The sequence below is a fragment of the Seriola aureovittata genome, chromosome 21 (assembly GCF_021018895.1).
Source record: "Seriola aureovittata isolate HTS-2021-v1 ecotype China chromosome 21, ASM2101889v1, whole genome shotgun sequence".
NCBI lineage: Eukaryota > Metazoa > Chordata > Actinopteri > Carangiformes > Carangidae > Seriola > Seriola aureovittata.
Genome location: NC_079384.1, coordinates 6,439,522 through 6,500,469, shown reverse-complemented (window position 1 = coordinate 6,500,469; position 60,948 = coordinate 6,439,522). Strand labels below are relative to the sequence as shown.

The following is a 60,948-nucleotide window of genomic DNA, read 5'->3' as shown; positions in this document are numbered from 1 at the left end:
CCAGCAGCCTAGCTTAGCCTTAGCTTAGCTTGGCAGAAAGACTGGAAACGGTGGGAAACAACTCGCCCAGTTCTGTCCGAAGGTAACAAAATCAGATTACCAGCACTTTTAAAGCTCACCAGTTAACATGTTATATATTGCTTGTCTAATCTGCACAAAATCCAAATTACAAAAATGGCAATTTTACAAAGGGTTATGTGCCAAACTTTTTCTTGGCTGTAAGCAGGGACTTCCTGGCAACCTCACAATGTCAAGACTCCAGGACAACAAACAAGATATAACTTAAGAATTAGTGAACTACAGACGTGCTGGTATAAATTGATTTTGTTATCTTCAGACAGAGCCAGTGTAGCTGTTTTCCCCTGTTTCCAGTCTTTATGCTAAGCTAGGTTAACTGACTGCCGGCTGTGACTTTCAGTGCAGACATGAGCGATAGTGGTATTGATCTTTCTTTAGAACTGTCAGGGAGAGCTTCATTGGAAACTGTTTGGAAAGTGCAGGTACTTTCAAAAGATATTTGGCAGGTGATTTAGTAGCAGAGCACTGAAGAGGAAACAGAACAAATAAACCGCAGCCTGAGGAGCTTTGAAAGCTAGTTAGCATGTCGGTAGAGGAAGGAAAATGAGAATAGAAGGCACTTATACAAATGCCAAAACATTCGCTTCCCCAAAGCTGCCAGGAGTTCCTTCCTTATAGGACGCTGATTGGTCCAAACTGCTGTGGTTCTGCCACAAGTGAATAGCTTCGAATTTGGCAAGATGGATTCCTGCTTGTGAGAAATCCAGCTGCCTCACAAGGTTAAACAAGTGTTATGCCAGAAAGTAATGTTCAACAACCCACAACATCAGAACATTTCAAAAATGTTGGAGGTGATTTTATAACTTGCTAGAGATGCACTTAGAGTTGGGCAGTTCATTCCTCCAGCGGCCCCTTGTCAGTTTTCAAAGCGCAAATCACTGGCAGAAAAGAAAATTACAAACAATAATAACAACCTTTTACAAAAAAAATGTCCTCCTCTTTCTGGAAACATTGCATTAAAGTGATAGGAATGTGTGGGTGAGTTAAGGGTTTACTGAGAGGGAAAATTAAATTGAAACACTTGCTGTTCAACAGTGCCCTCTCAGTGTTTAATCATTAAAAAGGGAGTTCCTTCATGCAGCATTCCTTCCTTTGTCCATAGAGACACTTCTTGTTAAAATGAACAATTCAATGCAGAGGAGTCATAGGTAAAGAAAGACGTGTTTGAGGGGAGGCTGGGTTTGATCTGGCTCTATGCCCAGAGGACTGATAACCTTGGGCATTATCTCGGTCTGAGATATACAGAGGCAATAACCACCACAAAAAAAAAACAAATCCTAAAACTGTACATTTATTATTCCTCCAGTGCAGCTTTGTTAGGTTTACATTATGTCAGAAAATACAGAGCTTTAAGGGAGTGGTGGATGAAGGGGCTATCTCTATGGGGAACGACACCAGCCTGACCTTTACCCTGAGCTCAGTCATAACAGGACTCCCATTGAGTTTTTCCATCAGACCACACTAGTTATTGCGATTGGCTGCTGCATGAGCTGGAAAAGGTCAGTAGAGCAGTTCACCTTCGTTGAGATTTTCCCCTCCTCCCATGGGACATATTAACTCAGAACTCGATACATAAGAAGCTTGTGAAGCGCTCACCATCACTTGTCTGCAGTGTTTAACAAGGGAGCAGTTATCTGTCTCTGGGACCTTCTTTTAGAAAGTAGCCTACATTACCTTTATGCTCACAGAGCGGGAAGTACAAACACATGTGGCTAACCTTCATCCTACTTAACACTGGAGTTTAAATATCATGACAGAACAGGCTTCGAAATGTCTCTGAAAGTTTCACTGCCCCGTTGATAAACTGGAAAATTATATTCCTATCTACCTTCACTTAATCCAATTGTTAGCAGCCTTGCTATTCTTCACTGTAGATAATAGGTGAATATATGGGGCAGTAAATCTGATGCATGGCGCTGTGACCAAGCCTAATGTAATCTCATGGACAGACCATTGAATAATGACACAATCTGGAGGGTAACTGCAGTAAATCTGACCAGCAAACACAACGCGAGCTCACTCCCACATTGCTCATCTTCCCTCCCTGTGGTAAAGTGAGTTGCTGTGATTTACAATTCTCCTTATAAAGCCTCCTTCCTGTCTGCGCAGCATATAGGCTGTCTGGTTGCACGACCCCTGCAAGCCCCACCGGTCCTCCCTTAGACCTCCTGTAAACACTCTGAGGATTTTCTTTTCCTGTCTTTTGATCGACTGTTTGCAGCCAATCCCGAGTAACCGCATGGTGCCACTTTGTTTATGACTGGGCTTGTATGACCTGTAAATAAATGTTGGAACATAAAAGGATGAGGGTTTTTTATTGGACACATATGTCCACAAGCTGAACCTGTGGTGATTGTATGTTTGTGGTGAATGTGTTGAGATTTGCAGATGGTTCAGATTTGATTGGTGGTGAAACTTCTGTAATGTTAATAAACTCATGAGGATGTAAGTTTTCTGTTTTCTGATGAAAAAGCAAGAGATAGTATTTGAGGATACTGTTTAACGGTACAATAATTTGCATTAGAAAGACTTTTTAGTCGGTAGAATTGTTGAAATGTCTTTGAAAAGTGCTGCATATCACCCGTCGTCATTAAAATTCTGTGTTAAAAAAACAACACAAAGCAGTGTAGATGTCTTTCCTGTGAAGGCTCTTATTTGTGAGGGATTTGCGATGAAGTGTGTGAAAAACTACCGTGGCCGTGTGTGTGTGTGTGTGTGTTCAGGCTGCTCTCAAGCCAGCGCATGAATCCACTCCATCCCTCTCCACTGTGTGTGTGTGTGAATATAGAGCCGTGGCCTTTGTTTCCGACGACAAGTGGAGCTGTACTCTACAGACCTGCACATTTTCCACTCAATTGAATGGCCTCTCTCAGATCATTAAATGGCCATTCATTAGCGAGGGACACTGGCGGGGACTCAGCAGCAAACCAAACACAGAGAGGCCTGTCTGGGGGACACTGTCCCTCACACTGTGGCCTGCAACACTGTGGGTGGTAGTAGGCTTCAAGTGCAGCACCTGAGGTAACCAATGTCATGATGAGAAAGTCCTCGAAGGTAGCTGACATTTTCTTGTAAGTAGGCACAATCCATGCTTTTAATTCATTAATATTTTATAGTTAAATGATAAATAATATCTATTGAAAGATTTTCATCCTTTCGAGCTTTGAGCTCTTGTCAAGTTACAATCCCGGCAAGAAACAACATTTGGTAGCAGAGAAAACTTACAAACAGCCCCTTTAAGCTACTTATTCTAACAGCTGACTCAATATGTGGACATATTTTTTAATTCAAATCGTAATTTCTGTTTTTGCAAGCAACTGCAGAAGAAACCCTGAGGTGTCAGTACCCAAGAGCAGCTCCTTGTTTCCTGGAGTAGACTCATGTCTCGCCTAAGGAGACCAAATCCAGCACAAAAACCTGTACAGGAGACCAGGGAGTGGAGGTTGGAGGGAGGGTGCTCACTTCCTGGGGCCATATATTTATGCAGAAACTTAGTCATGGTCAGGTGGATTAGAGCGGCCCTAGCTTTGTTTCAGCCTGACTTTAACCTGATTGACTCACTCCAGCGTATCTGATTTAATGGGGATGACTGTGAGTTTATAAGGTGAAGACGGGAAAACCATCATGGAGCTGAGTCTGTGTAAGCTGAGGAGGAAAAAGTGGGCAGAACGGGAACTCCCAACATCTGCTCTGCTCAGGCATGCCTAGAAAAATGACAGATCTCTGCACAGTGTTAACAAGCCCACCAAATAACTAGGTGTATGTCTTACGCAAAACTTTTCTGTGATTTTCCTCTGTACAAAAGATTCCCAGTCAAAGGCATTTGAGTGCATTTGTTCAGAGCGTATGGATTTGGTTTATGACAAAACACTCATTTGAATTTAACATTTTCTGATCAATACTACATAATTTACATGAAATCAAAAAGTGGTGTATTGTATTGTTGAATTTTAAGATGTTTAATTTCATGGAAATATGGATAGATAGATAGATTAGAATGAGAAAACTTTATTCTTCTGGCAATCTCAGTCTTGGAAGGGACAAGATTTACCAGTGGCTTTTTAAATCTTACACTTGCTCTTTAACTCTTTGATGAGGCTGAATCGCTGTGGCCTGGAAAGCAAAGTGAAGGACAAACTTTACTAGAAACTCCAGGAAATATTTGATTGTCTGGTGTTATCCTGCCTGCAGATAATCAGCAGATAGAGGGAAGCAGCTTCAGCTAGTCCTACATGCATTTCCATCTGAGCCAAAACAAACATGCTGGGATTAGGGTGGAGCTTCCTGTGAGAATCCTGGGAGAGGGCATCTCAACCTACAAGACTCAAGGAGAGTGTATCTGTAACCAAGGCTACATATTCACTCTTCAGTGATAAGCTACAAAAGAGATTTTAACAAAGGGGTGAAGGGTCAAGATGAACTGTGGGATAGTGGGGATTCAGAGTCATGGGAGGCTGAGACATTTGCAAACATTATAGTTCAAAGGAGAATCATTAGGAAGTGATGTTTGGAATCTATCTGCAGCAGATTACTTTGAAATACAAATATATAAATAAATCCTCAATTCAAAAAGCAAATCATTGCCTTGGCTTGCAGCCCACTCTGAGTGGGCTCAGTCAATACGAAAGTTTGAGTGGAGGGCAAACAAAGAGGTGGTAATCAAAGAAGCCTCTCATTCTTTTGATCACTCCCTGAACAGCTGTTTCTGCAGGCCGCTCTCATCCACTCTTGGCAGAGTGGAACCAGAGAATAGATGCATTCTTGTCAGTGAGGCTGGGGCTGCCAGGACGGGAACACTTGTACGGATGCCTCTGTGCAGCGTCTGGTGCTGGTGCCAGCTGAATGGAAAAGATGGAGAGGACCAGTTGAAGGATGGAGTGAGGATTTTGGATGCCAGAGGAGAGAGAGAGAGAGAGACCTGAGAAGGAGGAGAAGATGTCACAAAGCTTGAAAAAAAAAAACACAAATGATAAAGAGTACGAATGACACAGGACGTGATCGTTTATCAGAAGATGCATCAGATCTTGTTGAGATCGTCTTGTCTTTGTCCGGGTTGTCAGGCGGCCAACATCCAGGTCACTGTGTCTGGCTCTCGACGGTCCACTCAATTAGTGCAGTGCACTGTTGCAAATGCTGATTGACATGGAATGCTGTTCGGGTCAGAGGCCTGTTGTCTCCATCCAGGGGGTTGTTTGTTTACATCCCCACAAACAAACATAATACAAACTGAATCTTTGAAGTTGAAGTATGCACACAGTGGTGGTTCTAGCTTGTATGGTGCCCTTGAGCCCTTGAGCCCTCCCGCCCCGGCTACAACTAAAGAGTCACTATTCTGCACAAACTGTATATATATATATATATATATATATATATATATATATACACACAAATAACATAGACAATCAAATTACTAAACTGCACAAATCCTTCATCCAATAAATATATTAACAAGAGAACCTAAGTAGTATTTTAAGCCTGACCTTTCTTGCTTTCATCATCAATTAGTACCAAATTATATACAATCATAAATACCAAAATAAAGTAACACATATCAACATAAAGAAAACATTGTGGTTTATTTGGCGGCTTTTCTTGCTGTGACTGATTTTACTAATTGCATTAGTTCTGTACAGAGATAGAAGTGCAAACCCTGCCCCCTCCCCATCTACCACCACCTCTGAGAGTGAGAGGACAAACTAGAAAAGACGCCCTCACCGACACGGTGACGTCACGTCACGTCATTGACGTATTGTGCAAGTGAGCGTTAGAAAACAAATCACGCAAATGTAACTTGACAAGATGCTGCCCAGGTCCATGGGCATGGGACATTTCAGAAACTCAAATGATGTCAAGTGAAAACAAAAGCCCGCCCTGCAAGCTAAGCTAAGCTAAGCTTAGCTAGCAGGACCACAAAGCTCACCTGGACGTAGCTACCTGTTGTGTTCACTCCTCCTTGGAAATCGTGGTTCGGAAATTCGGACGGAGAAATCGAAGCGAGCGAACGGAACGAACGAAGTTTCGTGAACGCAAGTTTTTATTGTTTGAGTTAGTTTAGTTGTTTTGTTATTTTGTTGTTTTTTCCACACACATACACATACACAAACACAAACACACCAGTGTGATGTACCTCAGGTCCGGTTCGATCCCACGTCTCTGGGTTGAAGGTCGGTGTCCCTCCTCTGTGGACCAGCTTCAGCGCTGATCAGCTGACAGTCTGTGAACGTCAGTCACCTGCAGCAGGTGTGGCTCAGCTGACAGAGGACACCTGGGGCGTCACGTACCAAAGCCTTGCGTAGAATTCACACTGAAACGTGGCGTAGGCTACGCACCACGCTGGACAGATGCGTACGCGCCAAAAAAAAAAAAAAACACGTATGGAGCCATGTGCGCACAGAATTCCGCGCACATTTTCGCACAGAATTATTTTCAGCCATGCTGTTTTTGATAGACTGTCCATGGAATGAAGCAAGAAAGTAGAAAGTAATTAAATTGGTATTTACAACAATGAAATGTGTTTCACTGTTATGCATCATGACTATCAAAATTATTTAGTCTATCTGTTACTTTTATCGAACTATTTCAGCTGTTTATTTACTCCTTTTTAACTTTTACAACATTATTTTCCCCATTAATCTGTTACTTTATTATAAGGTTTTATCTATTTTAGCTAATTCAACTTTTTATGCATGACCTTTAGCTTTTTCAACATATCTCCATTACTTAAATGTAATCATTTGAACTGTTTATTCATTTAAGATAACTATTTCAACTGTTACCTTTAGCTAACTGTCTGAACTCTTTATCCATTTACAATTTCAACCATTTATCCATCACTGTTAGCTGACTGACCTCTTTTCGCTAGCTAGCTAGGTTTCATGTGCTCTCGACACATTATTGTTATGCATAAAAAAAACACGAAAAACACCAATTGTGTTAGTTTAAGCTACAATCAGCTTGAAATCGTTCATCAGATTTTTGTAAAATTATAAAACAGGCTGTATGAATTAATGTAATTTTTTGTGATTTAAGGGAGGGATGCAGATGTTAGCTAAAAAAAATGATAATCTCAGACTCAGAGATTATTCACATTAAAAGAAAAACAAGCAGACAAACATATAAATTCACATTAAAGACGATCTATACTGTACATGTAGGAGTGAAGGAAGTGTGTTAATGGCCTAGTGTGACTTCAGAGAGACAAGTGTCATTAGTGCTCCATCAAAGGCAGCAGATGGCCGGTAGCGGTGGCCCTTCTCTGTGTTTCAGCTCACACGAGAGCCAGTGTGGGTGGAAGCAGCTCTGCAGGGGAACATTGAGCTTTAGAAGGTGTTTTGGATATGTTTGTGTGTGTGTGTGTGTGTGTGTGTGTGTGTGTGTGTGTGTGTGTATGTGTGTGTGTGTGTGTGTGTGTGTGTGTGTGTGTTTTTGTTTGGGGAAAAGGTCATGCCCTTCAACATCTGGCTACATGTGTTTTCCATTAGCTTTTTTTGACTCCTTTGGCAGCTGGGGACCCCTGGGAACACATTACCCTGGTCTTACCTGGGCTCTTTTCTCTGCTGCTTTTTTCAGTGTACAACACACACACATGCCACCTTTCACCACGCACTGTCCTGGTGTGAAGCAGCCTGAGAACAGCGGGGCCTCCATTCCATGTAGCTGAGCCAACTTACAACACCGCTGGGAGGCTGGAGCAATCATTTGTTCCAGAAAAATCCCAGATCAAGTCGAGTATTTTTAGTTTGGAGGGATGGGAGCGGTGAACTGTTGGCCAGTTTCAGTGAAAGCCAATTACTGTAGTTATCTTATGGCCTTGAATTTCACTTTGAGCTATTATTCTGTACACATTAAGTCGTGTTTAGATCATGCATTCTGTAGCTCTCACAGAGATCCTGTATCTGGAAACATTTGGAGAAAAGACTGACAAGAGTTTACTCATGAAAGAGGAGTAGAAGTAAAAAACATCAGGTGATTTCCCCTGTCTGCACACACAGATCTACATTAAAGCGATGGCTCAGTCCTTGACTCGTTGCCATTTTCTCTCTTTTCTTTTATCTCTAATCAGGACTGAAGACGAAGACGGAGGGAGAGCGGGAGAAAGAGAGAGTTAGCAGTTAATAGACTTCTAAGTCTCCCACTCATAAGAGTGCCCTGACTCCCTGAGTGAGTCGGCCATTCAATCAGATCAGCGCAGACTAGCCAGTGGTGCTTCATTATCTCGAGGAGCTCCACGCTGCTGCCTTGAACTTTTCAAAGGGAGATGATATTGCGTTGATGGTTGCGGGGGCGGAGGAAGCAATGAATGGACTTTGTTTTTGTGGCGTCACCGTTGCCTTCATAATTAAAGTCCAAACATCCTCTGCAGTGTAGGCGTGCGCACATGGGATTATATGCACTTTGCTGCACTGCATGATGGGGGATCCCTTTGACTTATTTATGTGTGTAGAGGGTTAACTATAGCACTCAGTGTTGCTATAGAAGACCTTGCAGTACACATGGAGCAGTAGTAGATGCATATCCAGTATGTGTGTTTCCCTTTGTTCGTCTTGTACTAATAGACAGGTGCAGGGGCATTTCTGCACGGCACTTGCAGTCCTCTAATTCTTTCAGGAAGTGCTGTATTTGTCCAGAGCGCTTCATAACACAAGAGAATCAATTCAAACAGGAATGCTGAAGCTGGTATTTTAAAATTGAAAACCCTGAGAAGAGCTGCAAGGAGAGATACAGAGAAGAGGCACATCTTGTGCTTGAAGTGAAACTTTTTGATAACTGCAGCCACTGTCATCCTATGAAGGTCCTGAGAAAATTGCTAGACTGGTATGTCTCTGATTCTCCCACATATTTCATGTCTGAGGGTCACTGCCATTAGTGTTGCTCTTTTTGGCCTAAGGGGGCTCCCTTAATCACACTGATGACTCTCAGGAAGATTTGAGAAGTTTAAAATGGGAGGAAAATTACTTTCTCTGAGGGGAAATGGTTTCATTTGTAATGTACAGTACAAAAAGGGGTTTTACCTCGACAGTGATCGGACCTAGTTAGCCAGTAATTGCTGGGTTTTCATTGTGCGAGGTCTCAGCTCTTGTCCTGTGTTGGAACCGAGCCAGCTGCTCCACTTTTACCCACTGCATTAGAAAAGTACAAAACATGTCCTGAAATGCTGTCTCATGTTACTGTGTTGTGAGGGTTTGTTGAGTTGGCAGCCTGAGAAGTGTAGAGAGTTCATTTGTCCATGAATCACATATTCTCTGACAGAAAAATAGATTTGAGGCCAAGGGTTTTAGATTGATGTGTAAACACATTTATACCTTAGAGAGCAGCAGCTACATCAAACTGACATCAGACACTGAAAAGTGCTGAGTTACATTGTTTTTACTTTCTCCTTGTCATATATTTTTACAATATATATTTTTATGATGTATGTGTCTCATAAGCATTTTCAAACTGACAGCACAATACTGAATTTTAAGACAAACACGCCCTCTACTGGTTGTTCTGTGACACTACAAAAGCCTGATGATTTCACAATGAAACAGCAGTTTATTTTTTGCTGTTTACATTCAATCAAGACCTTCAGGAGTGAGGACATTTCGGTAGATTATAACTCTCTACAAGCAGTTTAAAGTGTTTAGTGTAATAACACATTTCAATTTTGAGTGTATGTGTGTGTTCTGCTCATGAATGTGGAATATTTCTGTACTTTGATCTGGACATTTACATGCAGAGGAGAGTAATGTATAAGAAATGTATATATCTTCTTGTTTGACTTCAACTAGATGTGACTGTATTTCCTCGTCTATCTAATGTCATATAATCTTCCAGTGCTGTTTTGCAGTGGGAGGTTTAAGGCGACTGGAGACATGCACAGTCTCTCTCAGGCATGCTTAGATACGCTGTCAGGTCTGGGGGCAATTGGCAAAATGCTTATGTTTGTAAAAACTCATGGATCACGATGTTCTGAAGTTGCCTTGAAGGGCTTCTGATAAATGGTTTTCTTGCCACAGAAAAAATGAAATCTTGGGATCAGATTTACCTCTAATCTCTTCTTTGATTGACTGTTGATTGAAGTGAAGACAAGAAACACGTGAGCAATAACACTGTTTCCTGGAAATTGATATTTTTGCTTTTGAAAACCACTGGAAGATTTCTGCTTGTAATATCTCCAAAAAACAAAAAAAACGTTCCAGCTGTCAATCATGTGTCCAGTCCACAAAAAAAGCAAAAAAAAAACCCAACTTTTTTTTGTGCATTCAAACATCTTTTCCTCTATTTGTATCTTTGTAGGTAAATCTGCACATCTGGCGTCCTGAGTGGCAGAGGACAACAACCTTCAGACATACAGAGGTCTGTGACAGGCGCATGTTAGTGAGTCCAGGTTCAGGACACTCACTTATGTCAAGAGCTCAGACTTTATATTTTATGCTTTAAAGTTTTTATTCGTCGTTGACAGTGAGTGGAAACATATTTACCAAACACCAGATTTTAATTTGTGCAAATCAAATGAATCCATCGTTTTCCAATTAATTTGCCTCATAATGATTCTATTCACAGTAAAGTGCCGTCTTTTGTATTTGTCTGCATGTTCATTTATATACAGATTCAGATTTTAACATAATAGGCAAAACATCTATCGTCGTGGGTTTGACTCATTCGATACGTGCTTTTATTGATTTATTTTAATCATTATCATTTTATTTTGTGTTATTTAAAGTGAGTTGAACTGACCCTTTAAAACGTCACTCCAGCGCTACAGAACTCCACCGAAAGATGGCGGAAGGTCATCAGACATGAGAGGCTGCGGATGAAAAGCCTGTCGGTGTATCAGCAGTGTCCTTTTAAGATCTTGAGATAGTGGTCTATGACGAATGTAGATGAGACAGTGAAGAGTTTCGGCAGCTGTTTGCACATCTGCAGCTGTGTAAATCTGCATTTGTCTGTTTTGCAGGCAGAGAACTGAAGTTACATTGAGGAGTGGATTCAGCAGGGGGCGCTGTGCACCGTGTTTTCATCTGAGCGAAATCTGCAGAAAAAAAATTGACAATGAATTTTTTTTTCTCTGTTGAAATTACAAGAGAAACAATATTTCTCTGGTTTCCTTTAGCAAAAATATTCCTCAAAATAAATCATAATAGAAAATATTGAGGCCTAATGCAGACCAAGCTTCGAATACTGCCTACTGTGAATTACACTTTACCACCATCTTCTGAACAGTGTTGATCCAATTTGCATTGACATACACGCATGCACACACACAGACACACATTCAACCACAACACGGACAGTGTGGAGGAATTTACCCACAGGCAATATCAGTTGAACGAGTCTTTTGCCTATCTGTTCCATCTCTTTCACGTAAAGTTCACTGTCCGCCAGCACCTTTGAATGACAATAGGAGTCTGTGGGAGGCTGGCTGGCAGCCTTTCAATAGGCTGAATTAAGTGTGATCTCTAGGCACTGTAAAGAAAACATTGCATAAAAACATTAAGGAGACGCTCTGGCTGGAGGACTGGGCTTGAGAAAGGCTCTGGGCCACTATTGTGTTGTGACATCTTGATGCCAAGCCTGTAGATGGTGCAGCTGTTGGGGAAAGCTGGACCTATAGGTGCTTGTGTTTTGGGACAGAGCTTCCTTAAAGGCCTACAGAGCTGCATGTCCACCCAGTGGACAGGTAAATGCAAATCTCAAGCCAAAAAAAAAAAAGAAAAGCTCAGGGTGCTGAGGTATGCGTACACAGGCGCTCTTGGCTGAAGGCTGGGTTTCACCACGACTTCGCCTGGAGCGCAAGAGGGGGGAAAACAGTGGAGCCAATGAGAAGGCAGCATCCAGCCCAGCTCTCTATAACTCTGTGTCACAAGGGCTGAGCTATGCCACAACCAAGTTTCTGCAGCTGGGAGAGTTTCAGTGGACTATAGGCGCTCCAAAGCCGTGCATTTAAAGAGCGCGCACACACACACCAGTTCTTCATTGCGATTTTGCTTTGCGCACTCCTCAACTAAAGAATCCACCGGTGGATTTTGTTTACTCTGGAGGGCTGCTTTCACCATGAGCGCCGGACAGACGTACGAGAAGAAGATTGCGAGTATTTTGACCGATCTACCAGGATCTATGAGTTGCCACCCGAACTCCAAGGACTCTCCTACTCTCCCCGAGTCGTCGGTGACGGACATGGGCTACTACAGCGGACAGACGTCCCACGGCCATCACGAATATTATCAGAGTCAACCGTACGGACAGCCCATGAACTCTTACCACCATCAGTTTAATCTGAACGGAATGGGAGCTGCTGGAGCTTACGCCACCAAATCTGAATACCCCTACACAAATAGCTACAGACAGTACGGACATTACAACAGAGATCACCTGCAGGCCTCGCCTCCGAGCTCAGGTAAATGTTGATATAATCTCCTGTTATTTTACTGCGATCGTCTTTATCTCCCTTGTGCATCGCGTTATCTGCGCGTTTAAGATCGAGTCACTTGTGGGGGCAGAGATCTGCCTGTGTAAGAGTCCTGGTCACATCTGAAAACAAGAGTCAGGATGTTTTATTTTTTGTTGAATTCTACATTTCATTTTAAGTTTCACTTTTTTTTGGAAAACACAAAAAGTGAAAATGCAGTGACGTGGTGACTGAAGCTGGATCACATGCTTCCCCTCTGTTTCATGTCTTCATAAATGTTACTTCACAAGGCCAGTGTGATATTCACTCGCCAGTGTATTTCATTGATCGTGTATCTACAGGTAAAAAAAACAAAACAAAAAAACAACAAAAAAAACACCAACATTTGTTCAGCGGTAGTTCACTGCCTGGTGTTAATGTCATGTTTTAACAGCCTGTCTGGGAACGAGCCAGCCATTAACAGCTGGCCATAAAACAATGATGGTTTGATTAAAGCTAATAATATTCACTCCATCCATTTTAACATGTTACTGCTGGCAGGCCAAATTTGAGATTTGACAAAGAGATTTAGATTTGACTTTTGTTGTGTGACGTTTGTGTTTTTCAGAACTTTTGAAGTTGCCATATTTCACTTTAAACTTTAGAGCATTTTTTCCACATTATAATGATAACATATTCTTAACTCTCAGAATGTCCCACCAACATTTCCTCGTGGTAGTTTCTCTTTTAATTCATCACGGCCAAACTTTTATACTTTGAGTGAAACTTTAAACAGCCATAGTTTTATATCCACAGTCACTTTTATTCAATCTCTTTTGTTTTCATTTGTAGTGAAAGAAGAGCCAGAGCCCGAGGTCCGCATGGTGAATGGAAAACCGAAAAAGATCCGCAAGCCGAGGACGATCTACTCCAGCTACCAGCTCGCTGCTCTGCAGAGGCGCTTCCAGAAGGCGCAGTACCTCGCTCTGCCCGAGAGAGCGGAGCTGGCGGCGCAGCTCGGCCTCACTCAGACACAGGTAAGCTGCCCGACCCGGAGACACCTGATATTTTCTAATTCATCGATACTTTTAATGCAAAGTGAGTCAGGACTCTCCAGTAAGCTCAACAATTTGCTCTGTAATTATCCATCAGTGCGTAATTACGCACAAGAGACATTCCTCTCGGTTCGATGCCCTTTATTTAGATTAAATCTAAACGATTAAAATACTCTCTTATCTCACTTAAAGTGCCTTTGTTACAAGGACACATTCATTTTAAGAAGTAACATTATACATATTGATCTTTGAATTTTTTGTTGCATTATAATTAATGTACACACTCGTTTCTCAGGTGAAGATCTGGTTCCAGAACCGGAGGTCCAAGTTCAAGAAGCTGTACAAAAACGGCGAGGTTCCCCTGGAGCACAGTCCCAACGCCAGCGACTCCATGGCCTGCAACTCCCCGCCCTCCCCCGCAGTCTGGGAGAACAGCACCCCGCAGAGCACCCCGATCAGCAGACCTCAGGTCCCACAGCCGACGCACAGCTCGTCGCCGCCATATCTGGAGGATTATAACAACCACTGGTACCAGCAGGGATCACACCTACAGCACCCGGGCACCGTTCACCACCCAGTCCCGCAGCAAAGTGTGGGAGCTGTTTACTGACAATGACTCAAGAGCAGATTTATCTCTCCGCATTTTTCCAAACGAGGTTTCTCCACAATGACTCTGCAGAGCGAAGGTCGACCGGACCGGGAGTTGGCCTGAAGTGAAACATTGCCTTTGGTTTTTGGATGATCAAGAATGTTTCAGAACTGGGTGTTCCATTCACAAAGCACATAAGGGATTTCTGATCACTTGTGGCGGCATATTTAACGGACATCTGGCGTGGTTTTTTTTAAATTATTTATCGCTTCTGTTGTATTTCCTTACCTTCTTTTGTAAATGAATATGCAAAGTTTTTTTTTAAAACAAGTAGCCTGACCACAACCCGAAATTTTGACAAAACTGTGCAGTTGATTCATGCTACATTCAAATCATGCATGCGGGTTTGTAGAGCGCGCGTAAAAAAAAAAGAAAACTCAGGTCATATTTATATTGATTTGTACAAAACGTCGAAGGCTGTAAATATGTGTTTATATGCAGAACCACTATGATCATATTTGTTTGAAACGGAACGGCTGCACTGAGGTGCTTCCAAAAAACATTTTTATATTCATGTAATTAGTCCCCTTGTTCTTCTTGTCAACTGAATAAAGGTGTTAATTGCATGTTGTGTGTGTAGCGCCTTTATAAACACTTCGGACATGACAAACCGCTCAGATAATTAAATGTAGGATCTGTAAGGTCTATGTCACCTCAAACGACTGTATTCTAAACACTGCAGGAAAGATTTCAAGGCAAAAGGGAAAAAAAGAAAAAAAAAGAAAAAAAGGAAATGTGGTGAAGCAGCCTAATTTTCCAAAAACAAGTTCCACTCATCTAAAATCCAAACAATTTCCCGTACTGGAAGCAGCTGCATTCATAATTATTTTACATCCATCCTCAGGTTTTAATAATTACTTATCCATCTGAATAGTAGCAGTCTTGTGCCATTTCATACTGAGGGAGAGAGAGTGTTTGAATAAGTGGTATCCATGCCTACAATTACGGTGCATGCAGTGGATAGTTTATTATTATTTTAAATGTATATTTATTATTTATAAAACCCCATTATCTTCTGATCAAAAAGGTGATTGCTCCACTTTATGCCCTGAAGTCTAAACTGTAACTGTGACAGTGCAGTGAACTGACTGAGCTGCGTGCAAAGCGCTGCACTAGGAGGCGACATACATGCAGACATGTTGGAGTCACTTGGTTTTATTACTGTTCTGTTGCCAGATAACAAGAGAGAATTCAGCACGTTGCACAAAGAGAGAGAGAGAAAGAGAGGGAGAGAGAGAGAGAGGTGGGTGGGGCTGTGCGGGGGTGAAGCAACTCTGCTGCCGAAGGGGATCTCACGCACGCTTGCGCGCGCACACACACACACACACGCACACGGGCGCAGCAGGATGGATAGAAACTCTGCCAAATGTTGGAGGTATAAGAAAACACAACTCCTTTGTGTTTTTGGAGCCTTTCACTTTAGACGCTGGAATTTATTCTGTTGCATTTGGCAAAGTAGTTCCTCTGGAAAAAAAAAAAAAACGAAACAGAAAAAACACTCAAGACTCTCGATGCTTATCAAGCAAAAGCTCTTCCCAGGTAATAAAACATGCTCGTGGGAGAGGCGCACGTGAAACCTGGAGAGCACACTGATATCAATTAGCGGAGAGATGCTGGGTAAACATGACAGCTACTCCGATAATGACTGTTATGACAGCGACAATGAGACACTCAGGAAAAAAACAACAACCTCCCTCTCTGCGTCTTCTGCAGTAATGACTAATGACAGCGGACAATACCATCAGTCTGGCCACACAGCTCATTCATTATTAAATATGCTGCACAAAATAAAAATTACATGATGGAGAAACCGCTAATGGCGATCTTATCCACATGGACCACCAAGGCGCCATGACGCACGGGGAGAAAATGTACGCGCGGCATTAGTGGGTTTATACCCCTTTCTCCCACTTTCAGTAACGAGAGTGGTGTGCGCCCGGGCTCGAGGTGTTACTGTACAGAAACTTTATTGCGACGTCGTGTTTTTACAGTAATTCCACAACATTACAGCTTCATAAGTGGATTTTCAAATCAAGCAGAAAATATGTTGGAGTATAAGTTTATTACTCCAGTATTATCACTTCTAATTATCAAATAATCTGACTTTATTCATTACAACTCTGGATGCAGATTCGTTCACATCAGATTCATCATCTATTTTCCTTTTAACCCATTTACCAACCTAAAAAATATAATATATACATTATAGTGAAAAATATAATTTACACTGTTGCCCATAAAGTTGGAATACTTTTGTTTTCAGACACAATCCTCTGTTTATTCCTATTTAAATGCATCAGTAATCACTTTTGACCAGGTGCAGTGATTACATTATGAGTCCCAATTACCCAGAAATACCCTGAAATGAATTCATGCATTTAAATAGGAATAAACAGAGGACTGTGGCTGAAAACAAAATTATTCCAACTTTATGAGCAACAGTGTATATAATGGAAGATTTTTTTTTGAGGAATATCTTTACACCTTAAATGACCAGAACTTGACTTTATCTGATTTATCCCAATTACTTTATATATGAGCACGTATGGCCAAACAAATACAGTGGAAATGTTGACTAACCTATACATTTAGGGCTGTTAAAGCAAGTAATAGAAACTATATCAATATGTCATTTATTTACATGTAATAATTATCATCTAATATTTTCAAATTATTATGTTTATTTTAAGGTCTAATTCAAATTGTTTTTGTTAGAATTTCAGACAGATTATTAAAAACATTAACACATATTTTCATGTGGAAGTTTTATTGAACTATCACTTCAATCATTTGAAATTCACACTGAAGACCATTGGACTAGAATCAATGTATTTCACTTGTAAATTCACCATAACGTTTTTTATTTATTTATTTATTTATTTATGCAGCTCTGAAGTTCAGTTTATTATAAAAAGCATTTTACACATTTCCCCCGTTTACACACGGAAAAAAAAAAAGTGTCACGGCTCCTGATTCTATTTCCCTAATGTCTTTCCCCTGGTTTATTTCCCTGAACTCAACACCAGTTGTCTATAGCATCACTCATCATGTCAGTGCACTGTGCTGATTTGACAAAAGCAGCATGATTACTATTGCATTTTAATATCAATGAAATCTCATCAAGAGTACATGTGACCTCCCCTCGGTGGCCCCCTCAGCATGTGTGGCCCTCGGCTGTGGCTGTCAGGGGAAACATTTGTGCCGAAGACAAACGTGTGTTCGCTACAGGCTGCACTTGTGTGTGTGGGCTGTCAGACGAGTCCATATATGTCATCTCTCAAACATTAACAAGTGTAAGTAGCCACGGAGGTGGAGGCGAACTGCTGAACTTGAATGTGATCTCTGCATGGCACAGCATCACAGCACCCTAAATAGAGCCGGTGCCAGGGCCCCTATAAGCCCTTTATACCTCCCCCACCCCTCGCAACAGTCAACAGTGTGGTGTCAGCACTTGTCTCTGGGGTGAAGCGATATGGGTTGAGATGGAGGTCGGGAACTGAAATGCATCCATGGAAAGACTTCAGCAGCTGTCCGACACTTAGCCCGGGCCTGGGCCGAGTCCTCGGCTGCATTAAGATCACTCACTGTGTTCATTTTGCTGTAAACTGGGATGAAATGAAGGGGGAAAGGCATCCTTGACAGCTGTGGACCCGTGAACCCTGGCTGACCTCAGGCCGGGCCGGGCTGTGTGCTGATGCTTCTCAGCCAGTCATCACATCCTGATAAAGCCTTCCCAACGGTGAGGGCTCGGTGCTGCTGCGGCATGAGCTCACCTAGACCTAGAAACAGAAAATTTGGCCTCCAGACATGGATTTCAGCAAAAAGACAGGCATGAAAAACTGTAAAATAGTCAAAAATACATGAAAAGATGTAATTTCCTGCTTGTCCCCACATTTTTTTGTGTTTTGGGTGTGCCTGCTCTGCTAAAACCCAGTGTTTTGAATCTAATCTCAGTGTGTGTGCATGCCTTTCTGCCTGCCAAATTGTATTCCATCTTTTAATCCCTCCAGAGTGTGTGTGTGTGCGTGTGTGTGAGTGTGTGTGTGTGTGTCATGCCCCAAACTAAATCAAGCCTTTCCTTCAGATGAAACCAAATCATGCACTCACTCTCTCTAACAGGGATGTTGCTCACAATTACCCGAGATGTCAGATCACTCAAGTTAATAACAATAATCACCCCGGAGACCTGCTTTGCCGTTGGCCCGTTCAAAGCAACTGGGATTTAATAACAAGCTATTTTCTCCATTGTTGCTATCCTACAATTAAAACCCATCAGACACATCGTATCTGATAACCACAGCATCCCCGGCATTGATACAGTCAGACTTCGCCCTTTATCATTACCCTTCAACCCATCTCCCAGCCTTCTGTCCTTTCCTCTTCGCTTGTCTATTACACGAGGAGCCTTTTCACTTTCCCTTCAATCTGCTCGCATGATAATTGGCCCCCGTTTGAAAGGTCCTACTCTTGTCTGTCCAACTGCACGGGCCATTATTCTAATCTGGAGATGTGAAATTGCCTATAATTTTCCCTGATGCCCCGTCACTTGGTTCACCAATGCTTGCCTCTTCTTCCTCGGGCCTGCATGTTTAACCAGGCACATAATCATCAGGAGAGAGGGATGAGGGCACGAGGGTGTGTGTATATATATATAAAGAAGGAGACGTTAATGTAACACAATGCCTGTCGTTGTGTGGGAAAATCAGCTTGGAGGGGAGAAAGCACGGGGCTCTGGTGTGGCTTTGTTCTTCAGAGAAACACCTCTGCGGGCTGAACACCTCCAGAACAAGGCTGCACTTCTCTGGCTGAGGTAAGACAGGACTGACTGTAGCCTGTATGACTGAGTGCACCACTGATACGGTGTGGAGAGCTGCTTGAACGTAGTTAATAGCAGGTATGGCATGTTATATTTGAATGCAATAATATTAGTATTAGAGTATGCATATGTGGATATCTTTAAAAAATAACAGCTGTACCAAGAACTCACTGAGGAAAAGTCTTAATTGAGTTAATTAAATTTAGTTATGTGCATGCACTTTGCAAACACTTCCCCTGTGGAGCATGACAATCCTATGAAATCTGGACGTCATGACCCTTTAAGATGACATCACAACACCTGTAATAGAAATATCCTGCAGTATATTTTTAATAGAGTAATATAAAGGGGAGAATATCTCCACACAGACTGCAGAGTTATTTTTCTAATCCCTGTGTAGCTATGACATCAGACGGACTGCACCTAATGTTTGCCAGACAGTAAAGGCAGCAGGGTGATGAATGAAAAAGATAAAAAGAAGCCATTGGGTGATTCTTTAACGCACCATTCAGCTTCATTAATCAGAGCTTAGCCCTCCATTTAATCAAGAGCATCAGCCCAGACCGCGGCGAAGTGTTTGCAAAGATATAAATAACTAATTTTCTGTGTTTAGACAGTGTTAGCGCCAGAGTGTGCAAATCAGTGCAAACGACTATAAATCAGGCGCCGTTTATTGGAGGGCTTGCGCAGCCATTTGTCATTTTATCATGACAACGGCGAGTTTGAGCTCAGTTAAAGAAGAAAGAAAACATCGTTGAAGTGTTGGCTTGCACGTCCCCTCTCCCCTCTCTCCTCTCTCCTCTCTCCTCTCTCCTCACGGCATGTGTCTCTCTCTGGTGAGAAAAAAAGGAGGGATGTTGCCTCATATGTTCCCTCGTTCTTTAAAAGTAGAAGAGAAGTGGATTTTTTTTTGTTTGTTTTTGTTTCAGATAAAGCAGAAAAATGCAGCCAAGATATTTGAAATGTTTTTTGTTTATTTTTTTAAAATAGCAAAGTGTCTTTTGTTGTGTTGTGCGTAAAGGTTCCAGCCCGCATCCCTCTGTTTCACCATCCACTGCTTTTTCCTTTAAGGTAGGATGATTAAGTTGGTTTTCATTTTAACCTAAATATTCTAAAAATATTAAGCAATAATAATTTATGAGCGACACATTTTTTCTGAACTGTACTCAGCCCTCAGAGCTGAGACCCAAGCTATGAATGATCACAGAACCACTTTAAAAGCCTTTGTCTCACAGCTTCCCTCGCCCTCTAAAATATGTGTTAATGAAAACGTGTCACGTGAAGAAGCTACCTACACAAACTTGTCACACCACATATTAATCATAATCGTAATCATTTATGTGCATAACCCACACAGCATTTGTTGGCTCACGGAGCTGAAAGTCCAGCACTAATAAAATAGACCCATGCACACAAGATTTTTTTTTTTGAAAAGTTGCTTTATCCAGAGTCTCTTAGTAAACTGCACACACTAAATCCACATGTCAGTGAGATGGTGTCGAGCACCAGAGGTTGCAGCGACTTAATAACAAATCTTAAAAAAAAAAAAAAAAAAAAAAAAAAGCATTTAATGCCTGGTAGAATATTTTGCAGTGAAATTATAATTCCAAACGCACACGAAATACAGTGAATACGAGACACACGTTTAAAAGGCAGTTCAGGTCTGAGAAGAGGCCTCGAGGGAGACCAGCCGGTTCAGTGTAGTGCGCTTCTCACAGGCCGAGCAGCTGGTCTGCACGGCACCAAAAAAAAACAACAATCCACTCACATCATCTGAGGCCTGGGCATCGCGTCCTGATGAGGATGGTGGTTTGGATACCAGTGACCAAAACTGTTCATGTAATTGTTTGGGTGCATTGAGGCTCCTTTGTTCGCCATGGAAACCTCCCAAAGCTGGGGCAACCCGGGCGAGCAGGGGGAGATGGAGCTGGTGCTGTGGAGATGTTCTCCCTCTGATCCGCTGCCATGCTTCATGATCTTTTTATACTTAGAGCGCTTATTCTGAAACCATATTTTCACCTAAAAAGAGAAAATGCACATAATTGTCACTGCGGTTAACAATCACCAGTAATATAAAGGAAATAATACGGTGAAGGGCTTTTTATGAGCATATTTCCCCCTGTTAAACTCAGCACACTTTTCAAAATTGGCCTGAAATGAATATTGTGAAGGATAAAAAAAAAGAAAACTCCACATAACTCTCATCTTTTCCGTGTTGCTTTTGCAGATCCCAGGCCTGTTATTGGCGCATTGTTATCCATGCAGCCCTATGGCTGAGTGGTACTTGTAATCCATTAAAACTCAGCTCTCTTATTATTGTTGTTTTATGAGTCCAGTGATGCATGAGTGTGACAGCAACAAGCCGAGACTTAAGAGTATTGTGAAATAAAAACAGCCCTGAGAGCGCGGCGGTGGGTCACTGAAATTTCTGCTGATTCAAAATAAAATGTCTATTTTTACACCAGAACAATGGTGTGAATATTCATAAAAAGCATCAAAGCGCCAGATGAATCGCTCTATAAACATCAGAGCAACAAGCAACACGAAAGGCCGCGTGGAAGTGGAAGATAATAGTTGAGGTAACTGTGGAGGGATTAAGAAAAATGTGCAGGAGGCAGCTCAGATGACAGAGTGGATTCTTTTGTTTATCTCTTATTTTGAAACTGTAAACTAAAGCCAGACAACTGAGTCATTTTCCTGACGAGAGAGAGAGAGAGAGAGAGAGAGAGAGGAGAGAGAGAGAGAGAGAGAGAGAGAGAGAGAGAGAGAGAGAGACCCCTTTTTGTCCCATTTGAGAAGGACACGTGCACCTGTTCACAGATGCACGTGAAGTTATTGAAATTATACTCATACTGCTCATTTCAATATGTCAACATTTACAATTTTAAACATGTTGTGCACAAAACGCGCGTGTACAGCTCCGTGTGTGTGTGTGTGTGTGTGTGTGTGTGTGTGTGTGTGTGTGTGTGACAAATTATATTAAAAATTGCATGAGAAGGTCTTTGCATTAACAATCTGTTACATATAAAAACCAAACACACACACTAAAATATAAAATCTAACAAATACAAAAAATAAATACATAAATAAATAAACGCAAGACAAGGAGACAAAATAAAATAAAACAAAATAAAATAGATTAAACCTCATGTAAATCTCTTAATTTGATCGGGTCATTTATAATAAACTACTGCAAAACAGCAGACCACCCTTAATTTCGCAGCTTTGTAATGTCTTTAAAAACTCACAGGAACACTTCAAGGACCAGGCCTGACAAAAGAAATATAGCCACGAAATTAAGTACAGTAAATAAGACATGCATTAAAGGATTGAGTTACAAATCACAACCATTTGGTTTTTCATTTGATCTGCAGACGCGCTGTGATCCGTTATAATCACAGCAAATGAGAGGTTTCCTCTTCAGTATCCTCTGGTTCAACACCAGCATCTATCACTGATATTTTGCTTCAGGCTACTTTAAATTAAATCAATTCAGGACATTTGAATGTGAAATATTTGCTAATGAAACCTTCTGTACAAAAATAATTCACTGAATGATGATGATGAAAAAATTCACTAAATGATAAATATTATATATATTATGTCTGTTAATTTAGGCTACAACGCTGTGCTGACTCATTTTTACATTACTTCAATTATTATTATTAATTATTATTAATGCTAATAAAGTGCATATATACTGGATTCTACACGCTGCACATTCCCTGTATCCGCTCAGGGCTGCAGGGTGAGTGGAAGGCCCACCTGAGTCTGGGTGAGCCCCAGTTTGGCGGCCAGGTCGGCCCGCTCCGGTAAGGCCAGGTACTGGGTCTGCTGGAAGCGCTGGTGCAGGGCCTGCAGCTGCAGGCTGGAGTAGATGGTCCGAGGCTTCCGGATTTTCTTCCCCTTGCCATTCAGACGAATATCCCTGTTCTCAATCACCGTGGACTTCTCGCGATCTTGTAGTTTGAAGAGAAAACAGAAACAGATTAAACTGAGAAGAGTTTTATTTTTCAGCTTCAGCTTCAAGACAAACAGCAGAAGTCACAGATGTGACATTTAACACAGACTTTCAAAGTGTTTTAAATAAACAAAATCTACCTTTTTAAACACAATGAGAGCACTGATGAATGGTTGGATTTTACAGCATAGTGCCTGGACACTTTAACCCACAGGCCCTGCACTGTAAAACCAAACTCTCAGGGCCTGAAAGCCAAAAACTATAATTTAACTTCTGCGTTTTTACCTGACTGTCATAATAAAGTATTATCACATCCCTGAATATAGTTTCATTGAATTAGCCTACGACTTTCTGTATTAGGCTTTCTGTTTTTAGTGAAGGATTTTCATGGTGCTGACAACAAGAAAACGCTGGATCATGGTGATACCTTCACACTGCAACAACACAGAAGGCAAAAAGAAAAAAAAAGGGAAATCAGAGCTCAGCACACAGAGATGAAAGGATTCCTGTTTTCAGGAACCGTTTTCTTAATGTGCACTAACAATGAGGCTAGAAACGAGTTCCTGAGGTAGGCTCGGGCTACATGGACTATAATTGAACTTACCCACAGAAAATTATGGTCAATAAAAGTAATGGCACCGTCTGTCTTCATTTTATAACATGAGTGGTAAAGAGGGAGCATCTGAACGGGCCTTGATTGGACATTAGTGATTGAGTGAGAATCTGCCACATGTTCATAACTTTATTCAACTTTCAACATAAAACAGTATAAGACAAAATGTTTGCGAACTTACTAAACCCTCAAGTGAACCGTTTTTATCAGCAGGAAAATATCAGGGAAATTGCGCGCCCTGTGCGTAATTGCGCTCATGCATGATGGCAAATCAGAATTTTATAGCCATTAATAACAACAATTTAGTCCGACTCGGTTTGACTTGCTCACATACCTGTCTGCTCTAATCTGCTGTGGGCCAGACTGCTGCTGTTGCTGCAGTGATTGCTGTGCTGGTAGGGCATGTAAGCAGACGGGGGATGAGTGTTCACCGCGCCGGGGTAGGCGTAGCCCAAAGAGCGGCCATAGGACGCGCTGCCAGGAAAAGGACTTTCGTGCTGGGAATGCCCAGCAGCGTGTAAGCCATGGACGGGGTAAATGTGAGAGAGTCCGGGGGAGTGCTGCTGGTGTGCCGGATGTCCGTGGCCAAACTCTAGAAAGGCCGATTTGGAGGGATCTGAGGCATTCAGACTGTCAGGCATGAAACCCATAGACATCATTAGCTAATACGCGAGTCCATAAACCCGTCGCTCTGAAGAGGGTTTCATGAGTTGTGTCGGACAGCGAGGAAAACTTGGAACAAATCCACACTTAAGTCCAATGCATTGTTGGTGAAAAAGCGTTCCCCGCAGTGATAGGTTACAGTGTGCATGTTCACAGCTGTATAGGAGGTGAAAATCGGATAAAAGCGAAAGGGATCCTTCTTTACATCACTGGAGGAGCCGACATGGTTCTTCAAACACCTCCTGCCTGCAGAGCCTCAAACACACTGACTTCCATCTGCGAGCTCTCTGATTGGTCTTCAGCAGCCGGCTGTCACTGGAGCTCCACCATTAACTTCATTAACATATGATACAGGATGCGGCTGTGCAGCCAGGAGGGACCTCCTTCCATAGATATGGAAATAAATATCTTTTGCTCATAGGTGGTGATTTTTATTCAAGTCTGTTTTACAAATCTGTGACGCCATTTACACCAGCAGATAACAAATGCGTTAAAGCCAGTAGACCTGATTTAATAACTTATGGAAGACTTCGCTAAATAATTATGATAGTAATGCTTTTCAAAATAGAAGTTTCATTATTATTATTGCAGTTGCAAAATTATAGTTGAGTTCGAAGGTGCGACAATTAGATAGTAGAAATGCGCATAATGCTCTTTTATGGATACGATTAAAAGGGAACTGACAAGTGTAATAGGGAATATATATATATACAGTCATAAACGGTCTAAAGGCAAGTTAGACATATTAGCTTCATTTTATCTGGAGCTAAAATGTAACAGTTTCGTTTATGAAGTTCATGCGCTGAATTCTCTTCAAAACAGTTTAAATTTCTGCAGTTATTATAACAGTTTTAATGGTGTAATAATTCGCTAAGATCTCCTGCTTAGAAAAAGGCCTGAAGGCTCATTTCTAATTTTCAGTGTATTAACAGTTTAAGCTACTAAAACTTTTTTTCCCCCGAAGTGGCGCGAATGAGATTTTAATGCACTGTAAAACTAACTCCAAAATCTTCGCGATCACTAAGAAAACATTTCATGCTCTTGTAAATTTTGCTCCTCTAATTAAAAAAAATTTTTTTTTTTGTAATAATTCACATTTTTATCGTGTGACTGAACTTTAAATTTCTTGCAGAAAAAGTTGAACAGAAAGTTTAAAAAATGATTTATTATGTACCAACACAAGGTTTGGTGTGTTCAGTGTGTCCACCCACCAACCCCGCAGCACCAGGATGACTCAGGCTTGTTTTGTGAAGGATGACAACAAATTTTACTGCTCAGTCAACACTCATTTCTAGTTTCAACATATAAATTATCCAAATTATAGGGGTAAACTGATGTACGGTAACCATAATTAAAAAGTAGGCACCAATGCAACAGAATATGTAGATATTCAATAACACAATTTTTAAAAAAAAGTAGTTGGATAAATGCTTTAATACAAGTTCAGTGTGTTTATGTCATTTGTATGATTGCTCTAAAAATGAATGAAAATAAATATTTTCATGATCTGGTGACCAAAAGGAGACAAAAGAATAACTCTCTGTTTGATTTCAGTTTCATATGAAACAAAAATACTCAGCCCACATGTCACTCATATTATTTCCGACTAAATGTCAGGGTTTATAAAATAAGGGAAACACAAACCTGCCAAAAGAGGGTGGGATTGCGGAGCAGACTGCAGATTCAGCAAAACTCAACAAGGTGCATGTGGATACAGCGTGGGAGTGGGGAGAAGACTGTGACCACAGGCTCAAAGAGCAACCCTGTCTCTATATTTCAGCCCTTATTGACTCACCCTCAAGCAGAGAGTCCATCTACAGGTGGGGGAAAAACACAGTGAAAGGAGGAAATGTGCGTATCCTGCTACTGAGGCTATTGCACAGTTTGGTTCAGACTTCACCTTCCATCTCAGCTAAATCACATGGAAGCTGCAGCGAAATTATAAGCAGAGTGTTTGGTGGGTTTGAGCGTGGTGCTAAGCTGCTGTCCAACCCCGTCATTTTGGTCATGTCCTACCCTGCCTGCGACTACTGGGAATCCAGCAGCACTGGAGGACTGCTGGGGGCTGGACCGCTTCCCGAATCCTCACAGGCCTCAGCCAAGCAGCCAGCCAGAACAAAGCCACAAATTATTATCATAGTAAAATTTCAGTCACAATAAAAAAAAAAAAAAAAATGGCTGCTGAGAAACCAGTTTCATATTGTGGGCAACAAGTTTCTGACTTCACACATCAGGCCTCTAGCTGTAAATCCTCACAGGGAAATTATATCACTGCAGAATGTGGCTATGGCTATTAGGAATTTACTGCAACATTATGGTGGCGGGATTATGGTGGCAGGATTACGGTGGCAATATTTGCCGTTGCCAACAAGCGAGTGACTTGAGAGATTTTTGTTGCAGGAGGAGCAGGTGTTGCATTTAGACTCCATGTTATCAGCAGGAAAACAGCCTTCGTGTCATAGTAGTCGCACTCTTTGACGTGATGAATGGGATTAGAGCGGCCAAATGAAGATAAACACGAAATGCAAAGGCTTTGAAGACAAAGAGGCCTATGGGCATATATGAACAGGCACTTCAGCAGCTGAATGCAGAGGATTGAGTCCTGGATGGGAGTATCTGTCAGAGATAAGGTGTGGGCACAAGAGGCGTATGAGCCACAGAGGGAGAGAGAAAGCACGGTGAGGAGGCTCTTTAAGGCTTGTAATTATGTCTGTATTATGGGTGAAGAACAAAGGCGAGCCCTGCAGTCATAGGGCAGGGATGGGACCTCGCCATGGCTCTCTTAATATACGGAAAGGGATGATGTTAAAAACAGTCACACTTCTGAATGCCGCCCAGACTTACTGGCGTCTACTCTGCTGCACAGTGCGCATGGGCAAAGATCTGCAGAGGTGTGTTTGACATAGGTGTGTTTTGTCTTTCTCTCGCTCTCTCTCTCTCACACACACACACACACACACACACACACAAGTCAGGTTTGTCCATCACGTAACTCTGATGCAGAGTGACAGCATTCTCTGTGTACAAACCAAGAGCACATTCCCAGGCAACTGCCTCGGCTGTGATCTTCCCTACTGGCACGTCATGTTTTACAAGTAACCCTCTGTTGCTGTGGCCGAGCTGAGGCCCAGACTCAGACTGACAGTCCACGACCCCGACAGGATGCCAGGCTTTATTATCATAGGCTCAGCTCACCACATAATAGACACAAATAAAGACCCACATGTCCCATTTCTGCAGCACACTATGACGGGTGTGAATCTGAAGTGTGGTTTTGACACAATTATGTCACCAGAAATGCAGCACGGAACAGAGAAGCGGAGAACCGGTGGGAAACAGGAAAATGTCTAAAAAAAAAAAACAAACAAAAAAAACATCTGCCTTTTTCAAGCTGGATCACTATTTCAATGATGTCAATGGATTTATTATGTACATTTTTACACCGACACTAACCAGGTGTCGGTCCCTGAAACACCTACAACTATACAAAGCAGCTGTTTTCCAATCCTTGTGCATCCACAAAGTGCAAACAATAGGACTGACGTTTTTCTATGGCTGTTTTCTGCCTCAGGAAAGAGAGGGGGGAAGAGGAGGAGCCGGAGCAGTGCAGAGGATGAACGGCCTAATCTCTCCTGCAGGCGCCATCACACAGGAACACTAATATCTCCACGGCCGGCGTCTCATTCCTCAAGTGCAGCCATGTTGCTGTTGATGTGTGTGTGTTGTGCCTGGGCTGGCAGCCTCTGAGGGCCCAGAGAGTTCACCGGTGTTACATGATCAGCATCACTCATGTGTGAAGTCTTTGGAACAAACAGATCTGATGTTTACACACCAGCTCAGCTGGTTTAAAAATACACACTGTTGACTGATTTATTCCTGATCATGTAATTTACTCACGTTATTCATGTAATGTGAATTATTTTTATGATATGGACAATGCACCTGAAAAATGGATTGACTGATTTATTGGTTATGGATTTGTATAGTTTAAATTTTTTCCTTTAAAATAATTTTTACCCAGTCACATAAAACTGATGAAGATTAACAGCTTTGGTGAGTAGTTCACATCATGTCATAATTTATATTTATTTGTATCGAGGACTTGTCCAATTTCTATAGCCAATGTGAAGCAACAAATAATGGGCATATATTTATATCTCTTTTGCTATTTAAATTTCAATACCAATTAAGATTTTATTTATTTATTTAAGATTTCTCAAGTTAAAAATGTGAAAGCTTTAGTCAACATTTTTGTATTGATTGTGTACAGTCTCCAATTTTGTCTGTAAATATTAAACTGTAGTTTAAAAGCTCATGTTCAAGTGCTGTTTGCGTGTGAGAGTCTCTGCTGAAAACTTTCATATTTTAAATTAGCCTGGTCTGTTTAAATTTCTTTAAATACATTTTTCTATTTATCTTTTTGACACTTCAATGTGACAAAGGAAAAAAATACAGTTTAATAAACAAATCCCTTTGTATTTCAATAATTAATATAAAATAATATAATTATATTTTTAAATGTTAAATGTAAAGATCAGCTGCCTATTCTATTAAAACAATTCTGCACAATTAATTCAATGATGGAAGGAATATTTTAATCAGTCTCTGCAACTGTTTGATAATAAATAAATAGGCTAATAAGCAGAACAAAATATTGTCACACCACACTCCTTTTTTTTTTTTTTTTTTTGCATTGATCCTTGTTTTTAAATTCCATCTGATGTTATTGTGATGGTGAAAATGGCCTTGCGTCTGTGCATGGTCATTCATTCCTGTCCCAACATGTTCTCCGTCTCCCTGAATTGTTTTGGACTTTCTTAAAACCATTTCACTGACCAGTTAGAATTGAAAAAGTAAAACTGTTTTAATTTTAAACCGAAATTGAATCGCCCCGAATTAATCAGATATTTGTCACCATTTAGCAAAATAAGGGAGAGAGAGAGAGAGAGAGAGAGAGAGAGAGAGAGAGAGAGAGAGAGAGAGAGAGAAAGAAAGAGAGAGAGAGAAAGAGAGAGAGAGAGAGAGAGAGAGAGAGAAGAGGAGATAAAAATAGATCGAGCGTGTGTGGGCTACTCAAATAAAATAGGCCTATAAATAATCTAATTAATAAAATAAAATAAAAAGGCATATACACGTTCAATTAACTTCCAAAAGTAAAGTGACTCAAAGTGAATCGACTTGCGTGGGAAATGCCGGACTGTGTCTGGTCTTCTGGTTCCAGCTTTGAATTCATCATTGGCATAATTGTTGCCAGACAGCGGTGACAGCAGCATCGCCCACTGCCGCTGACGGTTAGACTTAAACTTTTAATTGATTGGTTGAATCTAGAGGCCTTGGCAAGTCGGGGAAAAAAAAAAAAAACGTCTGGAATCCGTTAACCGTAATACGCAAAGGCCTGTGAGCCTCTCTGCTGCAACCTGAGCTCGGTGTCACACGGGGCATCTGATTTAAACGGCTTCATTTGTAGAAAACGGCGCTCATATGTCGAAATTATACGTTGTTAATTTTTTCTAACCTTCCTCGGTCGTCTGGTTGAGGCTCAAATGCGCATTTGGTACCAATTCTGACTGCGGGCGCTGGCGCACACACACACACACACACACACACCAACACACACGGTTTACTCTCATTCAAAACCCTGCGGAATCACGCAGTAACCTGTCTATATGAGTGCAGTGAGAGCCCAGCTGATGGACAGGCAGTGGGACAGTAGTGGCAGTGTATTGGGTTACAGCCCAGCGCTTGGCTGGAGCTGCACTAATAGTGTGTGCCTGCTCCACATCTGGAACAAAGAAGCCAGTCTGGGTCTACCCTTGGTGTTTACAGCTCTGTTGTTTTTTCACACTCCTCGCAAAATCTTGCCCAAACACACATTCCAGACTCACCAGCTCAACATGGGGGGAAAAAATATACTATATTTTTCCACTGTAAATCTTGCCCCCAGTACCAAGGGGAGAGCGGGTAGAAAAACAAAAGCTGGAAGCTGGCATGGATCAGTGGGGCGACAAGAGGGTGGCAGCGGCTGGAGGAGTGGCTGAGAGAGAGACAGTTGTTGTCTGTGTGAGAGCGGTGCCAGGCCTGGTGGCTGAGATGCCACATGAGTTCAGCTGAGGTCAAAAACAGCTGGGGGAGTGGCATGAGGAGCTGCCAAGGCTGCTGGGTCACTTAACTGTGTGTTTACAAGCATGAGGAGATATCTGAGGAGGCATCTGACATTACATTCCAGCAGTCGTTCAAAGAATATCTACTGAGGCCTTTTGTGAAGAAAATAAAGTGTGAAGGCTGCAGAGACAATGTGTTCAGGCTATAAATCTCCTCTAGAAACAATAAAAAGATTCATAGTTCCCATAAACTCACTAGAATGGCCTACAGGTTTAACAAGCTGCAGATGTTTAGACAAGAAAATAATACGAGACGTGCAGAACTTTTGTAATTTTTTGTTTTTCCCCTCTCTCTCGTGAGCAGATGAGCTGACAGTTGGAGGTGGAAATACTGAACATGCTGGACAATGATTTGCCCAGGGGAGTCACACATGCACACCCAATCAACACACAATGACACAGGGCTCGGGGTTGCCAGGTTTAGACAGTAGGTTCTATTAAAGACAGGTTTACCAGGTCCAAGGATTATCCATCTGAAGTTACCTGCCCCTCTGGGTAACGTGAACCCCCTTTTGTGGTCTGCAGGGCAACAGTGTGCAAGGCAAGCGTCTGTTTGAAATGCCAGAGGTGATGGGGATGACAAGCCTCGGTGGCCTGGGCGGCAGGAGGGGTCGTCTGCGCAGGCGACAGCCCTGGAGAACGGCGCGCATTCTCCAACCATTATCTCACATCAAAACTGAGAAATTTTTCCAAAAAAAAAGAGAAAGAAACATGTGCGTTACGTGTCAAAACAGGTTTCCAGCAAAGTACAGCAGCTCTCCTATTATATATGAATATCCTTTGAATAGAGAATTAATATTTGGCCTGATACTGAGCTTGCACAGCCGTGAGGTCAAAGCCCTTTCTTTAGAGCTCTTCAGTGGGAACAACTTGACAGGATCAAGTTCAGCTCCTGCCAACAAGCCCTGGCTCTGTCAAGTGTTAAGTTCCATTGTGACCTACAATAGGACACAATGGCCCTGCAGCACCCAGCCTGTACCACGCTGCCTATCAAATGACAGCGTCTCTCAAAGAAGAACTTGGCAAACTGATATTAAGATATGTGTCTATTGTATGTATCATTTGTTTTTGGTTTTTTTTTACATCATGCAGCATGGGAGCATGTGAGAACTCCTTAGTCAGCACACCAGTGTTTAAAAAGAAGGAGCAGGGATTGGTTGAAGTTTTCTGGAGATAGTTAATCAACTATTTTGGACTGGAAATAATCAAAGTGCTCGAGTTTTTCCTAGGATTTTTTATACACGCTTTTTTATACTTACAAATACCTCAAATTAACATAAAAACCTCACCGCCCTGTAAAGAAGAATACCTGATGAAGGAAAATATCAAACAAAATATAAAGTTATCCAAACAGTAAATCAGCCTTACTTATAAAAAATTGACCTAATGAGTTGAGCTGAAAGACTGTATTTCTCTGTAGGTTTGTCAAATCAAGCGACACTTTTTACATATAAGAGGTCATGTGACCCATTGTTGACATAGACATATTGATTATGGCAGTTTTAATTACTGTTTAAATCAACATCAACTTTTTGAAAAAAAACGTTTTCTTCTTCAAAACATCAATTCACGAATGAGGAAGAGACCTGTTGTAAAACAACCATGAATAAGTGAACAGTCATAGTAAACTACTAAGCTGCCTGGCATTTAAAGCCCCTGACCCCAGCTTCGCTCCGACCATTTTGCTGCAGTGCTTCAGGTGTTTAACCTTGTCATATTAAAGTGTTTGTCACTGGAGGGCTAGACGACTGGGGCCAGGATGGGCCGGGGATTTAAAAAGGCCTGTGCTCCCAGATCATCAGATTGTCAGTGACTGTCTGAAGCCTGCCAAGAAACATCAAAGCCTTAGAGACCTGCTCATTTCATCTTTGAACCTCACCAAAAACATTCCCTCTGCTCCCTCCCTGCCTGCATTCCTACCCTACATCACCATTTTCTTTTAATTAAAAAAAACTAAACAAAAACAGTAAAATAAAAATGATACACAGGAAAATAAAATTAGGCTGAGTGGAAAATTAAAAGAGAGATACCTTTGAGGATTTTTGTTGTGGACCTGTAGTGTTGTGTGGTTGTCTGGTATGTCATGCCAGCGCTCTGTCAAGGCGAGGAGACAGACTCAGTCTGAGCAAGCCCGCCATCGGAGGGAGCAGCCTCCCATCAGCTCCTCGCCAAGATTGATGGCTATGAAAGAGCTACCTGAGGCAGAGATCAAAGTCAGACAGGATACATACGCCTCAGCATTTAACTCTTTCATCTCCCGCCTTTTCTACGTGAGTCATGACCCCTCACCTGTCTATCTGTTTGACCTCTGACTGATGGATGGAATTGGCACTTTGTGATACTGCAATTTTTCGTTATTGGATTAAAACAAAACAGGGAAAATAAGAATCACACTGCTAAAATGTGTCTTTTTTATACATATAAAAACATCTATAAAACAAAATGTGGTGGTGAGTCTATGTGCTTCAATGAATAAACGTTTTTCTTCTCCACCACAATAAATAGGACTTTGGTTTCTCAACGTGAGGCTCTCCTCACAGTGGAGGCCAGTGGTGGAGGGCTATTTGCATTCCAGCAGTGAGAGTGAGGACAATTAAACCATTTCCCCTCCAATCTATCTCCCTCCAGCCAGCCATCCAGGCAGCCCAGTAGATCAATGGGAAATGCAGCTGCACAGCCCATGTGTGCCAGGCTGTGAGACGAGAGAGGAGAAGATTGGGGTTAAAACCCTCCTGGCCTTCAGATTGGCTCCATACCTGAGCTAAAGCTTAGACAAACCAACAGCTGTTACCGGACAGAGCAGGCAAATAGCGGTTCTCACCCCATCTGTAAAAGCAGTGTATGGTTTCTGGCTTCGGCTCACTGTTTATTTTTGTATGGACTTGAGTTAAGATGTCTTTGTTTTGTATTTAGCATCATTTTGCACCTGAAAGGAGAGAGCTCTTGTAGCAGTAGCTTCATTAATGCTATGCATAAAGGAAGCAGCCTCAACTTCCATCACAGTCCATTCCTTTGGCGCCCCCCCGCCCCCCAGGCACTCGAGACTGGCCACTCCAAAATCAATTAGCCAAATCACATTTCACAAAAGTAGCTGGAGTTCTGCTTTCAGCGGTCTGGCCCCTCAGGTGTCTCAGTGTCAGCTTAAAGGTGCGGGCAGTGAGCCTTGGTTTAAATTGTGTGGGATTAGACCAAACAAAGAGCCATAGATATCTAGCCACACCTGTGCAACTTGCTCCTCAAGGACCGCTAATAGGGAGAGTCTTTGGTCCAAATAGCGGGTGCTCAGAACTTAATATCCCAACTCTCGGGCCATCGCAGGTATCCGTTTCCATCGTACCCGGCAGCAGAAACTGTCCTGAACTTGGACATAATCGCAGCGCCATCCTGTAACAAGGACTTCCATCTCTGCTCTCCCCTGCCAAGTCCAGGTGATCAATCATTTACATGTGTAATTAGGAACGGGTGTCAAAACAGAAACTGTACACTCACTCAGGGACCCTGTGTGCAGCGCACTGACATCAGACTTGGCAAGTAGTGGGTAAACAGGGTCAGAGAGAAAGAGACAGAGAGAGGGAGGGAGAAAAATGAGATGCTGAGATGTAAAGGTTTTTCTGACACATTCAACTTCTTACCACCCAAGGGGTGAACTCGTCCTCAGCATATCAAGTTATGTAAGGGCATATCTCTGTTTATGTGGTGACTTAAATAATGACGTGTAGAGCCTTAACTGAATCTTTGGTGTTACTGGAGATTGATCCCTGTGTATAGACAACAACTAAAAAAACAAAAATCATGTGCAAAATTTGTGATGGATCAGCACTTTATCCCCTTTCCTGAAGTCAAACTCTTATTGGTTTACTCAAGTGGCTCAATGGTCTCCTGAGTACCCACCCAGCCATTCAGTCCATTTGAGGTCAAAACAAGGGATTACATTGCATCAACAAACACATCCAAGTGGAAAGTAATGCTTTGAAAACATGTGATTAAAAAGCCAAACAATGCTTAGGGATGCTATAGATTCACTATGATTGTTATGTGCAAGTTATCTCATAAAAGTTCCCATCTTTTTCAAAATCTGACCACAGCTTAAAACGGGCAACGGTCTGGGTTTGACATTAACACCTTACAGAAACACAGACATTTGCAAACAATTCCTGCAGATCTTAACTGACATTTTCCCATGGTCAATGAGCTGTTTAAAACTGGGTAAGAGAATGCAGAAATACCGATGCCCAATAATCCACCTGTCACCTGAGGGGGATAGGTGTGGCGCTGCAGGGCTAAGGAGGGGATATGTGCAGGCCACCGTGACTTATGTGGACTCATCCAGCCGCCACCTCAGTGCCCAGGGGGTGAGTGGGTGTTTAAAAGAGCCTGTCTGGGGCCTAAGTTTAGAGTTTCCCGGTGCAGAGTGGCTGAGCTTTGAAGAGGCAGGTCCAGTAATGAATTAGAGTATTGTCTGCTCGGAGGGAGAAGCCTCTGGGTGGGACATCAGATCAAAGGAGGTCCTGCTTTATTACCTACAGCGTCAGTTCAGGTATGCAACTGGACAGAGCAAAAGGGCAGACACACTGATCCTTAAAAAACTTTCAGGACATTTATATCTAGCTGAAGGCTTCACCTTAAGTTGACTAAAACTTTTCGCTGACCCATGATTTGGCCGTCAAAAAGAGGAGACCAGGTCACTTTTAATATGATTGTTGTTAACTGTTTTTGGAATAAGACAAAAGTTTTGGTCTTGTGACATGCAACCGTCATTGCTTTGGCGTTTTGCCCCAGTGTGACACACCCAGCTGTGAACTATAGCTCAGATGTCACCATGAAACAAGTTCCCTCTCAGACACGTGATGACTTTTTGTCTCAGCATCAGGCCACTCAGCCTTTACAGTGCAGACACAGAGGAATGCACTGACCGCTCCTCTTAGGTGGTTCCACTTCGTCCTGGGGCTGGACCAGCCTCTCGCAGGGTCATTCTCCCATGACATTCTCCTCAGTGCGGAGATGGGACAACACACCTCTGCTTTGATGTCAAAGTGGTTGGGTGTAGAGGATGAAGCAATGACACGGGAGACGCAAACACCTGGATTGACTGGAACTAAACAGGAATGCAGCTTAGATGATGAAGGAGAAAATGTCATATGTGTAATTTAAGTATATAACATGCTTTAGCATTCAAATAAACTAATAAGCAAATCAACACAATTGGAACATATCCAGATAAAACTGGTCTTTGCAGCTAAAACGAAGACGTAAATTACTATGAAGAATGAGGAAGTGATTGTCTCTCACAGAGACGCTGGTAACAACATAATGAAACTCATGACTTATATTATCAAAGGCATCTTGACACTGTAAGAATTTTGACCTATTTAAGCCCACAGCAGCATCCACTATAACATATACAGTATATGAGACAGTAGCTACAGGTGTGCAATTCAAAAAATCAAGAACTAGGGCATTTCACCATTACATCTAGGACACACACACACACACACACACACACACACACACACACAGACACACACGGACACACACACGGACACACACACGGACACACACACGTCCCTCAGGAGTGATTGGCGATCCTCTGATTTTTAACTCCTCATCAATTCAATATTTCAATTTGTCAGATTGTTGAGTTTATCACCAGATACCAACAAATCCCATCAGCCTCAGCTGTACTTTGTGTTTACTGCTAATTATCAAATCTTAGCATGCTAACACGTCAAACTACGATGACCATGATAAACATTATACACGTTCAGCATCAGCATGTTAGCATTGTCAGTGCGAGCATGTTAGCACGGTGACAGAGCAGCTGCTGTTGACTCGGTCTTGAATCTTGAACTGTTTGTCACTTTTTGTGTGGCAGTGGTTTATGACGCAGACCTCCAGAGAGGGTCGTTTGGAAACCTCCATGTTTCCAGTGTGTTGCAAGAACTCATGGCTGGTGACTCTGAGCTGTGGTGTGCCCACCTGCACCGACCGCGCTGCTTTCATCATTGGGTCAAAAATGAGAGTGTTCCCATACACTGCTCCATCAGAATGAAATGTTGGGATGAATTAAAACAGAATCCAGTCAGGGTATCATGTTAGTAGTCCAGTTAGTCAAGTCATGTTATCTTATGTTTAACTTCAAGCACTACTATAGACTTGGCACACAGCCAGGTAGGCCAATCAATCTTTAAACCTCTGTTCTGATTTGTCATGTCAATCATTGTCGCTTTCAGATGTCATCAGTCAAACCTATGAGCTGAATTTACCTTTGCCACATATTCCACAAGCTTCGATAGGTTTACATGTCAGGAAAATGAGTAGCATTTGCCCTAGTGCTGCTACTTGCTTGTTATTCAGTGAAAGTTGAAGGTAGACATTACATTTATGGACTTGAATGTTTTAATTGAATGTTTTGAAAAACATGAATTGAACTGATTCAAATCACGGGCAGAATGCGACACGTTAATACAATAAATCTTTGCCTAGAAAACTGGAATCAAATCTAATCATTGTTGGATCAAATCGTTACCCTTCTACTCCCAAAAGAGCGGCCCAGCGTCAAAGACACTCCCTGATGAAGACAGAACATAGTCTCTCTATGTGGTGGATTGCTTTCCTGTGGGAACACTTGTTCTCTGGTTGCCCATTCCTCCCTCCTGTTTCTCACCAGCTGGGACTGCTGCTCAGCCATCCAGCCATAATGTCATAATTGTCCTGTTCCTCTGCTCCTCTTCAGCCACCGGGACACAATGGATGGCAGCTTAGGTGGAGTGTGAATAGGGGCCGCGGCAAACTGGGTGGGTCCCAGATTATTCCAACACCTGCTGCTCACACCTTGGAACTATGAATGGCTGGCCTGTGCTACAAGGAGGAGAGCAGGTCAGTGTGCTTTAGTTGTGAGTTTTGCATTAATCATGTACAAACTGGTCAAAGAATGTCTTATTTTAAGGATGTCGTGCTAATAATTTTTTTTTTACACTGGTTTCCCGTTGGCCTAAATTAATGGTATCTTTTCCATTGATAAAACATTCAACAGGGACCATGCTGCACCACATCACCAAACCACTTGAAAACCAACATCATCCTTCCCCAGGTCTTAATTAGCACTGATGACTTACCTAGTGGGAGCTTGTGTTTAAATCAACCAAGGAAATTATTGCTGGGGAGCCATAATAATTGATTCTGGACCCCACAACCACAAAACAATTACTGATCACTTATTTCTGTTTGTCAGCTTTGACAACAGGGGTTTCAATAAAACAGCAGGAGGGGAAAACAAAACTGGTCACAGGGGACCAGACCTCACACTGGAAAAACTGTGAAAGCAATCAGCTTGTCTGTGTGTTACATACAAGGAAATTCAAGGAGAATGTTTTAATTCAAATTAAATTTGGACTTTTTTGGCATTCATTTTATAAATCTATACTTAATCAGAAAAGTTAACAAAGCATATAAACAAATACAATTTAGTGTATGAAACACCCTCACCTGTTAATCCTCCCTTGTGAATAATGTACAGTCTTGTTAAAACATGAGCACAAAAACAAAACTGGGAACACAGGGGACCAGGGAACAGGTGCTCTACATATACTGTATGTAGCCTCATCAGCTGAGGTAGCTAAATGAAGCCACACCACCATCTGCCATAATCGCATGTATCACCTCTTACAGTTGTGTTGATTTATACTGCACACACAAGCACAATAAAACTATTTGAGCGCTGAAAATGTTTTTTCTTAGTAAATGGTCAGAGTAAACCCAAATGTCTTGTCTTCTCCAACATTTCCTTATAAGTCACTGTAGCTCATTTGTTGCGGACGTGACCGGCGTCGGCAGTGATGTACTTCCTGTGGGTTTGTCCCTCAGTCTGGCCCACAGTGAGATCTCACGATAACGGTTTAAACTGGGGCCTGTTTCTCGCCAGCTGCCTCCTCTGGTCACATTAACTTGGACCTCATTAGTCATAATCTGCTCCCCAGGGCCCGCCTTGAAAAAAAAAAAAACCTCTGCCTGGTAACTGCATAGAAATGCTCCGAGCAAAATGTTCCTCTTATGTGCCTGACCCGAAGATGAAAAAAACAAAATCTCTTATCTGATGGATGGAGCTTTGGCAGTTCTCCTGTTCGAATGAGGCAGAAAGGAAAGTCTCTTTCTCTCAATGCGGAACTTCAGATAACAGAAATAGCTACTTCTGAAAATCTGCATGTGTAGACAAATATGTCTTGTGGTGGGCGGGCAAGCTGAGTAACTGCGCTTTTTCTCTTGAGCTTACCTAATTCATAACCACAAAATCAGCCAAAAACTATGCATCCAATGTAAGTCTAATGTTAACATATCTATTTGTGGCCACACTGTACGGAGAGTGATTTTAAAAATGCCCCGAGAGAAACTGAAGAGCAAGCAATACCCTGAGTATGGCAATCTCAGGCTGAGGAATTCAGCAAAGCTTTAGCAGACATGACGAACTGGTGGTGATAACGCCAGCAGAATGACTGATCCTGCTCATATACAAACTTGTAACCTCTTCGTTGGTTGTGTAGGGGTTAGCACTTCAAACACATCCATATTTCAGTGACACAAGGCTCCAGGGTAAAACAATCCATTTACCTGTAATCTGTTTTAAAACCAGCCTAAGAGGAGAGAGGCAGTCCTCCAACCATGGGAAAGCTGTCTGAGAAGATCTGCGTTGGGAGCCTGTGTCAAAACCTGAAAAACAGAAAGACAAGGTGGTAGGTGAAGCTCCAATTGACCAGAGCTTGACCCCATTAGCTCCTGCTAAGTCACTTCAGGCAAAATAATGAATATTTCTGTTTTAATGTAGGTAATCTGAAGGAAGGATTTTGCCTTTAAGAGGAGAAAAAAAAAAAAAAAAAAAAAAAAAGTGAAATGCAGGAAGTGTGAATCTAATTTGAGCAGGAAAATGAATTATGAGCACTGTGAAAGGCTAAAGGCAAGAGCGATGCATCAAAACAAGTTTTCTGAGGAGGCAAATACACAAGCAGCAAGGAGCAAGGTTACCCAAAGTATTACAGGTAGACACAGTGAAATAATTAAACTGGAAGCTCACATTATGCTTTAAAATCAACCAATAGTTGATTTCAGAGGTAAATTCTGTATTTAGGAAATCTTTCCTCAGGAGACTTTCCTCAGGTCGCTCATGTTTTCTCTGCCTGTTTACTATCATTGTCATGCAGTTTTCTGCTCAAGACCCTGAAGGGCATGAAGGCTCAAAATGGCTCAGGGGGTCACCTTCTATTGTTTCCCATAAGATTTAAGAACCCATCTATTTTGTCACCCCCCCAACCCACCCCACCCCTTTACCACCACCTTTCCCCAGTACACACTCACTGGAGAGCCAAGAGGAATGCTGTATTAAGTCTGGCCAACAATGACAACAAAAAACATCAACAAAAGCCAAAGGGCCAAACCCATCTAAGTTGCCTCCCCTGGACATACAATGCCCCTGCCTACCTCACCCTGCCCCTCCATTTCAGCTCAAACCTTGCCCCCCTGCCAAGCCAGGAATGCTGGGGACAGTGACCTTTTCACCCAGCAGTTCCACCTTGGTTTCTCAGGAAGATTAGGGGGCGGTAGAGGAACTGGGAGTGTCTGGTGTTGAATCTTGTTGGAGAGGATTCAAGTTTTTGGAGGAGGACCAGATACTGGGTTTGGAACACTCAGGTCTTGAATTCCACGCTGTATTGCAACAACCTTGTACGCTCTTTACGCTTCACTGGTCTGGCTATTATTCAAAAATGTGAAACCAATGCCACTGCAACACAGCAGTTTTCTATTACTGAGCCTTCCATTATGAATAACTGAACGCAGCCTCATTAAAAGAGGCTTCTCCTCAGCGGCAGCAGACTGTTAGCAAACATAAAAGTGTGATTGGTGATTTTATGAGCTTTGCTTTCAAACTCGGTTTCCGTTGGCTTCCATGTTGTTGTTGGAGTGTTGCCCAAAACCGACGTTCCAGCCGTCTGCGAGGCTCCTGAGAAAAGCACAGGGAGCGCCATCAGGTGTGTTCATCATGCTGAGGCGCTCATCAGGTGGTCTGTTGCTCTGTGACAGCTGTGTGGGTGGCAACAGTGGCCCGCCAACTGCTGACATCACACGGCCACTACTGGTTACAAAGGGAGCATGATAGCATGACCGCAGCGTGTAGAGTCACACGCACAAACAAATAATGTAATATATAAAGTGGTGCTTTTGGTATTATGTTATTATATGCCACAAACCGAACATTTTTTGTACTCAATTCAACAATCCTCTTTTAAACATTTATAAAATGATGCTAAACGCTGGGAACATAAATTACAAAAAGGCTCTTTACTGCATGTCGGAGATCAAATAATCATGTCCAGAGGAGCCACACATGCCAAAACAAAATGTCTTAAAGCGAGCAGCGAAAAAGCGTTGTAACAAAATCTACTGTACATCTGCACGGCACATTTAAGGATTACCTCAACCATATAAAGTCACACCATGTTACGCAGGGGTGAAAAGACAAACAACAGCAATAGTGGCAAGAAAAGCTCCTGACGCACTCCAGATATTAACATCTCTGCAACAGCTGGGTGTTACCTCAGCAGACCAAACCAAAACCTCTGAGTTTTCCACAATTAAGGCTTTCACAAAGCGGAGAGGCTGAAATTCCAGTGCTGAGATAAAAGGGTAATCCACGGTGCTCAGTCCTGATAACCACGGTAAGCGGCCATTATTACAAAGTGTTACCACATGCTGCCACAACATGATGATCAGTCTCCAGGTTATCAAATGCCAGATATACTGCTGTTCACAGATAATATTTACATGCACACAAATAAAAAATATGCTTATTAGAAATGCTTATGATATAATCTTGATGCCGTGAAGATATTATGAGAGGATATGTGAGTGACCAGCAGCATTGAGAGAGAGGCTCTTGTTTCTGTACAGCTGATGGAAGTTGGGTGGTGGCAGTGCCTGGGGATAAACAGAGGTGTAGAGGGGAAATGGCAAGCCTCAAGTTTCCTATCAAACTCCAAATACAGTCCCGGTACACTGTCTTAAACTGTCAGGAAAGAGGTAATCACGGACAACTGAACAATGCTAGCAAACAAAATACTAGTTCATGCTGCTGCAAATATTCAGAAACAATTACAATTGTACATTAGTGGCACATGTTACAACTAACATAATTTAGCTGTAAATGTTCATTGCACAGAAGACTAAATTAGTGTTACTCACATTAGAGCATAATATTTACAATTTGTCTAATGAATAAAATCATGTATGAAAATAAAATTGTTGATTCAAGCATTCACATATGTGCCACTACCCTCATGGACAGGTTTTGGGAAAATGGTTGCCAAGACACATCTAAAGTTCTCCCTCCCCTACACAGGAGCAAGATACCCATGAATGATTGTGTCTTTGTTGCTCTTTCAGTCTCTCTGTAGTAATTACCTCCGCCAAGGAGGTTATGTTTTCACCCGTGTCTGTTTGTTTGTTTATTTGTCAGCATGATTACACAAAGAGTACTGAACCAATTTGCACCAGACTTAGTGGAGGGATGGGGCACAGGCCAGGGAAGAACACATTCAATTTTGGTGCAGATTTTTGTCTCTTTGTAGTTTGTTTGCATCTCTTTAACCAACATTTTGCAGATGAAACCTGGGCCTGTGCCCAATGGGCCCATTCAGTCATCTGTCCATTACCACCCCACAGCCAAGGATTTAAATTTCAGAACCAACAGAACAGGGTGATATCAGGTTCAACAACATTTACCCAATATAGTTTTAAACAAGTAATCATACTGTGTTAAACAAATGAACATTTCCATAGTGTAAGCCTTACAATGCAAATTAATTGGCAGTCATAATCAATATTTCCTAAACATGCCAGATCCCATCCTCATGTTAAGACATTGCCTTTGGATATTGACCATGAACAGGTCTGCCTTTGGGTTCACGTTGACATTTCCAAAGTCATTTATTTGCTCAGGAAGCATAATATCACATCATAACAACCTAACAGGTCTAAGTAGTATAATGCATTGCTCTCTTGTGAATATCTATTTTCTCCCTCTCAGTGATTCATTTCTGCAGGAAGTTGCAGGTTTGTGTGCATCTAGGTGCGGCGGAAACCCAATCCATCAGGGCAGAGCGAGGCGGGTGGGCCTGTTCTGTCTGACAATATCCAGACACCTTCCTGACAGCTCCGGCTTCACTGCTGACACATGTGTTACCAGCAACGTAAGCTGGCATTGAGGGACGACAACTAAGAAACAAGTAGCTACATATCAGAAAATGTGGAAATGAAAGAGCTGGTTTGTTGAACAGGGATTTTACCTAGTTGAAGGACCTGTATCAACACATAAACATTGAAAAAGGATGGAAAAGTATGGTCACTCATGCCAATCCAACATCCAGTATTTCCACTGCTTTAAAAGTTATGTCACTTTAAATTAAAAATATTAATTTTGCTAGTTTGTCATTTAGATATTGAGGTTATATTAATATAATATCTGGCAGTTTTCTTCTCATCATAATTTGAAACAACAGTTTTAAAATATTTTTGCACTCACTCACTAACATTTCTAATTGTCATATCAAATGTCTGCAGCACCTCTAACAGTCTCTAAGACTAAACAGAAGCATGTACTCTCTTTGTCCAGACCCATCTGTGCTAATCCACACAACCAGCTTCCTCCTGCAATCAAACCTTTGTAAACTTCACAACTTCGGCAAGATGGCCGCCTCTGCTGCATTATTTCAACCTCACTTTGACCACAAATAGGTCTAAATCGACCCAATTACTTACTGCTTCCTTAAATGCTCAAACCAGATTTACTGATACTTGCCAGCAATGGCTCAGTGATAGCTATCTATTTCATCTGTTGTCTTCTTGTGTATTCTGTGAAATGAGAGTCCTCCTGTGAACATCTCCGCTGTGACTTTGAGGAATTTCAGAACATTGCGACACATTACACAAACTGACTGAGAGGGACAGAAAATATAGCTCAGATTTACTTTCACTGCACACAAATCCATCCTGCAGATAGTAGCTTTCATACCTATATTATACTATAACCAACATTATTGTCTTGTTTAGAAGATAGCTTATTTATTTGTTATAAAAAAAAAAAAATTCCACAAATTTGAACTTTTCCATTTTTAAGCCAGTAGACATTTCTGTGACACACCCTTGCAGCAAAATATGCCATCCTGTGGTGCTATATAAACAGCAAAACCACCGAGAGACAGCAAAGGTGACAGATGAGACTCTCCTCTCTGAGTGGGTTAGCATATGGTAGCAATCAGGGAAAGTGAGGGTCTGCTGGCCCACCAGTAATTAGCGGACGGCCTCATGTTCATGTTTCTTTTAATAGCTCAACACAGCCCAGTGTGGACTAAAAATAAACAGGGCAATTAGGGGCGGCAAGGAAGGCCGTCATTTGAGGGGTCTGACCTTTGAACCCAGGTCAGAACCCATATAGAGGTGTTCATGTGGACCACCTGCACCCCTCTGGGTCACTGGGGAAAGGAGCCATGTTGTGTTTATGTTAGGGGTCAGGCATAGAGATGGGCCATTGTTGGGTAAACTGGATGTGTGAGTAAATACTGTCTATTTATATCATAAGTGGAGTTTGAATGCTTGTTGAGCTTCAGACCCATGACGTTGCATCAACTCTTTAAAGGTTAAACTTAGCCTAGTTGTAACGCAAGTCTTTACTAAGTAGAGATTTATATATCACTGATTTAAAATCGATTGCATACATATAGACTAGTTTTTACTTAATGTTTACACCCAGTAGCTGCCAAATGAAACTGCTGCATAGCTAACTGAACCAGTGGCAAAGCTAATGTTATCATGCTAATGCGCATTTGACTGGAAATAAGTAATGAAGTAATGCCTTGACATGTATCACCTGACACTTGATCAAAATGGGGTTAAATTATAATGTTAATTGTAACAATTTTAAATCAAATTCCAATAATTTCAAGTATTTCCCACATTTTAAACTGAATGAATACTACTAAGTGAAACACACACCGTATATAAAGTCATACCTGGTTTTACAGAACATTAACAGTCAAGTTTAAACGAGCTGTTTGTAAGCTTAGCTATTGCTACATAAACGTTAGCCAACGTTAGCATTGACAACCGTTTACTTACCAGTCTAGAAGACACATTGCGAGTTCAACATCAATCTTCTTTTCTTCACTCGCTAAGAGTTGTCTCCAGTGGCGGGAAGCAACGCCAACGTTGATTCTTGTCTCTTGACTCTCTATCACGTCTTTTCTTCTACTGAAGTTAGCATGCTAACCAGCTAGCCCCGGCCCTTCTCATTACTTTTCGTTAGCTAGTCACTGTGGCCTCCAATCCGCCCTGAAGATGTAGCATTTCTAGTTTCTCGCGCCAGCGCCACCTAGCGTTTAGGAGTGCCGTATTAGGAGGACAGTATTTAACTGCTATAAAGCTTTATTCCATCCAAATACTAGTTTTTATCCAAGTAATTGTAATATTAAAGGTTTATACAATTACAAACAATAACAAATACAAACAAATGTGTGCGACAAGTGGACAAGTGGACACAGGGGGAGGATGACACTAGGAAAGAACCTCAACCTCGACTCCTGAGACAGAGAGAGAGAGAGAGATAGAGAGAGAATAGAATTAAAATGTTATTGAAATTTAACCTTCTCACCCTTAATACTCAAACTCCCCAGATTGTAAGCAGGTAACAGCTCCATGTACCAACTGGGTAGTCTTTGTTTTCTCTACTCCTTTGAAATCCCTCTACTACAGAGATGAATGATTAGGGTCACTAAAATCCCCTAGCACCTCATTTATACATGATTTCAGTCTTTACTAACTAAGCTTTTCAGTTTTGAAGCAGATTTATTGGTGTAATGAGACTATGAATGAAACTAGCCACAGGTTAAGAATTTATAAGGAATTTACACACAAATTCAATAATCGAAATTAATATAACTGGTCAAACTCCTTTGTGGTTCAACAAATAGCTTCTAAAAATCTGTCTTTAAACATTTCATTTGCTTGCAGAAAGAATACTGAGTCATGTCAGAAATTTCACATAGCCTAGTTTTCTAAAGGAATACAAAACCCTTGATGCAAAGCTACACAGAGACTTTTATTTCCCAATTCCCCTCCCCACCCATAAGTGTGTTTTCTCTAAATTATCCATGTTTTGAAGGGGAATTCAAAGTCCTCAGCTTCAGCATGACTCTCTGTCTCTGCACTGGCTACAAGTCCGGCACAGATGTTCACATCGGCCCAAGAACAACAAGTAAAGCTTTTCACACCTGGCAACTCTCAAACAGAACTTGGCACCAAAGAACCTGCAAGGTTGTCCCAGATTGGCCTTTCACCCCTTGTGATGTCAATGATCCTGTCGACCAATTAGATGCTGGAAGCTGCCCTTGGACTTGCCTGGCCCCAGACACAAAGACAAATGATTCTATCAGATTAAATGTTTTTTAATGGCAGGCAGAGAGGCCTAATGTGGGTCTTTCACTTAGAAGCCATATGTGCATTTCTATGGTTATCATTGCAAATGAGGTTCATTTGTAACCAATATGTGAATGAAAAGCTAAGTTCTGGCAGATATGTGGAGGAAAATTTTTTTGTTTGTTACCTCAGGGACAGCATGCAAAAACAGCAGTGTAACAATTTATTTCCTTGTGTCAATATCACTCCATCATCAACATGTTCTCAGATTTGATTGACTATAAGAATAACTGGCAGGCTGTTAAGACATGGACTCATATTATGTAGCTTTTACATATGAAGCGGATTATGTTCTGACCTCAATCTGCCAAGAGAAACAACGAGAGCAAGCCACACATCCCGAGGCCTCGCTATTTTTAAACCCACATTTGGACTCTACACTATGTGCCTACCACAGCAAAAGCTGCTGTAGCCATCATCGAACCCAACACAAAGACATTGTCCCTGAGACTGAAGCTTCAAAGGAATAACGAGGTCAAACGCTGTATTTTTAGTCTCTGGTGCTGGGCCACACTGTAGGTCAAACTGGACCTCAAGTAATGGGATGCCTTGATAACTTTCCACATATACATACACAGACGTATGATCACTCAGCCATCATCCTATTGTTCAGAGAATGGGTCGTGGGGTCCTTCACCTGGCTATGGGGTGACCTGGTCACTCCTGTGGCCCCTTGTGAGTGGATTAGTCCCCCAACCCCCACAGAGAAGAAAGACCCCTGTGCCACTTATGAAGCGTTTGTTCTTCCTGTCAGCCTTCAATTGAGGATAATTGTCTCTTTTAGATCTCGAGGGCCTGTGATCTGCCATCCATTGAGCCCAAGAGGAGGTTATGTTTCACCTCAGTTTAAGGGGGTGTGGGGCTGGGGTGGGGGGTGGGGGTTGGGGGGGTCGAAGGTAGTCCCAGATTCAAAAGGAAGGCCTTAACATTGATGTAAACACAGATTTGACATCAAAAGGTTGAAACTGGATTCATAAGAGGAGCAGTCATATTATGTTGTGTGTATTGCACAATGCTTTAACACAGATTGACAGCACTGAAGAAATAAACATGAACATGACGTGAGGATGATTCATGCAGGTATTCAGGCTGAAGGTCACAGTTATACAACGTCGTTTTTAATAGTTGTATCAGGTGTGTGGTGTTCAATAGAGATTGTGTTTTTCTGTCTGTCTGTCTGTCTCTCTTGCACACACATCCCATCTGGTCCCTCCTCAATTTACACATGCAGCAAAAATGCTTTGCACACAAACAGCTTTGGTTCACATTTGCATTCAGTATCCAGCGCTGCTGACATCAGAGAGGGTTTCCTTCACTTCCTGCTTACACTCTTACACCTGCAGCTGCAGTCACATAATCACATCCCAATGGCGGTCCTTTAGCGCAACAGCTGTGCACCAGTGAGAACATCATATGGGAAATTAGCATAAGCTGAGGCCCTCAACTGATTGTTGCGTCTGCACAACATAACAACATAATCATTTTCAAACTCTAAATGCAGCTTGGATGTTGCCTCAGCTCTCAGGAGTCAAACACACACACATCCCCCTGTGCTCCCTCCCCTTTCTCCCTCTCTATCACTCCATCTCTCTCTGTCTGTCACACACACACTGTCTGAATTGTGGGTCAGTGCCTCATGTGGTGACAATGTGTGCGCTGTGCTGTGGCGGTGGAGGCAGCAGTCAGTCTGTAAAAAGAGGAAGTGGTGCTGTATACCCCGGAGGAGTAGGGTCCCAGGGAAGAATGTTTATCCTGTCCACCGCCTTTGATCTTTTACTGTTAATCACTTCCTGCACACTGTATATGAACTAGGCAGCTCTGCTCTGCCATGCCGGGACCGCCGGTGACACTGGGAAAGGAAGAGGAGGGGCAGCCATTTTGGATTTTCTAAACACACACAGAGAGAGAACGGTTTAAAGAGTGAAATCATGCTCTCTCCGGTGCTTTTGAATTATCTTGCAATGAAAGTTCTGACCGCTGCGGGCAAAATGTATTAAGGTTCAGAGCTGCCTAATTGTCATTTGACATGGAACAGTATTGGAGACATTGTGTGGGACTTCCAGGAACAGCAAGCACAGAGGGTTACAGTAAAGCTCCCATGCTCAAGACTTATGAGGCACTAATGTTCATCTACTACACTGTGTGGTTTAAGAGGCGGTGAACATTTCTGGCCATTATAATTCAAAATCCCTGCCAGTTTTACAGAAGTCTCCAGCCCTCAATGCCACTGATCACATGAGGAGAACTCTCTCACGAACAAACTGGTTGTCTGGGTTTGGCTTTCCGTCTCTCTGTCTCTTTGTCTTACACACTAGCAGATGCACACCACCCTGCATGGGTGCAAGACCCAATGCAACACACCTAACCCTTGCACACTTTAACCCCCGAGCATCTGTGAACATTTATACAGCTTTGGAATTCAGGGGGTCTAAACCCCACACCTGGTGAATGAAATTAAAATCTGCAACCAAGGACATTTGGACTCTAATAAGACAGTTCCTGACCTCCTTCAAAACCCCTACCCCATGTTTGAGTAACACTGTGCATACAGAAAACACACACAGGCTGTCCATACACAGAGACAAAAGACTGTGACAGGTTGAACAGCACCCGCTGCCTGCAATGGCAGTTGACACTTGGTTAGTTGCTGTGTTCCAGTGGGTGGATGCATCAATAAAAGACAAAGCATGAAAGCTTTTGTCTGTGAGTGATCAGTGTGATTTTTAGTTGCTACAGTAGAATGTGTGTGTCATGAACTGCTATGGAAAAAGACAAATGTCAACACAAGACGAGGAGACAGACAGGCAGGAGAGGATTTGTGTTGATTTTGCTTCTATTGATTTTGGATTGTATGTGTAGGGTAGTGTGTATTATTATTGTGTGTGTGTGTGTGTGCATGCATGCGTGCGTGCGTGCGTGCGTGCGTGTGTGTGTGCGTGTGTGTGTGTGTTAGGAGCTTTGTTTTGCAGTAAAGGTCTCTCCTATCAGTCATTCAGTGATGCCCTGCAGCCTGTTTTGAAGCATGCATGCTGCTTGAATAGGCCCTCCTCTCTTGTGCTTTCTGTTTCTCTGTCACACACATGCACGAACACTTACCAAAAAACTATACACAGCGTATTCACACACACTCCATTAAATAACAAAAGCAGAATCACAGTAGTGGAGGTTGATTGTTCCTTTTTTGTTGTTTAGTTTTTGCTTATAACTAGTAGCTGTGCCATGCCATTGCAGCATTGTTGTAATTCAGTAAAGCAAATACCAACTTCCCTAGTAATAGCACAAAGTTCTCACTGGTTCTCTGAGCTTAAAGCAACACAGATACTTCCAAATACATAAGTCGAGGCTGCATAGGAAGTGTGAATTCCTTAGAATTTCAAATAACCACACAAACCACAACAAAGCCTTGCACAACATCTGAATTTACCATCCTGAGTTGCTTTTCTGACTCATTTTGTTTGAGTGTGAGGTTTTTGTCCGTCTGCTTTCCTGCAACTGTGTGTGTGTGTGTGTGTGTGTGTGTGTGTGTGTGTGTGTGTGTGTGTGTGTGTGTGTGTGTGTGTGTGTGTGTGTGTGTGTGTGTTTGTGTGTGTATGCGTGTGTATATGTGTGTGTGTTCGGTGTGTGTGCGAACCTGTCTCTGACGGGGCTTGCGTGACTAGCGTGGAGTGTGAGCAGAGAGTGGAAAGGTTCCTCTCCTGCCTCAGGGAAATAGCAGTGTTGTGTGCATCTAACCTCTTTTAATCCCACAGAAACTTTTAAAAGGCCATGTAAAACAACAATCCCCTCAGGTAGCTGCACACACAGGCATTATCATAATGTTAACATGCATGAACACTAAAGTTCCCACAAAGCCTCTGAGCCACCGTGTCAAGTAAGTGTAAATACAACATAAATAGATAGATAGATAGATAGATAGATAGATAGATAGATAGATAGATAGATAGATAGATAGATAGATAGATAGATAGATAGATAGATAGATAGATTTTGCAGACTGTGTTTGCAAGTTAAATTACAAATATTTAAAATTAGGCTTTTGCATGGAGCTAACAGTCTCTGTCTCTCTACTCATCACAACAGGTTTCAGCAGCCGTCTGCTCCTTGGCGCTGTTGAGGTGAGTCAGACCGTGAAGAGCAGGGTGACTCATTGCCGGTCAACTCTCTACTGAAACATTATTTATTATGCTAAGCAGTGTTTATCTTGTGAAATTTAACCATGCATGCTCTTTCCTAGCTGCTGCAAATTCACACCTTGAGGCTGCCCTGTGTAACCACAGTCATCTGCTGCCGGCTGCATGGCAAGCTTCACTGGCGCAGCTGGGGGTTAAGTGTCCAGCTGGAAAAGTAACGCCAAGTCTTTTTGTTCAGCTTCCTTGATTTTAACAACTTTAATTGACTTTCTAATATTTGTGCTGCTGTCATGTCTATGGTTAAAAACAATTAAATTGGTAACAGTGATAATGATAATGGAATTGATATAAAGCAGATATCAGTTCTAGGATCTAACAAAAACAGTCACATCTCTGACTCAACTCACATGCAAAGAAAATAACTCTACTGTAATAATTTTAAAAAGGTTAACCTTCAAACAAATATTTCACAATAAATAAAGAAATACATTGCAATAGGTAAAGTGAAAGTGTTTCTTGAATGCAGAAATGCAGTTGTTGATGATGGACTGGAATAACAGGTATATAAGACGGAGATACTCTCTACAGTCACACAAGCAGCTCCATGAGTCTGTGTTTAGGCACTGTGTCCCTTCATCCCCATGTTAACATGCTCTTAGTTTGTGTGTTAGCATGCTAACATTTTAGGGTTATGGGATGATGATCACAGTTTGGTTAGGTTTAGGAAACAGTACCTCAAGGTTAGAGGACCTTTGTCGTCACGGTTACAATAATCAACAAGGGGTTAAACACGCACTATGTAATTTTCTGCCACTGGGGGTCTCTCAATCAAAACAATAACAAAAGACAGAGTTCGGTGTTGTGGTGAAGTAGCTTGGGGTCAAGGGAGTCGTTGTCGTCACCACCGCTGCTGTCACTGCAGTCAGCTTTTCCTGCCTAGAATTTCTTCAGTGTCAATCGTTCAGGAAGTTTTTACCAGGAACCAAATTATCCTCAGAGGTCTCCTCTCGTGTTGCGAGGTGCTGCGAGCCGAGCTGCCGCCAATGTTTGCTCAGCTTGTTTCTCTGATGGATTGATTTATGATTCACAAGTTTAGGGGTAAACCGGCAGTGGTCTCCTCCTCTCCAAAATAAATGGACCTAGTGAATAAAACTGGTACAATCACTTAGTATCAGTAGACACAAAGCTGGGAGCCGAGTGGCCGCTAATGTTTGCTCAGCTTGTTTCTCTGATAACGTAAGATCAAGAAATCCAGTGACTAAAATCCTTCATCCATTTAAAACATAGATAAAAATTACCAAAAGCTTAAAACTGGAGAAAAAAGGCTATTTTGACACTTCTGGCAGACAACCACAACACTGACGCATACGCAAAGGGTACATGATGTCATTGACAGGCGACCGGATGAAACCGATCACGGATTTCTTTTAGGTTTGAAGATTGCTGGAAACATCTGGGATACTGAAAGTATACACCTCAACGAAATATATAACGCGGGTCAAGTCCTTTTTAGACATTTTAACGCAGAAAAATGATTATTATGTTATATAGCTTTAAGGTTGTGAAGCGCTCATGGATAAAAGAAACAACAATGACTCTCAGTTTCAAATGACAAAAATGAACAGTGGATTCCAGCGTGTAAGTCTGTCCCAACGGACTATGTAACTATGGGTTGTAATAAGATGGTAACAATAACATGGTACAAACAACCTATAGGCTCCTTCTGTTACATAAGGACAGTGTCACAGCAAAGTATATCTGACATGCTTACAGCCAAGCTGCTAGCATCATGGCTAAAGAGAATGGTAAAAACATGGTGGGCAGATCTTTGCTGTGATCCCATGTTGTCAGAGTTACAGAAGCCTCTGCATCGCATTATGGCAAAAACTCAGTTTTAATGCCAAGTTTTAGTCCCATCTTTGGTGCTAAGTAGTTGCGGTGTTTCTGTGCTGCAGTTCCCCAGTGATCACTTGTTAATCAAAGAGTGTGGGCAGAACTGTGGTGTTAATGTTGTTTGTGTTTTTTTCTTTTTTTTTATTTGTCTGTTCAAACGTGGCAGATGTCGCTGCTCACGCTAACGCTGCACTTCTTCTCTTTGGCCCAAACAAAAGCAGTTCTGAAGAGCTAATGTGAAGGCTTTCATGAGGTTTCTTTAAATTACTGTTGAATTCATATCAACTGTTGTGATGTGGTCGTAAAAAAAAAAAAAATTTAAATCACAGGTGAGAACTTCATGCAGAGAGGTTAAAAGGTGCAGCACAGGTAGCCCCCGAGCTAATGGGATGGGACAAAAAGAGGGGGTGTAACAGAGATGGAGGAGGGTGAAAGAGGGTGGGATGGATGGAGGGGGGCCACCCTGCTGGTTCTCAGTCCAAGTGACAGAGTGACAGGTGGAGGGGGTTGGCCCGTGTGTGTGTGTGTGTGTGTGTGTGTGTGTGTGTGTGTGTGTGTGTGTGTCTGTTTGTGTGCGAGTGCAAGCAAACGAGAGCAGGGCCTTGGGGACGGGGGGGTTCACCTGTTCCACTCATGTCCTGACAGGTAGGATCCCCCCCCCCCCCCCCCCCCCCCCCCCCCCCCCCCCAGCTTAACCACCACTATACCCGGTCCCTCCGCAGCAACCAACAGTTTCTTTTATTCCATCTCAGGGTTCAATCTGGTCAGTGAAGCCCCCTTCTGCTCCCGTCCGTGGGTGGATGTGTGGCAGCTTAAAGATTCCCATCTGCTGTCCTTGACTCGGTGCCAGAGGAGCTGGGAATGGCCGTCTCTGCTGCAGGAAGTACAGGGAATTGTTGAGGCTTTGCTTCCTGGTTGATTTCCATGCTCAGGGTTAGAGAGCATTATATGGTATTTGTGTTGGAAGCAGTGGGAAGTATTGATACTTACCATAACTGTTGAAACAACAAATTCTTTGTCTTTGGTTTTCACAGACACAGATGTTAATGAGATTGCGTTGGACCATTTCTCAAATCTGTTTGTGCTCTGTGTAACATATGTCCTTTAAAAATTGTGGTAATGTTAATACAATTTTTTAATCTTTTGAATTAGTTTTGAAAGATGCCACCCCTCCTCTTCGGTTTAGATTTAGATCTCTGGGGTGGATGTTGAGTATGTTTTAGTTGTGACAATTAAGTTTCTGGTGAGGTTTTGGTCGTGATTTCACTTTCTTTACTCTAAAATGCCGCATCAGTTAAGCCACAGAGGCTGCTTCTTTTCATATATGTCAGATAAAAAAAAACAGGACTTTTACACAGAAAATAAAAAGATTTCCTGCTCAGACTGAAATATGATAATATGGAAACATCTTGAGCTCCAGTTTTTGCTTGTTCTTCATGCCTTGAATAAACTTTTCATTCATTTGATATCCCAGAGAGCTGAACTATAATTACTTTAAAAACTGGTTTATAAAATAAAAAAGAATGGAGAAAATGTAGAAAATGTTTTTTTATGTCATGATATTAACAAACACACAATTACACAGGCATACAGACATTTAGACAATAAAAATAACCAGCTCTTTCACATTATCCTGCTGTAGCTGCTCTATCATGTTGTCGTGTGTGTTTCTGTGTGTGTGTGTGTGTCTGTCTGTATGTGTGTGTGTGTCCGCAGGAGACAGGGAAGTGGTGGCCTGGTGCCAGTAAACACAGAGCTTTTGTTTGTGGGAATCGGCCTCAGGTGCAGTTGACCCCTGACCTGTAAGCCTGCAGGTTGAACAAAGGGCCATTAAGAGGAGCTGGGCATGTCTCCACTCTAGAACGACTGAGACAGAGAGGTTTACAGAATGTGTGCAAAGGGTCAGGACTTGAGAACGAGAAAGACGTGGACATATGGAATTTCGTTTTTGAGATTTTTTAAAAAGGAATATACTTCACGCTGTCCAAATAAAGGAAGCACTTTCTAAAACCATGCGACAAACACCACATGCAAAGAATTTCTTTCGTCTGTGATTTCTAACATTTAGCAATTCCCTGGTCTTTTCTAAGGACAGCCACCCATCAAACAAGCGCTGACAGCCACTATCGACACTTGTGAATCCAGACCAGATCACTTTATCATCATCTGATCACTGAAACAAGGTTCCCTTGGAAGTATCCTCTTGTCCCCCTGTCACTCCTATAGCAAAGTAGACAGGAGCTTGTCCTTTGGGCTATAGCTGGTGACAGGTAAGTCCCTTAGATTCAGCAGCAACACACAATGCCCACAGTCTCTCAAGGGAACAATGGGGTCACTCAGTCAGAAAAGGTTGGGTCGTGTGGGGCGCCCTGTATACTGGCTGCCTTTACACCTGAATCTGACATGTGAGTGATGGCAAGGGAGAAATAATTGATCCTGGGAACAACTTAACTACAGAAATCTGCACTATTTGCACTGTATTGTTTATGTTTTAAATGCTAATCCAGTTTGCAGTGGACACACTCTACTGTATGTGCATAAAGCCAGAATTTAGTCCTTGTCTCATCTCTTCCATCCTCCATCCTCCTCCTTTCTGGCTCAACACTGCCACCCAGTGATCTCACCACTCAGTCAGTCATCAGGCTTCAGTCTTGAGGCCTGTGGTTAGGTAGACAACATGACCTCACTGCCAGGGAAATACATAGGACAGGATAGGATGGGATTTTCCATTTCACTCTGGAGCGAGTATACCCAGACCCCCCAACTCCCTCCTCACACTATGAGCTAACAAAGACAAGAGCTTGATATAGCCGGAAAAACCTGAAGCGGACACCTCTGAATGTCTGAAAATAGAATTTATGGCTCAGAGCAACTCTGCATATTGAAGCTGCTCTGATTTTCTTCCTTGGTCTTAAATGCATTCCTAAATACAGAGGGAGGGTTACGTGACTATGCAAACTGTATTCTATAAGATCACAGGCGCCAGCATCAGAAACTGGCGAAACTAGACAGCAAATCTAGCGTGTTTGATGTGTGAATGTATATATGTTCCAACCAGGTATGATAGGTATCACACATGATTATATACAACTGTATGCTATAGAAAGATAATGACAGGGGTTGTGTCAGTGCCAGTCTTCCCCTATGGACAGAGAAGTAGACATGTGGACAGGTTAGACATGAAAGTCATCTGGGAGGCATTAACGAAGTGTTTCTGTCCCCAAAGTCTTTCGGTTCATGGTCTTCTGCTATTATCCTAAAAGAGAGCGCTTCATTAGTGGTTCTCCTGAGAAGACGGGCAGGCTGTCAAAACTTAGGTGTAATTAATCTTGGGGAGGAAACAGGAGCTGTGGGGGGGGGGGGGGGGGGGGGGGGGCACCACACCTCCTGGAGACCTGAGATACAGTAGGTTAAGGTGGTTGAATAATTCAGAGTGGACGGCAATAAAGCAGCTGACAATGGGGTCTGAAATACATGCCGATGCACAAAAACACAGTAACACTTAAGTATATCATCTTTTTTAAATCATTGAATAAAGCACTCGACAGTAAATCACATGTACTACATTAACTGTGACATGTGGCAATCACCCAAATTATGGGTCAAATCAATATATTTTTCGCTGTGTTTGTTAAAGTTTAAGTCCACATTACATTAACTATCAGGGATACCTGTCATGGCCAAAGTTCATCCTGACCAATAATAATAATGGATCACATGACTATGACCGTATGACTCAGCTCGTGTGGAGCTTTACAGCAGCTTTTGAACTCGTTATTCTGCTTTTCCAGGTCAAAACTTTCCTGTCCAGAAACCCACAGTACTCTAGCTTCCCCGCACCAGACAGCACAACGATATAATTCACAACTAGCTTGTAAACGTAGAGGAGCGTTTATAGCAGGTAAAGAACCAGATGTTTGCTAATGTTGCTCCGTATCTGTTTAATCTGTGCAGAGCCAACAAATTAAAGTAGCAGGTTAAAAGATGATATGATATGATGATATGTCCAGTTGTGTTTACAGCTCTCTTCCATTGCCACCCAGCTGCTTATTGCAGGTTTAATCTAAGTTGTAGATATAAATCAGTATTTTACTGACAGTGCTAAGAATACTGTATTTTCTCAGACATTGTATTGTTCTGTAAAGAGCCTGTTGAGGTTGGTAAGAAAAGAAAATCACAATAAATATACAGTACACTACTATTACAAAACAAATCCTTATGAAATGCAAGTGAAACATATTTTGGAAAATACTAAAAGTTAGTTACGATCTAACTTTTATTTCTTCTTGGGTTTTGTTTTTAATTTGTTTCATCCTTTTTATTCTTGTTGCATTTAATATTTCTTGTGTTTATTTTTCTTTTGTGAAAGTCCAGATTTTATCCCATGTAAACAGGGAAGGGGGATCCAGTAAAAAAAAAAAAAACCCAAAAAACACTAAATTAATGTTTATACATTGCGTTTTTTGATGGTGGTTATCAAACATCCCGATGCAATAACCTCCAGGCCACACACACATGTGTTCACACGTGAAGGAACACACATCACAAAACACACTCGGGTCTCAGCGGTGTGTGATCCTCCGCTCTTCTACACCTTGTAGGGATTACAGGTGTTGGTTTTCTTTCCACTGTGCAAGAGGAACCAGAGTCCTGCTCCGTGTGCCCCAGCATTTGTACAAGAGCACGGGGAAACTTGATCATATTTAATAATTCACGACAACGCTGAAACCCCTTCATCTCCGTCCATTAGTTCCTCTAAGACCTCTGGCCTAACACTACTTTGTAACTTCTTCATCACAAGAGAGCGTGACTCCCCAGTGCCTGCGCTAATGTCTGTCGCTGCTCTCACAGTGACAGTGACTAATATCAGCTTTTACATGGACTCCAACTTGGTCTGACTGACTGCTGATCAACTGTTTCCTCGTGCACTGGACATGATTTTAATTGGATGGGCATTGGAGAGCAGGACAGTGGTATTAATTAGGTGTCAGTGCAGTCGGGCTACACTTTGTCTCCATTTCCTTAATTAATGTGCGCTTCTCTCTCCTGCCAGCTCCACCAGAGGTTTAAATCTTAGCTAGCAGGGACAGCAAGGTGGTGGTGGAGGGCCTGGAAGTGACAAGGGAGCCTGCTGGTGAATAATGCACCAGTGTGACTAATCCAAACCTCTTGACACGAGATGGCCGAGGCTTAGCCACGACATTAGCCTTGACACTTCCCATGCAGTGGTGCCTCTTGGCCTTGGAGGTGCATGCTGCAAGTGGGTTTGTGTTTTTTGTTTGTTCGCATATCCTGGACTGAGAAAGCATCTCCACATTTGTATTATAACAGGAAACATCACATATTTAAATTGTTTTGCATCTGAAAAGTAAAAACAAGAGTACATTTTGCGTAAAAAAAAAAAAAACTGGCAATACAACAAAGAGAAGACTATAAATGAAAAATAGCCTCAAGCGCTCGCCTTGAACTTAATGACTTGGGTTCGTCTGAGGTGAATATTTGATTACATTGTGTCAATGTGTTGGTTGTGATCCAGCGTGCCACCCTGTTCTCTATCAGTGGCGATGGTGGTGTCGTTGGAAGGTGAACATACAAAATCACCACGCCCAAAACAATGTCACCTATTGAACATCTGATTACTGTTAATCCTTATTTGTGTAAGGCTGTAACCTATGCTATATGTTAATGCTTTTATTTAAAAATATCATTTCCACTCTCTCAGCAAACGACACGGTGAAACTGAGCAGCCGTTGTTTGCACTGTTGTAATCTAATGAGCAGCTAATGGAAGAGTTAGTGTCATAACACTCAGCGGATCACTGCTCGTCCTACCACCTGCTGGAATGCAGGTTTCCCTTGATAATTGGGGCAATTAGAGATTCCCCTGCTTCACTATCCATGGTCGTGGAGGAACCCTGTTATTACTATTACACAACTCGACCAGGAAGACTCACCTCAGGGTCTACAACCAGCTTATCTTACTTATCATATCAGCTTGCCTCACTTAAGCTTTTTGCCAGAACAGATATGCAAGGACTGAGAATGCAGTGCTAATGTAAATTATTGACAAGAGAAAGCTAATTACAACATAATGAAAGCTATCAGGATTCAAATGATCATGTGAATGTGTGAGACCAGTTGCTAATTGGCCAGACACAACACACACACACACACACACACACATGAAGACTTGTACACTTAGGTTGCATACCTACAAGCACACACAGATACCTACACATGCGCAGGCAGCTCATGACTGACAGAAAAAATGAACTAGCACCTCTCTGCTGTCACTTGAGCTCACAAAGGCAAGAGTGACGACCGAGATCAAACAAAGCAGAGTGTTTAGGTGTGGCAGGACGAGAAAAGCAGCAGTAGGAGTTACTCTCTCCATCTGTCTTGAGTGAGCGTTTCATCTTTTGCCTCATGACAGCTGATGGCAATCGCTTCCTCTTTGTTTATCATGCCATGGCATTCGTCACTTAAGGACCCCCCGTGCACTCACACGCGAGGCCTCTCTTTTATCCAGGGGCCCGTCCATTGTCTCCTAACTGACAGAGGGAGATTAATACCTGTCACACACCTTTAAATCACATTTTGGGCCACCTTGCTGTTGCATGGGTTTGGGAACCACTTCAGAGAAAAGGATTGGAGGATGACATGGGAAAGAAAAAAATACAAGAGGAATATTGTGAGTGATAGAGTATCGTTTCAACACGACCTAAACAGAAAACAAACAGGAGATATGTAACAAAAAAAGCTCAGGCCCGGGGAGCAGCCCCAGCGGTACCCCTTGGATCCAGTGTCTCCACCAAAGCTCTTGTTTTCCAGTACACAGTGATGGAGACAGTAGACACAGTAGGTAAGTGTTTGTGTCGGGCCAGGCCTAAGCCCCTTAGACTCCGTTAGTCCCCTGACGTCTACTCAGGTTCCTCAGGTTCTCAGGGTTGGACCTGTGTCCTGTTCCCTGAGCTCTACCATGACACTGGCCCTCAGTGGCCACAAACACAAACAGTAATTGTGATAGACTCACACAAACAGGCATAAAAGCACGAACGCACACGCACACACACACACACACACACACACACACTTGGTGTAACACCCCCTCCCTTTACATAAAGAGCATCCCAATGGAATGTAGTGGTGTGTGTGTCTGACGCCACGCTAAGCCACCTCAGTCCTGCTGAGGAGTCTACTTTTGCAAGCCCTATCGTCTGCGTCTCGCCATCACATTCATGAGAAAATCACTAGGTGCCTGCAGGGCACATCTCCCAGGTTACAGGTATGCCTGTTGACACATGCTAAATCCCCCTCTTTCTCCCAGGTCGGTGGTGAACACGCTGGAACGCCCTGTCTAAACCGCAGACATCATATAGGCCGCTGAGCAGGGCAAGACATGTTGGGTCACGTGATGGAACCACTGGCTGCGTCGATGCCTCGTAAACATGCATGAGTGCAAACGTGTGCGAATGATCTGTACCTGCACGATCAACAACACGCGCATTAAAAAGCACATGCATGTTGGCCCACTTACCGGGAAAGGCACTGTTGCCCCGGGAGATCTTTGAGGCCTACAGCGAGCCACAGTTATGCCTGTTCAAGTTGAGCCGCTGATGGATGTGAGTCTTGGCACATTCCTCTGACAGGTGACAGGAAGAGCTCCTATTTGATCTGCCAGTGAGTGCAGAGAGATGAGGAAGAACCAGAGAAAATAAAAATTGCCCTACATACATCTCTGCATGATAACATGTGAGGTGGTAACATGTGAACCTGCAGTAGCTGCTGATAAACCTGGACTACCTCTACTACATGTCAGGAAGTGTAATTACTCAAATACTTTTATACTTTTATTAAATGCTGACACTCTAACCCACTTTACATTTCAGGGAACTAACATTGTACATTTTTACACTTAATTTATGTGACAATAACTATAGTTACTTTGCAGATTATGATTTAACATGTAAAACATAAAAATATCCTATAGAATATGATGCGTTGTTATGGATTAAACTCCACCCACATTGTTTGAATTACAGCTACGTCAACCCCTACATTAAAATGCAACCTACACGTTAATGGACCAATAGTAATAGTCCAATAAAATAATAATATGTAATATGGTAGATACACATTTTGTTGCTAATACTTTTACTTATATAAAAATTTTAATGGATGATGGAGTATTATTATAATCATAATACATAATTAACATTATATGATTATCATAAAAAAGGTGCTATATTTAAAATGCAAGTGAGAATGATATAAATAATGTTCATCCGTCAATCTGTTACACTACAGAACGAAAACTGATCCAACAATTTTCTTGAAAACATTTAGCCAGACAGCTCATGTTACAATCATGTTACAGTAAGTCATTCAACGGCTCAGCCAGAGGCGTTTTAACATTTCACCGTACCTGTGACATCACAAAATTCTCCCATTTATTCTCAGCTATGCATGAAACCACACTGTGCACATAACAATGCGCTCTAAGTCTACCAACCACAGATGCAAATAGTGCCACGGTGCATTTTGTACACCTTAATGCACCATTGTCGCCACTCAGAAACCATAATATCCTTTAATGTGGGTAGAGAACACAGGGATTGTGATTGAAATGCTACATTAGATGCAAGTATTTGTTTTGCCGCCATGGTGACTAAATCCAGGCGTAGGAGGAAACAAGAACGAGCCTGGAAACAGGAACAAGGAGATTCAGATGATCAGTTCGGCATTATTAAATCCCAGCGGGATGAAATTGCTCTCACCACTTAGCTGACGTACAGAGTTGCCCACTGTGCCGGAGAAAGAACTGTAGGACAGGAAAGTCAGAGAACACCACACAATCCCATGTTTTGTTTTCCACTTTCAGGTGTCTGTCACTCTAACAGAGACACAACAAGCCGACTGCCTGTTGTTGAGAGTGTTCACACCCTCTAAAGAAGTGTTGCATTTCAAAGCCAGGCGCCACATATAGACAGGCAGGAGCAAGTCTGAGGCGAAATGAAGTGGTGAGGAAAAAGTGAGAATAAAAGTCC

The 60,948-nt window shown here is 42.2% G+C and overlaps 2 protein-coding genes across 4 annotated transcripts; one reads left to right on the top strand and one right to left on the bottom strand.

Moving 5' to 3' along the window:
* The first annotated feature begins 11,936 nt into the window (after nt 1-11,936).
* dlx3b (distal-less homeobox 3b) lies at nt 11,937-14,718 on the top strand. Its single transcript, XM_056365325.1, has 3 exons — nt 11,937-12,457; nt 13,301-13,485; nt 13,799-14,718. The coding sequence occupies exons 1-3, from the start codon at nt 12,115-12,117 to the stop codon at nt 14,111-14,113; spliced, it is 843 nt and encodes a 280-aa protein (XP_056221300.1). The 5' UTR covers nt 11,937-12,114; the 3' UTR covers nt 14,114-14,718.
* Nucleotides 14,719-18,949: 4,231 nt separating this feature from the next.
* dlx4b (distal-less homeobox 4b) lies at nt 18,950-44,767 on the bottom strand. Of its 3 annotated transcripts, XM_056365327.1 has the most exons (6): nt 44,524-44,767; nt 38,971-39,069; nt 32,397-32,562; nt 30,850-31,042; nt 22,734-22,927; nt 18,950-20,987 (listed from the first exon to the last, which is right to left on the bottom strand). In XM_056365327.1, exons 4-6 carry the CDS (start codon nt 31,025-31,027, stop codon nt 20,733-20,735), a joined length of 627 nt encoding a protein of 208 aa, XP_056221302.1. In that variant the 5' UTR covers nt 31,028-31,042; nt 32,397-32,562; nt 38,971-39,069; nt 44,524-44,767; the 3' UTR covers nt 18,950-20,732. The 3 variants fall into 3 exon arrangements, 2 of the variants coding, with proteins under 2 accessions (XP_056221302.1, XP_056221301.1); XM_056365326.1 differs by lacking the exons at nt 30,850-31,042; nt 32,397-32,562; nt 38,971-39,069; nt 44,524-44,767 and adding an exon at nt 23,877-24,616; XR_008826203.1 differs by lacking the exons at nt 18,950-20,987; nt 22,734-22,927; nt 30,850-31,042; nt 32,397-32,562 and adding an exon at nt 36,732-37,224 and having other exon boundaries at nt 44,524-44,765.
* Between the last annotated feature and the right edge of the window lie 16,181 nt (nt 44,768-60,948).

Bases quoted from the DNA above. Each gene is read 5' to 3' on its own strand.
- dlx3b (XM_056365325.1), top strand. From the start codon at position 12,115: ATGAGCGCCGGACAGACGTACGAGAAGAAGATTGCGAGTATTTTGACC. The intron at 12,458-13,300 runs GTAAATGTTGAT...TTTCATTTGTAG, and splicing joins GGCCTCGCCTCCGAGCTCAG to TGAAAGAAGAGCCAGAGCCC. The intron at 13,486-13,798 runs GTAAGCTGCCCG...CTCGTTTCTCAG, and splicing joins TCGGCCTCACTCAGACACAG to GTGAAGATCTGGTTCCAGAA.
- dlx4b (XM_056365326.1), bottom strand. From the start codon at position 24,201: ATGATGTCTATGGGTTTCATGCCTGACAGTCTGAATGCCTCAGATCCC. The intron at 22,928-23,876 runs GTATGTGAGCAA...TCAAACTACAAG, and splicing joins CAGCAGATTAGAGCAGACAG to ATCGCGAGAAGTCCACGGTG. The intron at 20,988-22,733 runs GTGGGCCTTCCA...TTCTCTTTTTAG, and splicing joins TGGGGCTCACCCAGACTCAG to GTGAAAATATGGTTTCAGAA.